Source organism: Nicotiana tabacum, chromosome 22 (assembly GCF_000715075.1).
Source record: "Nicotiana tabacum cultivar K326 chromosome 22, ASM71507v2, whole genome shotgun sequence".
NCBI classification, from domain to species: Eukaryota; Viridiplantae; Streptophyta; class Magnoliopsida; order Solanales; family Solanaceae; genus Nicotiana; species Nicotiana tabacum.
In genome coordinates, this window is record NC_134101.1 from 60870824 (window position 1) to 60942912 (window position 72089).

The 72089-nt window shown below is 37.0% G+C and overlaps 3 protein-coding genes and 1 pseudogene across 3 annotated transcripts in view; 2 read left to right on the forward strand and 2 right to left on the reverse strand.

Annotated features, from left to right (window-relative positions):
* The first annotated feature begins 8395 nt into the window (after positions 1-8395).
* Positions 8396-16368, forward strand: LOC107775475 (DDT domain-containing protein PTM-like; annotated as a pseudogene).
* Positions 16369-18647: 2279 nt separating this feature from the next.
* On the reverse strand, positions 18648-30984 carry LOC107775474 (AP-2 complex subunit alpha-1). Its single transcript, XM_016595209.2, has 27 exons — positions 30470-30984; positions 28501-28632; positions 28004-28129; positions 27773-27835; positions 27595-27692; positions 27307-27514; positions 26965-27036; positions 26756-26848; positions 26166-26267; positions 25890-25987; positions 25159-25240; positions 24948-25036; positions 23981-24086; positions 23815-23880; positions 22525-22631; positions 22339-22443; positions 22114-22234; positions 21763-21942; positions 21418-21663; positions 20994-21074; positions 20747-20911; positions 20558-20644; positions 20353-20478; positions 20097-20177; positions 19925-19996; positions 19319-19398; positions 18648-19231 (listed from the first exon to the last, which is right to left on the reverse strand). Exons 1-27 carry the CDS (start codon positions 30599-30601, stop codon positions 19087-19089), a joined length of 3063 nt encoding a protein of 1020 aa, XP_016450695.1. The 5' UTR covers positions 30602-30984; the 3' UTR covers positions 18648-19086.
* Positions 30985-38407: 7423 nt separating this feature from the next.
* LOC107775473 (UDP-D-apiose/UDP-D-xylose synthase 2) lies at positions 38408-41829 on the reverse strand. Its single transcript, XM_016595208.2, has 9 exons — positions 41278-41829; positions 40762-40854; positions 40493-40600; positions 39762-39876; positions 39549-39682; positions 39346-39447; positions 39170-39262; positions 38905-39040; positions 38408-38818 (listed from the first exon to the last, which is right to left on the reverse strand). Exons 1-9 carry the CDS (start codon positions 41542-41544, stop codon positions 38706-38708), a joined length of 1161 nt encoding a protein of 386 aa, XP_016450694.1. The 5' UTR covers positions 41545-41829; the 3' UTR covers positions 38408-38705.
* Positions 41830-68906: 27077 nt separating this feature from the next.
* The window catches only part of LOC107775478 (putative phospholipid:diacylglycerol acyltransferase 2), a 4589-nt gene continuing 1406 nt past the window's right edge, over positions 68907-72089 (forward strand). Inside the window, exons 1-5 of the mRNA XM_016595214.2 lie at positions 68907-69638; positions 69736-69958; positions 70533-70816; positions 70945-71284; positions 71856-72089. The exon at positions 71856-72089 is cut by the window's right edge and continues 29 nt beyond it. Coding sequence (XP_016450700.1) covers positions 69046-69638; positions 69736-69958; positions 70533-70816; positions 70945-71284; positions 71856-72089 — 1674 coding nt within the window. The 5' untranslated portion in view covers positions 68907-69045. The remainder of the gene's footprint in view (positions 69639-69735; positions 69959-70532; positions 70817-70944; positions 71285-71855) is intronic.

Genomic DNA, 72089 nt, shown 5'->3' on the forward strand with positions numbered 1-72089 from the left:
CGGAAAATTTCAGGAATTGCTATTGAGAACATAGAAGAATCACCCTTAATATTAGAAGTACAAGAGAGATAATACAACAATCATATTCTATAACGGTTCTACGAGAACGCCAGTTAGAAGAGTACCATCCTCATAAGAAGTCAGTATGAAGCTCCCACCGGATTATGTGTGCACCAAAGTTGCATGTATTATAATAGAGCTTCAAGTTATGGATGTGAATTATACCTATGTGGAAGGGAGGTCATGAAGGAGATAGAAGATATGATGCGAGAATTTAAGGCAAAGGTAAATAGCGTATGAAATACTCAAACGCAGAAGGTTGTGAATAGTTCATACTTCGGATAGAAGGCTTGAAGCGCGGGGATTCAGTATCCAGGAATGACAGCAGCGTCGTCAATAGCATGTCTTCCAGCCTATGGTTTCTAGGTATCGAGAAGTCTAATTAAGAAAGTAAAGAGGAGTTAGAGACGATGTGATGTCTCGCTTGATGTTCTAAAATAACACAAGGAAAATCTATGATGCAAGCAAGTTGAAGAAAGGTTGCAAGCTAAAGTATGGTAAAGCGACAAGGTTTTATGAAGACAAGATTAAGGATAAGAAAGGGCGAGTGAGGAGGTGATGAGAATGGATAAGTCCTCGGGATTAAGCCCATGAAAACAAGAGAGTTGATGGTTTCTCTAAGTTATGGAAAGCTCAGTATAGCCTGAATGAACTCAAATGAGTCTAAGACTAGCAGCATTAGAAGAGATAGAATGTTGCCCTGGTAGTTGAATGAAGGTGTAATTGTGATAGATGAAGGATGCCGTGTGGGCCTTCGATTGTCCACATAAGGTAAATCACATTGGGATGCTATGAAATATGATTATGAAAATATAGCATTGTATCGCCCCCAGGTGGATCAGGAAAATCACTTCAAATGATCATCAATGCAATGTGAGCCCTAGTGATTACGTAAGAGGTTTCAAGTTATCAGTGGTAGAGTGTAGATCAATATTGAGGTGAATCAACAATGGATGGATAAGGGTTACAAAATATGAGATGAGAGTAGGCCAATATTCTTAAGATGAACAGTAATGAGGAAGCATTAAAAGACTTACATTTATACATATATGATAAGCAGCGAAAGAGTAATCTGGAGTTTGATAACAGACCTCAGTAACAATAAATCGAAGTAAGAGTTATGGTATAGTATGACCTACCTAGAAGCAGTAAAGTCATACGAATGGATAACCGGGTCTATGAAATAAGATATAACAATATTCGTAAGTTTAACAAAGTATCGAGCGAAGAACTTCATTGTACTTATAGATGCCCAGAGGGACATCTTATTAAGCTTTGTATATTTTCACAAAATGAGGCCTAGGGATTCGCTAAAAGCTGGAGAAAAAAGGAGAGAAGAGTCGTATAGGCGCACTTACAAAGTCAGAGTCGTACAGGCTGCATGAAAAAAATAATAGCAATAGTTACAAGATTGGAATGATTCCGACCACAAGTCATGGTGGGAGAAAGAGGCCTAAATGGGGGAATGCCCTGGAGTTTGGGATTCATTCACAGAACAGTTGCCTAGATGGCAAGAGGAGTACTAAAGTATTCACAAGAGCTATGGGTTATGAGAATGATAAGTGCATCAGTCAACATTCGAGGACGAATGTTCTAAGGGGGGAATGATATTACACCACATATTTTCGTACGTGAAAGTACACTATAAATAAATTGATGAAAGCTCGGAAATTAGATGTTACATCTTGCATTTTTGTACATTAAAATTCCGTCATAAGTTAATCGACGTAAGTTCGGGAATGAGATTATTTTGGGATTATAAGTATTGTGCTACTTCAAACAAGTGATAAGTAAATTCGTGAAGGAAAGAGGGTAAGCAAATCGAAGAAAAATGAATTTCGTCGAAGTTTGACATTTTGAGAAAAAATACGGTCCGAGCTATAATACCTGATATTTATGGACTAGTACCATACAAGGTACCACATGGCCATTATAGTAAGGTGTACAAGGTGTGTTAAAAGTGACTAATATTTTAAGTAAGTTGAGATAATTATTAATTATTGGGTAATGGGATATTACCTAATTAATTAAGAAATTATATGGATAATTGGGTAATTAATAATTTTTAGTGGGAGATTAATTAAAATCTTTGGATAATCAAAGATTTTGGAGGATTTAACCCCTCCCCTCCGCCCCCCAAAAAACACGTAGTAACCCAAGATTACTCTTAGTCATTAACATATGAGGCATGTAGGGGCCTTAAGGCCAAAGATTAGTCATCCTAAAGTGGGGCCCACTCTCTTTGATTAAGACACCAAGTCATTAAAGGGAAATGATATATTTAGAATGCAATGGATTACAAAAAGCTCTTATGAGGTGAGATGCTCTTAAGAGCCAATATACGAATTTTCCCATATCAGTAAGATTGTGAGGTGCTTATGTTTGCTAAGCTTGCAAAAGTTTATGGATGAGCTTCAACAAGTTAAGGATGAAATCTCAAAACAATGGAAAGCTTCAGATGTTAGCAACGTAATTATAGATTAGGTGTTAGCAACGTAATTTTGCTACAAAATTTCATAACGCTACAACAGCATGAGATGTAATTCTAAGAAATTCCGGTACAATCTTTCTCAAGAATATTATACGGATTTTTTCCTACTTCGATCTGCCGTTACGTGTTATCACAATTGACGCATGTTAGAGGGATTGTCAAGAGAATCAGATCAGGTATATTAAGGCTACCCCTTCTTTCTTTTTGGCATGATCCATACGATACAAACGAAACGAGTAAACATACAATTTTCATAAATGACTCTATTCATATAAGTATTAAGGGTGTCTATGTTATTTATTCCCCATGTGAATTATTATTATATCTTCTGTTCATGGGTCTCAGAAAAATACGTATTTGATAAAATTTATCCAAAAGGCATATTGATTTTATGATATTCTGAGAAATCTTAGTAATATATTTCTTATGCAGTTATACATGTACATTGACACATGACCAGATGGCGTTATATACATATATGTATATGGGATATGAAAAAAGGTTACGGCGTTATATACGCACCACTACCTGATCAGCTAGTATACGTTGATGATTTGCCCACAGTGGCCGAAATGATATGATGGGATGTCCTCAGAGGCTTGATGATGTTATGAACGCATATACCTATGCATGGTATGACATTTATACGCATATGCATGACATTATAAAAATGAAATGATTCACAGAGTTATGCAGACATACATGTCGAGTCTTTTACTCCATGTTTCACTCACGTCTATTATTTACTGATTTTCATTCCTTACATACTCGGTACATTATTTGTACTGACGTTCCTTTTGCATGGGGACGCTGTATTTCATGCCCGCAGGTCCCGATAGACAGGTCGAGAGCCCTCTAAGTAGGCTATCATCTCAACGGAAGATGTTGATGCGCTCTATTTGCTCCAGAGTTGCTTGTTTGGTCAGTATGATTTAGACGTGTATTGTTTGGTATGGCGGGACTCTGTCCCGACCTTTATGACAATTATGTATTCTTAGAGGCTTGTAGACAGATGTCATGTACGTAAAAGATTGTAAGGCCTTGTCGGCCTATGTTTAGTGTACGAGTGGTTATTTTGGTCGTATAGGCCCGTATGTCTTATGTATAAGTTGGTATTACATGTTGTATTCTACTTATCTCACGGCAGCTTTTCCGGCTCAGTTATCTATGATAGTATGATATGAAAAGATACATTATGTTAGTACTCAGTTGAGTAAGGTACCGGGTGCCCGTCGCGGCCCATCGGTTTGGGTCGTGACAATTGTACTCCTTAGTAAATGCTCATGCACTTGTGACACCGGATTTTGAAATATGCTAGTTGTTGCTTACAGATTTATATATCATTATCGCCTTTCATTTCTTTTATAAACTACTACTTATGTACGTTCCTGTAAATTTAAAAGTGTAAATTTCCTTCCTTAATAAAATTTATTATTTCGAAAGTAATAAAATGAACAATTAATGTGATAGTTCACCTATTCTGCAACTATTCTTCGATTTGTCTTTGCAAATTTATAGTACCAGTGAATGGGGCTCATGTCGTAATAGTAGAAGGTTTGTTTCGCTTTTGTATTTTTCTTGGTAGTAGTTTGATTGGCTGGAAGTCCAAAAACCAGGCAATGGCTCTTTGTCTTCGAGTACAAATCCATGAGTAAAGCAGTGGCATAGATCACTTGGGTGTGCATGTTGTTGTGTGATCTTGGTATTACCTTTGTTCTTCTTGTTCCTCGATTTTGTGATAGCTTGTCTTCCATTCACATTACTCGCAATCTAGTCTTCCGCGAAAGGACAAAGCACATTGAATTGGATTATCATTTTATCCGGAGCAAGCTTGCTGAGGGGTTGATCACCTTGTCTCACACTTCTAGTGTTTCCCGGCTTGCTGATGTTTTCACCAAGGCATTGTCTGGCCCTGCCCGTCATCTTCATATTCGCAAGTTCGGATTTTTATCACCCTCCAACTTGAGGGGAGTTGTTGAAGTTATAGATTTGGGTTAATTTTTTCTAGTTTGGACTCGGCCTTGGATAAGCCCAGTGTATCTATTTGTGATAGTATATAGGGGCGAGCATGATACCGACTGAACCGATAATTTTTGTTTTTCGATTCGGTTTGTTTGATTTTTCGGTCGATTTGCCGTTTATATTTTTTTAAAATTTAATGTTTGATTCGGTGTTCGATTTTAGTATCTCATTTTTTCGGCTTTCAGTTAAGTTTTTCGGCTTTTCGATTTAACTGTGTTTTTTAAAGTATAGGTCCTATAGCCTCTCGGCTCATCTTTAACTCCCAAGTCTAACATGTTAAATATGAGCCCAATTATTTGTTAATTAATAGCGAATATTGAAGCCCAAATCTCGAAGTGCTACACTTTTCATAAATTCGTCCAATCCAAAAGTTGCACTGTCCAAAAATTAATGACCCCAAGCACACCATAATCATTATTCCATAAATTATGATATTTATTTGTTCCCCTGTGATATCAAAAATCTCTTATGTCACTTTCAACGTGCAAATCATAACGACTGTTACTAACAAAATATTGAATTGCAAATTCAACAATAAAAATATACTTATTACTATTGAACCAGTAACGTTCTTAGCAAATACAATGATCATATATTTTTAGTGTATATTCTATTATTTTCTAGTTAAATTTCATGTTGTAGCATATTACAGTAGGGCAATCCTTGGCAGGGAGCGCTTTCTCCCCAATGGGGTCCCTACGCAGCGCGAATCCGAATATAGTCGGGCTCCAATGCGGGTACCAGACACCGGGTGAGAAACAAACAAAAAAGAAAATTATTACGGTAGGACAATTTGCCAAGCATATGTATTGAGCCTCAAAAACTTTGTAAGAATTTAATTATGAGGCTCATTTATTGCTTAAGAAAGAAGTCTAATTTGACAAGCCTAAAACCGAAAAGCACAAACCGAAAATAACCATACCAAATCGTAAGAAAACCGCACCGCACCGAAAATACTTTGGTTCTATTTTAGTTATTAAAATTACAAACCGAAAAACGAAAAAACGAACCAAACTTCTACCAAATCGAATCAACCAACGCCCACCCCTAATAGTATAGGCCCAATTTTGTTTAGTCGATTTTTTTTATTACTCGGGTAAGGTTATTTAGTAGATGGATTATGTATAAATAGAGAGGGTACCCAGTTTGTTAAGAGACAAATTCATTTTTTTTCAATCAATAATATCTGAAAGCTTCATTTCTCTCTCAAGGCACAAACATACCCCTAATCTTCGATTGTCAAATTCAAGTATTTACTGATTGTTAACAGTGTCATGACAAATGTGGGGGTACATTTTCTTCAACTATAACAACGTAATCTTCTTAATTACTCGATAATGGTTGCACGATTTAATTTATAATTTTTGCCATATAACACAAATTAGTAACATCTAAAAGGAATTGTTTTTCAATTTAATGATTCTTCTTTACTGTGTTTTGTTGTGCAATTCACTTCTTGTCTTTTAGTAAAGGATTAATTTCGTCTTTCTAATACACTAATGTTAACACTGATAACTACTCCATTCTAAGGTGGGTATTAAGTGTTGGTTAGAGATACAAGGGGTGTGTTAAAAACAAAGGGATATTATAGGCGTGTTTAGCCTAATATTTCCTGGAAGATATACACACTTGAGAAAAAGAAATAGACAATTCAAGAAAAATGTTACTCCGTTTATTTTAATTTATTTGAACATATTTGACCGGGTACATAATTTAAGAAAAAAGAGACTTTGGACATAAGGGTTTATATGTCATAATATTTGTGTGACTATAAAACTTTTGAAACTTGTGATCTTAAACACGTCATGATATTTGTATGACTATAAATGCTTCTCACTAAATATAAATTGGAAGCCTAAATTAAATTATTTTTAAATTTTAAAAAATTATTCTTTTTAAAATAGTATATAAAAAAATTAAGTTCACATAAATTAAAATAATAATTAAAAAATAGTGCTATTATTGTTAACTGTATCGCATTTGCTCTAACTTAGCTTGCAAAATCGAATTAGACATCGGGAGTACTTAACCGTTAAAAGCAAAAGTTGGTTTCCGGCTTTCCGCAGCAGTTATTTGAAAGCGACGTAAGTTTTGGCGGCTAATGCAAAATCACTGAACCTTTCCCGCCAATACATTTTCATATTCCGTCATTTGTCCGTGTCATTATCGTTAGGAAGATATGCGCCCAGAAAATAAAAGATTCTTAAAAAAGAAAAATTAGTGAGTTTAGTTCCCGAGTCAACTCAGCACTCTAAAATGCTCTCTCTTTAGGAAAAAACATTGTCCTATGTTTTTCTGTATATATTTTGGTAGGATCATTTTTCTCCTCTAAATTAATTGTTTACGTCCTTGTTTTCTCAAAATGCATGACATGTTTTCTTCCTAGTACTTCTTTTGTAATACTATTATTAAAAATATTATACATTTGACTTCAAAATCTTTAAATATTTTCTTGTAAGTATTCTTTTCGTAAATTATGATTATAGTACGTTTTTAGTGCTTATGACTACTAATTTTATCCACAAGGTCGAGGAATTGATGTTTAAATTTATACAAGAAAAATAAATTGTCTACTTTTGTACTCTGAATCTTTAGGACAAAAAAAACTATTTCATTGACATCTTTTCTAAAAGGTAGTATTTCTTATTTAACATCATAAACAATTTTATTTTCATCGTAATATAATTGAAGCACTCTTTTATGATGTTTTAGGGTCACATATTTTAGTACTTCATCCCATACAGAATCATGCTTAAATTTTTGGATCACTTATTGATAATTCTACAATTAAAATAAGTAGCAAAATGATGAAAATGATGGAAGTTTAATATTTTGGGAAAGGAAATAAGTAGCAAAATTGTGGCATATGGTACTTAGTACTTACATTAGAATAACATGTCATAGTCTGTCCTACATGACATTAGTTGGTGACATAATACTTCATAATTAACGTAAATGAGAATAATAGCGATTAATACTTTAATTATTGTCTAAACTATAAACAACTTAAATGATTATTCTCAAGTAACGTAATTTAAATGATTTTGGAAATTTTATTATGTTAAAAATAATTTATAAACACATGTAGAAAAAAATTACTCAACTAGAGTGTAAAAATTAAGTTTATTTCTCCCAATTCCCAAGGAGCACACAAAATAAAAACCATTAAACAACTTACTTAAAACAAAAAATCAAATTCTCTTATTTCTCAAAATTCAACAGCTCTTTGTTTTTTTAATCAAAATTCAAATACACTATCACGCCGCCAAATCGTCCGAGTCAACAAGTTTGAAACTCGGACAGAACTGAGTTTCCATTTTCTCAAAGCCCACAAAATATAATGGAGAAAGCCCTATTACTATAAACTTCGGGTAGCAGATTTTGGTTTAGGGCATAATTAAGGTTTAGGGCATAATTAAGCCTCTTCACTCCACAGTTCCTCTCAGCGTTCTATCCCTAATTCATTCATCATTCCTTCAATGGCGCTGCATTAACAAGGTAAACATTCAAATTCATACACACACATGTGTGTGTATACTGAATCTATACATTATGTGTGCGTGTGTGTGTGTGTGTGTGTGTGTGTGTGTGTATGTGTACTGTGCGTGCGAATACTCAAGTTATATATCAATATAGTTGTGTGTGTGTGTGGATACTTGCGTATGAACATATTCCTCCCTGTAACTTGAGCTGAGTTGAAACCTTATTATCGACTTAGTGTACGGATTGAATGCTTCATATTCTGCTGATTCGTTTTTTTTTGAGGTACTGCGATCTAATAACAAAGCCCTAACATATGCATTGAATTTGTGAATTAGGTGAGATTCGAATCAGTAAAGCTACAAGGCTGTCATTGTTGTGGTGATAACTGATTTTTTGTTGCGTATTTAAAACGAAAAAAAGGGTCTATGGTGTGATTTGGATCGGATTGTGAGTTGGATTGGTGGAATGGAGGCTGCTGTGGACAGATCAAAGAGGCGTGGTAGAAAAAGGCGTAGAAACGATGTTCACAATGTTCAGGTGGATCGAGATGGGAAGAAACGGGTGGTGGCATTGACGTCTAAGGCATTGTTGGGTAGGTATGTTAGGAAGGAGTTCAAGGACAATGTGATATACTTGGGCAAGATTATATTTTATGATACTGGTTTGTACAAGGTTGTTTATGAGGATGGAGATTGCGAAGATTTTGATAGCACTGAAGTGAAAGCTGTTTTGTTTGAAGACGATGAGTTGGATGGTCAATGGTTGGGCAGGAAGAAAAAGCTAGACAAATTAGTAGCTAATAGGGAGGTAAAGGGTATTAATTCTCGAGCTGAGCATCCAGCTGAGCCAGTTAACGATGTAATTGATAAGTGATATGTCTGAAGATTATATGGAGCAGGATTTGTGTCCAGAGGTGGAAGTGCCTCTATTTCCTGCACCTCAACTGCCTCCTTCATCTGAAAGTATTGGTACTCCGGAGGAGTATGTATCATACCTTTTGTCTGTCTATAGCTTTTTACGTTCGTTTAGTATCAGATTATTTTTATGTCCCTTTGGACTTGATGATTTTGTCGGAGCACTCAACTGTTCTGCTCCAAACACATTGTTGGACTCTGTTCATGTAGCCCTTATGCGTGCTTTGAGGCGCCACCTCAGAAAGCTGTCATCCGATGGTTCTGTGCTTGCATCAAAGTGCCTAAGGTACACATATCCATTTATTTCATGAAGGAATAGTCTTCATCTAGTTGATTAAGTCATTGCTGATTGTTGTAAAAATTATGTTTTGATATTGTTTCACTTGAGATGTAAGTGCTGCTACCAGCCTTCCACAAAAATGTATCAAACTAGAATAATGTCTCGAGCTCTGTTTGCGAAAAGAAGCCAAAAGTTAGATAGATAGCAGAGTTATCAAATTGGCGATCCCAATTTACCTATTGCCATTTATGACAGAATAAAGTTTCATTATTACTTAGTCTGCACGCACTTGGACAGGTTGATCCGATTCTGGTGCTGCTGCCCACCTAAAGACATTGGAAATGCTTGATTTTCTTGTGGCCCATGCTAAAAGATTAGATCCTAACATGGCATTGCTCTTCTTTAGAATGTGGATGAATAATTTCCACAATAACCATGCATCTTTATAAGCAGTAGCCAATGTTACCTTTTTGTAATGTTGTTTTATTTTGACTGTCCTATGTCATCCTTATTGAAATACATTGCTGATATGTGTTTTTTCCTTCCTTTTTTTTGAATGAGCAATAGTCAGGCGTCAGGGCACTTCACTTTGCATTGCATATTTAGGCTTATACTTCTTCGATTATTTCATATTAGGTGCATTTTTGGACACTCACTGATGAAAGGTCTGAATTTAACTTATGCTGCTTGCTGTTAGGAACATCGATTGGAGCTTGCTTGATACAATGACTTGGCCAGTTTATCTAGTTCACTATTTAAGAGTAATGGGATACGCAGATGAAACTGGTTGGAAAGGTTTTTATCCCCATGCTTTGCAGAGGGAATATTACTTGTTATCTGCTGGCAGGAAACTCATGATTTTGCAGATCTTGTGTGATGATGTTCTAGATTCTGAAGAACTAAGAGCAGAAGTTGACATGCGTGAAGAATCAGAGGAAGGTACTGAGGCAGATATAAGTACCGGTGTTGCTCTTGTCAGTGCACCAAGAATAGTTCATCCCAGATATGCTAAAACTTCTGCCTTTAAGGATCAAGAAGCAATCAAGCTTTGTAAAGAAAATCATGAACGAAACAAGTGTTGTGGTACTGATATTTTAGGATCCAAAATTAGTGGACACGATTCTGTGTCTGATGTAGATCAACACAGTAACAGTGACGAATGCAGTCTCTGCGGCATGGAGGGGACTTTGCTTTGCTGTGATGGGTGTCCATCATCTTACCATGCTAGGTGCATTGGAGTTAGCAAAATGTATATACCAGAAGGAGCATGGTATTGCCCTGAGTGTAGCATCAATGAAATCGAACCAAAAATTATGAGGGGCAAAACTCTGAAAGGAGCAGAGCTTTTTGGTGTTGATTCCTATGGACAAGTCTTCATGGGTACTTGTAGTCATTTGCTTGTGTATGTCCCTTAACTTCTTTTCCAACCTACTCTGCTCAGTTGCCTTACTTGGCTGTGGGCTGATTTTCTATTTGGAGATACGAAATGCACTTAATCCTATGTAGTTTAGGCTGAATCAGCTATAGCCTGTCTCTTTATGAAACATTTTTTTTTTTGTATTGTAGGTTGAAGGCCTTGGCTGCCGCAGATTCTATTTTCAGATACTACAGCGAGAAGGACATTCCCAGAGTCCTGCGAGCACTTAATGAAAATCTGCAGCACCGTACTTTATATCTGGAAATATGCAAAGGAATTATGCGATACTGGAAAATTCCTGTCAACATCTCATTCCCTAATGGTGAACTATCTGAAATGGGTTCAGAAAGACCAAATGGAACAAAATGTGGTAGTTCCTCTACACTCTCTCCTAATTTGTTGGTTAAGGGAAGTCCCGAGAGAGAGACTACTGGAAGCTGTGTCACTGAATTCGGTTCAGAAGATGCTACAATGAGTAATTTCTCAAAGGAACCTAAGCTCAATGAGACTTTTGGTGCAGCTATCCAACCTGATGGTATTTGTAACCAGGTGAATAGTGATTCTATGGCAAGCCAGAGTAACACACGTATAGACTTGCTACCATCTGAAAAAGTTGGAGTGGAATACATAACTTCTGCTGGTTCAGTGGGTCAGCAGGTGATTTCATCTGAGTGGACTCAACAAGGTGACATAAAGTTGGTAGAAACTGCTCCTTGTACCTCAAGAAGCAGCAGCAACTCCGTGGAACAAGTTAATAGTAATTGTGATGGAATTTCAGTGTCTCTTGCATGTGAAAAGGCTTGTGGCAGACCCAGCGGAATAGGTTACAGAAAACCCACTGGTGGCTGCTTATTCATGGGGTCATCCTTTAGACCTCAACGATACATCAATAATTATCTGCATGGAGATTTTGCTGCATCGGCTGCTGCTAATCTAGCTGAACTTTCATCCGAAAAAAACCAAGGTGCTCAGAGTCATGCTTCAGACAATAGGCGGAAACTTTCTGCTAATGTTTTGCTTCAAGCAAAAGCTTTCTCATCAGCAGCGACACACTTTTTCTGGCCGAATACTGAGAAGAAGGTTGTCGAAGTACCAAGGGAAAGATGTAGTTGGTGTCTTAGTTGTAAAGCTGCTGTTACTAGTAAGAAAGGATGCTTGTTAAATGCTGCAGCATCAAATGCCATTAAGGGCGCAGTGAAGATACTTGCTGGTCTTCATCCTGCAAGTGGTGCAGAGGGAAATCTACGTGGTATTGCCACATATTTTGTATTGATGGAGGAGAGCTTAACTGGTCTGACAGTTGGTCCTTTTCTAAGTACAGCTTTTAGAAAACAATGGCGCGAACAGGCAGAAAAAGCTTCTAACTTCAATGTGATTAAGTCTCTTCTGCTTGAAGTAAGTTATTACGGAAGTTTATTTATGCTGATTTTGCTAGCACCTTGTGCAAGTGTTTGCCACATGCTTTCTCCATCAATTTTGATGTCTCGGTTGATTAGATTTGTGGTAATAGTTGTACTTTGCTTATAATTTTTAAGCATTAAAGTTCACATTAGTAATATTTTTTGAGAATATTCGAGTCCAGAGTTGTAATATGTTTGGATTAAAACTACGTTTGTTTCAAGGAACGGGATGTGAAGGCTAAAAGAAGGAACAGCTGGTTTAGTTCTCTTAGGGGTCAGTATTTATATTTCACTTGTTTTTGGTATACCAGAGATGTCTGAAAGTTCTTACGAGAAGAGCTTTATACCCATCTAGTTCTACTTCCTTCTGCTTCCATAAAAACAAGGGGAACAGCTGTTATCCTCTCTTCTCTTACTTCTCTCTTCTTTCCTCTTCTTTTCACCTCAGTTAAACTTTATTACTTTAATGGAGTGTAAACTACCAGTATTAGACATTCTAGTGGTTTTAAAGATCATACAACATTAGCATAGATAATAAACAATTGCCATTTAATAATACAGGCAAATCTAGTAAACTATTGTTATTGCTCAAGAAAGCGATGTTTATTCTAGGATTTGTTTTTAAGACAAAGTAATAGCAGTTAAATAATGAGAATTGCATATGAAATAAATGGGAAGAAAAGTTACCATCTGACAGCAGCAATGAATTCAGAGGTACATCCACATTATTTGCACATGTAGTTGTTGTCTCAACCTAACAGTTATTTATTGGGAGATACTCTTTCTGCTGCAAGTGCGGTAATGATTTGAGCCTTGTGCATTGATCACACTAGGGGCTCATCAAACTGAACTTGAATTTCGAATCTGGCATAAATACAAGGTTGAAAATCCAATTTGCATAAGTTGCACTCTTGATTTGATAGTTTACAAATTTATGGCGATAAGAACTGAATGCTTGTTATTACTATTTTGCTTGATCCCCAAAAAACTGAATGCTTGTTATTTATAAACTAGTGGAAAGTCCAAGTGATCGACAGCAAATTTGCTGCTTTGTGGTAAATTTGCATTCAAATAAAAAGCCTTCTCCTACTTTTGAATACTTTAATAAGTCTTCCAACTTTTAAACTGTCAGAGTGCATTACTGATTCTCCGGTGTTGCATGTGTGATATTGGATTGAAAGTCAGATAGCATACTACAAACCCTTCCATTTGGCAAACCTCTATTGGATCCAATTGTAAATTATAGCTAGTATGTATACATATGATCTTACCTATAGATAATATGTTCTTCATGCTCAAGAACAGATTCTATGCATTGCAGTTTGAGGAGAATATCCGGTTTGTTGCTTTTTCGGGGGATTGGCTTAAGCTTGTTGATGGTGGGGCATCTGAATCTTCCATCAGTCATTCAGCTGCTGGTGCTGCGGAATCAACTCACAAGCTTAAACCAGGGAGGCGGGGTAGGAAACCATTGTCAATGGTTAAAGTAACTGCTGCTGATTGCCCGGATAAACTGATGGACTTCACTTGGTGGAGAGGAGGCATGCTCTCAAAGCTCATCTTCCAGAAAGCGACTTTACCCCAATCAATGTTGAAGAAAGCAGCACGTCATGGTACTTGCGTATCCAATGAGCTACTTTTCTCCTTAGAACATTTTGATTTTTTTTGTGTTGAAATAAATTCATTGGAATAAAGGACGCAGGGAGAGTCCACTAACAACTTTCACTCTAGCAGGTGGTCTGAGAAAGATACCTGGTATTCATTATGCTGAAGGGTCCGAGACTGCCAAAAGAAGCACGCAGATGATTTGGCGAGCTGCAGTTGATGTGTGTAAGACAATGTCACAGCTTGCACTTCAGGTGATTTATGACATATTGTAATGGATGATTTAATTCCTTTCTTTCTACAGCAAACTTTTCAGTCGGGATGAGTATTTGTATTTTTTCTAAAGTTCGATCTTGCAACAGGTTAGGTACCTAGATCTGCATGTGAGATGGGATGATCTTGCTCGTCCTGAAACGAGCCCCCGGGATGGAAAAGGACACGAGACAGAAATATCTGCTTTTAGAAATGCTTCCATATGTCATAGAAGAATTGTTGGAAATGAGGTTAGATATAATGTTGCTTTTGGGAATCAGAAGCATCTTCCATCTCGTGTCATGAAGAGTATATTAGAAGTAGAGCAAAGCCAGGAGGGAAAGGAAAAATATTGGTTTTCTGAGTCACGAATTCCTTTGTATCTAATAAAAGATTATGAAGAAAACTTGGGAAAAGATCTCCTTTCAGCCAACAAGTTCACTAATGGACTTCCCAAGTTGCAGAAAAGGTCCTTGGTGGCTTCTCATAAAGATATATTCTCATATCTTGTGCAGAAGAGAGATGGTAACGAGAAACATTGTTGTGCTTCATGTCAAGTGGATGTGTTATTTAGGTACCGTTTAATGTATATTTTGAAATTCTTTTTCATCTCTTTAAACAATCCTTTGTTGATGTGATCTCTCTCTTCCAGGAACGCAGTCAAGTGCAATACATGCCAAGGTACCGCGATATATATATATATATATATATATATATATATATATATATATATATATATATATATATATATATATATCAGCTAGTAAAAGATTGTTATTTGAGCTCGCTGATCAGTCTGGGTATCAGCGATTGATCTATTAAACTTTCGGGAATTTTTCTTACAGGTCTATGTCACAAGCAATGTACAATTAGTTCAACAAATGTTGCTAACGAGGACGTTGAGTTTTTGACCAACTGCAAACAGTGTTACAAGAATAGAACTTTAACCCAAGCTGAAAGTAGCAAAGAATCTCCTTCAAGTCCTTTACTCATGCATGGACAAGATTTCCCGATTCCCATGTCAGCCAGAAAAGGAGGAAAGGTTGGTAGTTGTAGTAATCCATCAGCATCCTGTGCGACTTCTAAGATGAAACATTCTAGTTCTTCAAATTTGGCAACAAAAACGAAACCCCGTTGGGGTGTTATTTGGAGAAAGAAGAACGACGATACTGGAAGTGATTTTAGATTTAAACACATTCTTCTGAAGGGCAATGCAGACAGGGATTTGTTAAGACCTAGTTGCCACCTTTGCCATAAGCCATATGATCCTTTTCTAATGTACATCCGCTGTGAAACGTGCACACGTAAGTTTTGTTTCTATGCAGGAACTCTTGTTGTATTTTGTCTTGAATTTGTTGGTTACCTTTCTTTGGGTTTTGAGAATTAATTTTTTGAGTTGCAGATTGGTACCATGCTGAAGCTGTAGATCTTGAGGAGTCAAACATTTTTGAAGTTGTGGGGTTTAAATGTTGCAGGTGCCGTAGGGCTAGAATACCAATATGTCCTTACTTAGATCCGAAAAGCAAAAGGCAGTTAGAGGAGAAGAGGATTTGCTCAAGGGCTTCAAAGAAGGATAGCCGAGGAATGGAGCCTGATTCTTGTTTCATCTCAGAGCTACAGAAAGATGAGGAGATGACCATTCCTGTGGTGCCGTTGGAGGGAACCACATCTTTAGAGGATAATAATCCTCTTGTTTCTGTTGTTGAAGAATTCACTGAGCACTTTCCAGGTGGTGGTTGTGAACGAAGTGCTGCAACTTTGTCTCTGCCGGGGCCAAGAAAACTGCCAGTCAGACTTGACTCATCAGCTACTTTGACCAAGAATGTCAAAACTCTATCCAGGTTTCCACTTGATAAGAATGCTGATACGTCTTATGTCAAGCACGAGCCTGCAATTAGCACAATATCTGCCGCTAGTGCAGTTCCTTGTAAGATGTGTTCACATACAGAACCATGCCCTGATCTTTGTTGTCATACATGTGAAATGTGGATCCACAGATATTGTTCACCTTGGAATGAAGAGGAGTCTGGAGAAGATTGTTGGAAGTGTGGTAACTGTAGGGAATGGAGATAGTTGATGCTTAATCATCTACGTAAGGTGCATCTTTCGCATGCATAATGGCTGATTGAAGGGGCTTGCCATGAGCAAGCCACTCGTGATGTCTATCCAAGTAAAGTAGTCTCCTACAATTTGATTGGGATAGCAAGGTGGTTGTTGCAGCTGCAACTTCTGATCAAGTTTCCATCATTTGGTATCACTGTTTTTGCCATCAAAAGGAAATGATTTTCTAGTTGAGTTGATTCAGGAAAAATAATCATGCACAAATACCTTTAGAAAAGATTACTAGGAGGTTGTGATATTTGTTCCAACCTTGACCGATAAGCAACCTTTTTTGTTGATGCTTATCTCATTTTTTACTGTAAAAAATACCAAAGTTACCAATTCGTTTCCTTATTTTTTAGCCTTCAACAACTATCCGCTTAGTGGAATGTCACTGGAAGAACTAAAGTTTACCAGTCAAATGACCAAGTGGCTGTGATTATATTAACTTTGCCTTGAATAGTAAATACAATTGTATTGATAAAATCTTGAAACTGCTCCTGGATATAACGAGAACATCAGCTAGTATTGCGTTGTGGCATCTTTTGCTTGCTGCATAGCTGGAGACCTTATTTATCAATTTATTTTTCCTGAGAGAAACTATTGAAATGTCGTTCATACCATGGCTTAGTGCTACCTGTAGGTGGCAAAATGGAAAGAAGAAAAAATTAGTTATACATCCATATTATCCACTAAATAATGAGTTGGATAATGGATTTTTTAAAAAAATTGTCAAATACGGATAAGATATGTATTATCTACTTAAAAAATAATAACCAATCAATTTAACTTTTACATTTGTAAATACTCAAATTGGGGGTTCCTCGTTTGGGAGACCAAAAATTCTCCCAAAAGTGATCATATTCAAGAAGTCATGGACAATATGAATATCCATATTATCCACCGGTTAACCCATTTTCTAATATCCATATTATCCACCGGTTAACCCATTTTCTATCCATATTAAATATGGGTTGCGCCGGATAATTTATTCGTTTTTGCAATTTTTGTTTTTTGACCCGCCTATATTTAACCCGACTCGTCTGTTTGCCACCCCTAGTGCTACCTCTAGAACTAAGTAAGAAACTTCTGTGGCTAGCATGAAGATCATTTATCCGGTTATGGGCCTATGGCTAATTTTATGTTAAGACAGTTCAAGATGACAACCATATTATCTTGTAAAAATTGCACGGAGCGCCCTATTTGGTCGCCCCCATTTAACTTATACCCACTTTTTAAAAAAGTTTTAACTTGTAACCACTTTTTAAACAACTTCATGCCTCTTTCTCCTCCTCCTTCTTCTTCGGGTGATATTAAACAACTTCAAGGAACTCATATTTCTGAACACAAGTAGGCACAAGTGCATCTTCTTCACATAAAGCGAAGCTCTTGGATTCAGGAAACTTGGTTTAATAGATGATTTGTCAAGGAAGCCACTATGGCAAAGTTTTGATGAACCCACTGATACCTTCCTTCATGGTATGAGAATGGACGATGGGAAGTTCAAGTTGACGGCTTGGAATATTACCCGCACTGAAGTGCATCCTCTAGGAGCAGAAGTTCAGCAAATACTAAACAAACTTCAGCTCTTAAAATGCTGAAGTTCAGCAAATACTAAACAAACTTCAGCTCTTAGAATGCTGAAGTTCAGCAATTACAAAACAAAAACTTCAGCCAAAATTGCTGAACTTCAGCAATTATTGAACTAAAGTGCATCCTCTAGGAGCTGAAGTTCAGCAAATACTAAACAAACTTCATCTCCTAAAATGCCGAAGTTCAGTAGATACTAAACAAACTTCAGCTCCTAGAATGCTGAAGTTTAGCAATTACAAAACAAAAATTTCAGCCAAAATTGCTGTAGTTCAGCAATTATTGAACTAAAGTGCATCCTCTAGGAGCTGAAGTTCAGCAAATGCTAAACAAACTTCAGCTTCTAAAATGTTGAAGTTCAACAGATACTAAACAAATTTCAGCTCCTAGAATGCTGAAGTTCAGCAATTACAAAACAAAAATTTCAGCCAAAATTGCTGAAGTTCAGCAATTATTGAACTGAAGTTTTCCATTGCACTATGAACTGAAGTTTGCGTGATTGCCTTTGCAAGTCAGGCCGAACTTCAAGCAAAAATATCTGAAGTTTTGCTTTGATAAGACTATACTTCAGGCAAAACATTCTGAAGTTCAAACTTCAGACATAAATTTTTGCTACTTCAGGCCCGTACGTCTAAAGTTACCCGAAAAGTGGGTACGCTTGCAATTTTTTTTGCAAAGCGGGTATAGGCTAAAAAATGACCCAAATATCGGGTATAGATGCAAATCCCCCTGCTATCTTTCGACAAACTTCAAACTTCGTTATGAGGACTTCCAAGATGTTGTACCTATTTCGACACTCATCACTTATACAGGAAAGTTCAACTTGTGAGGATTTTAGTATTTCTTTCACCAAGCTAAGACACTGTTGAAAAGGTCCACTTCCATATATTGGATATTTTACCAATGCACTTCCATTCATAAATCTGGATCAAACAAAATGAAAATACTGCGTGGTTTAACCCAAGCGACGATAGATAGTTGAGTTATCATGTAAAAAACTTTTAATACATCTTCAACACATCAGGGCAAGAAGTTCAATCAACGATAAATTTCTTCTTTTTCCTCATTAAAATCGTAATAAACTAAAATACATAGGGAGGAACAAACCAATGCGTCACTTACAATCATCCTCTGCTATTGATACTACAGAAACCAAGCGTGTAAAGCCCGACTAAAGGCAAATATAAAATTTGAGGGAAAGAAAGAAAAGAACTAATAGACCCTAAAAACTGTAGACCTCACGAAAGCACAAGATATTTGTGCAAAAGAATCTCAAAACTCTAACTCAACGTCCCAGAAAACGAATGATGTGCTATGCCAATCAGAAGTCTCACCCTCTCTTCCGCCAGCTCTGGCATCCCGGCATCCTGTTTTTCAATGTCCATCTTGCCTTTTGGGACGTGTCAGTGTGCAATATAAACAAATTTTACAGCTGTCGTTCGTGGACAAATTCGTCCTCAAATTAAAACGACTTAAAGCAAACCAGCAAGCAGCGCCCCAGGGTCTGACTCTGCTGGAGGTGTAAGGGTTGGCTGAGTTTGGGGAGGCACTGGTGGTCCAGCAGCCGCGGGAGTTGTAGGGACAATAACCAATTGTTCCTTAATGAACTCCTTCAACCTGCATAGAGAGAAGGAAGTTCAAAAGTTAACTATAAGTTGGTAATGAACACCAAAAGTCACATTACAAATCACATTTCAGTCGTACTCGAATGTCAGAGTAGGATCTCCAGAAGCAACTGTCATACGCAGTTGAGTTCTATCAGCTGGATCCGTTTCTATTCTTACCTGTATAATTCAACCACAGATGTTAGATAATAGTTGCACAGTTTAGTAGTTTCAACTAAATGATACATTATTAATGCTGAAATCCTAGGAAGGTACAATAATTTCCACCTCTATCAGAAGGAAATGACAACAGGCCAGTGTAAATATTTGTAAGATTGTAGCTTCATTTTTTTTTTTTTTTTTTTTTTGGTTAAGAGGGAAACCCGCAGCCCCTAGTAAGATTGTAGCTTTAAATCAGTCAAAGTTACAAGATTCAACCCCCCACCTAAAAAAGAACTAAAGAAAACATTTGAACAAAGATAATGAAAAATGAAATAGAGTGAGGTACAATTTCCTCTTCTGCTACATTCTCAGCATACCACAGTTGTATTATTTCTCCCACTTAATGACAAAAAAAAAATACCAAATTGGCAATGAATAGTTACGTTGAAACCATACACGTCATGATATTTAATTAAATCAATTTTCCATTCGGGACATTCTATTAAATCAATAAGGCACTAAAACCACAAGATTACTAGCTTACCAAACACAACATGGCTCGTGTACTCTCGGAGTAGAAAGTTGTGCTAGCAACCAAATTATTTGCATTTGGATCCTGAATAAGAAATCAGAAAGTGCAACTTAATAGTTATGAAGCCCAAAATCCAACATGGACGGAGCCATACTAGAAGAAAGCTAAAAGATAAAAAACTTACAAGCCCTGGACAAACCATCAACCGTAAACTGTTCAACAAGTTCGCCATTTCCGGAAGCGACATTGGTCTTATACCTCTAACCTGAGCATGGTAGCCAAATAAGTTTGAGATAGTAGTTGAGATTACAATGTAGGCTACGTATACATATACAAGGTGGAAAGAAGTCCAGGATTTTACTATTAACGTTCTTAATTCTTCCATACAGTTAGATAGGTGTGATATTCCCTAAGCCAAGCAAGAACATAAAATGAAATACCACTTCTTGTAGCTTCAGTGGTGGCCCAGATAGTGATCTCCACTGTGGAAAAAACTCTTCCGCAGATATTGATATAGGCTGAAAAAACTTATTCAAGATGGCAGGAAGTCGAAGTTTAACATTGACCTGTAAATGCACAACAAGGTCAATACACATATAACTATACGAACTGTGGATAGATGAATAGAAAATAAATGTTTCATACCAAATGCGTCCCAAACTTATAGGAGAAGTCAAGGACGGCCACATCCCTACTTGGACGGAGGTTGACTGCTTCAAGAGGGCATTGAACCTGCAGAAGTTCATATCACTAGGTTATCACAAGTTGAAAGAAGACTGACAAGAAGAGAGTGAAAGAAGTCCACTCCTAACAAAAGCACAACAATAACCTAACCTGTGCACGAGGAGGAATTGTCTCGGGTACTAGTGACAGTTCCAATCTCATATGAGACGGGGGCAATATCAGAGCCTGAACCGAAACAAGTGGAGACGTATTCTTATTTCCCAAGAAGAGGACAAGTCGTCCATGATGTGCCCGCCAATCTGCTTTTATGCCAATCTGGAATTGTGCCAACAAACTAAACTAAGCGCCGAAAGGTCCACCAGTGACAGCAAAAACAAACTAGAAAAAGAGTAAGTACCTGAATATAAGGATCCTCATACAGTATACCGCTGTCTTTGAGGCACAAGGCAAGAAACCTTTCTGCAATATTTCCTATTGGCTACAACCATGAATCGTAAAACAAGATGGTCAGAAGCATGAAACTAGAGAAGATCAGAAGAATCATAATAAATTATAAATGGAAAACAAGCTCTCTGATTTTGGAAATGTGATCACATCAGACTTTAGCTGGAATCAGTTAAAAGAACTTACACTGGCCAGTAACATATGTTTGCGGTCATGGAATAAATGCCCCTATTTAGAGCTTATTTTAAATTTAGTAAAATGACCATGGGAACCCCAAACAGAAGGAGAGGGGAACCATCTTTCTTTCAGAACATTAGAAGTCATCACATGAAAGCCAGAAGGTAAATCATATTCACCAAAGTTGGACTAAGCAATACCTGGACTGTTGCAGTCTGTTCTTCAACAGGTGCAAGTGCTAGCGCATCCTCTGCATTTGGAGCAACGCCAACACCAGAGCCCAAATTATGGACAGGTTGGGTAGCAGCAGGTTGAGGGCCTTCAATAGCCAGTGGACCTAAAAGATCTCCCAGGACATCAGGTGAAGTTGCTGAAGGAGGTTGAGGATCCACAACGGTCAAAGTTCCATTCGGCTCAATCTCCCCTTGATCTGCTGAGTTACGATCCTGACCATGCAGTAAATGTTAATTACGGTCTTATATTCACAGAATAAGCAATTAATCCTCAATTTTAAGTTCAGCATAATGGTGCTGGAAACATCTTACCACGTTGGTCATGCTTGGAACCTTTACTAAACCAAGGTGATTGACTGGTGGACTACCATTAGCAGGGCGTTGGTCTGTTACTACTAGAGCATTAGAGGTCTGCTGTTGTGTGCGCAACTTGATTGCACTTTGTTCAGCAGTATCAGCCTCAGTATCTTCTGCTTTTTTTATCAATGAGGACTACATCCAAAGAGTACTTGTGACTCAAATCAAAAAGGAAAAGAACAAAACGATATACTGTGCACTTGAGACGGCAAATGATGCAGAAGAAGACCAGCCCTCAAACCAAAAGGTCAATTATGCAAATATAGTGCAGATAATAATTAATCAAATGCAAAGTTGCTTAAATACCTGTCGCTCAGGGAACTTAGGCATTTCAGCTAAGACATCCATTAAAGCTGCACCTTTCTTACTCAACTCTAAGTATTCCACAGCCCGTTGCTGTATTTCAGCATCGATGCAGCTCTCATATCTAGGATATATGTGCAGTTCTATCCATTAGCTGAATTAATCTGGATATCTTGGCACAATTAACTATATACACGATGCATAGATTACTACACTGTAAAAACTTACTTTCTGAATATTGTCCATATTTGATTCTGTAGCTCCGGATCCGGTGGTTGTGTATGCATCAAAATTTTTGCGTATGTCGAAAGAAGAATTGGAATTGTTGAAGTCCTGAACAATATAACTGGTATAAGATAACAGATGAGAAAAGAAATGATGGAAAGACGAGATCAAATGTTAAAATGCCCTTACGAAACAGTAGGAAGCTTCTCATGAATGAGGCTGAATATTTCCTTCGGACTACATCCTGGCCTTCTAGCAAGAAGATGGCTGTATTCTCCAAGGATATATGCACTTACCTGCTCCATCATACAACAGCAAAATTAAATATTCCATTAGCTTCCCAATAATGTTTTGTTTCCATCATTGACATGAGATAGGACAGCCCACACATCAAAATGTAAAATAGGAGCTTGTGCAGAAGAATTTTTGCTATTTGGGAACTTATGTTTGCACTATTGCAATTAACCAGTAAAACTTGAAAAGAAACTGAACACTCAGCAAAACTCTATGAGACTTTTTTTTTTAATCAGTTAAAACTCTATGACAGGGTTAGGTAAAGTAGCCAAGAACAAAGTACAAGTCAACCCATGTCAGTGTGAGAAGGCAATGCAAGCGTTATCTTTAAGTGCTATATGCTTGAGATTGCAATCTTGGACCAATAGAAGGTCCATGTAAAACAGAGGCGTGCAAAACCAGGACCTAAAATTGATAAGGACATGGCTCGCTTCACTTTTGAACCCTCAAGAACCAAGCCTATTCCTGGTATGAGGTATGCACTAGATCAAGGTGCAACACAATTCTCTTGAAGGGAAGGAGAAGGTGAAGATTCTAGAGAACAAAGTTGTTTTCAGTGGTATAATGGAATGTTACAGACATCTCAAGTCAATCTCTCTCTAAATTTTTTGGAAGGAACATCTTCAGCCATTCTTCCACCTGGGAGTCAGATATCCAAGACTTGGTTTTCACTACTCGTTCCATGTGTCTTCAGGTAATAGGAGACTACTTCTAATCATTTGTCCTTGAGTATGTTATATGCCAATACCAATGTTAAATAAAATAAGATGTTGAGAAATTCAGAACTGGAAGCTCATGAGTGTTTCTCTAATAGGTAAAAGCAAAATACAATCAAGCATATGCAAGCACAAATTCCAAAGTTAGATTAATCCCTCAGTACAATTCTTTTCCAGTTGTTAGATTTCCATAATTTTCATTCATGTCATAGTTGACGATAACACTGCAGACATACAAAGGCTTATTTGAGGTTGGATGTGCACAGCAGCTATGTACAAGCAAAGAAAGATATAACAGCAGTTCCATTTTTTTCTGCAGTCTTAATATCCTATTTACAGCTCATGCGCGTCCAGTATATCAAATGACTGGGCTAGCCACAATGCAGTTATGCAGCAAGAACATACAGAGGGTTTATAATTTTTTGCATTAACACTAACAGGGTGTAGATATTATAGCAAAAGAACGCACCTTGACCATTGTTTCATGAATGGCAGGCTTATCAAGATATTCTCTGGCTTTCAAAGCTGCATAAGGCTGAGGAAAGAGGTTTGGAAATAAGGCATAGAGTAGACTGAATTCCACCAATAAAGAAGCTGAGACCACATTGCAGCAATGGAAGGACAGCTATAGTTACCTGAAGATCTTCATTGTTCGTAACAAACTGCACTACGCGGAACCAAATGTCATCACTGACAAAATCGCCGGCTTTGTCAATTAATTGAAGGATGACATCGACATACCTGCATGTGAACCATGAGTACACTCTTAGATGTCATCACATTCGTAGAGCAACAAGGAAACAGTTCTCGGGGACATCTAGATCTTGAGTGCTTTAAAACAGTAAAGGCGCTAGAATCAGAGTTATGAATATGCAAAGATAAAAACACGAGATTTTGCATAAAACAATTTTTGAAGTGTGATTTCAAACTTCTATTCCAATTTGATATATCTCGATTGACTAGAAAAATTCCCTGGGAAGGTTCCCGTTAATGATTAAACTGAAGGACTAAGAAGACAAGATTTATAAAATTTGACAGCCTTAAAAAAAGAAGGTAAGGTGAAATTAGGTAATTATATATTCATATATAGTTCAAGAAAAGTGCATTTTCATTTAGTCGATAAGAAATCTGATGTCTCGTTTTCTTTTTGAAAAGGTGAATCAAACGTCTCATTTCCAAAATATAAATCACGTCTTCTCTCATAACCTCTCCCAACATAAGGCACTTCTGATTTAATAGATTGCTTACTGCGAGCACCATTTTCACATGCAGGAATTCAATCAATCAACATGGGAGCAGAGATGCAATACATGTGATTGTTACATTGAGAATCGAAGAAGTAGATTGGCAACTCATGAACATCAGTTTACGTGTTTCAAGTAGTAGAACTACCCTAGGCCTGTCAACGGGGAAGGCCTAGACCCAGTTTATTTTGCACCTTGTCCATCTATAAGGTTATACATCATATTCACTAGCTGTAGCCATTAAACAACATACCCTACATTGACACAGGTATACATCATTTTGTGACGCACTAACAGTTTTCATGATACATAATACATGACAACAATGTGCGTTTCACGTTGCATATCAATTTCATACCATGAGAGATCAGGAGCAAACTTCTCCGCGAGAATTGCTATTTTAAGTGACAGTTCTTCACGCATCACAAACTCTGCTGTACTGAGATACTGAAAACACATAAAGTTAGTTGTGTAGTCTTCTTTACCTTGTTCAACATAAAATAGCATTGAAAAGCAAAATTCGGAAAAACAAATTGAAGATAACCACCCACAGTCAGGTGGTAATATACCTGTAATAATTCTTCTACGATGTCTTTTGCATTAGAAACATCGCACATGCCATATAGTAAATCAAGTGCACGTCTCCTAATACTGTAAGGAGTAGTTAAAATCAGTAAAGGAAGCAATTGAATTCTCTGATTAGTGTGAACATGTGATAGACTGAATGGTGATAGACTGAATGGTGATAGACTGAATGGTGCTAGACTGAGTTTCAAAGTAACAAAAAAAAAAGGGAAACCAATTTGAAAAAAGAACACTGCAGACAATCAAATAAGACTCCAGATGTCTTATCAGACAATTGATAAGCAACGATAACCAACTAAATTTCTTTAAGTGATCAATTTCCAAAAGGGTTTTTGTTGCCATGCCAAGTACATTTTACTTAATTATATTTTTCAGAAAACCAAACAAAATAAAGAGATTCATAAAGCCAACTCCAACTTATTTGGAACTGGAAAAAAAAAAAAAAGGGCAGCCCGGTGCACTAAGCTCCCGCTATGAGCGGGGTCCGGGAAGGTCCCGGACCACAAGGGTCTATTGTACGCAGTCTTACCCTGCATTTTTGCAAGAGGCTGTTTCCACGGCTCAAACCCGTGACCTCCTGGTCACATGGCAGCAACTTTACCAGTTACAAGGGTCCGCCTTCCTTATTTGGAACTGAGAACTGATTAATTCATATTTTGAAAACCACCAAAGATTTGGGGCAGAAGATAGGGGAAAAACAAGACTCAAAATCTACCTGATATCAGGATCCTTCAGTGAGGTAATAATCTGAGCTTGATGTCTTTTGATAATGTCCTGTACATCAGTGACCATCAACATCCGAGTCATATTCTCCTGCATTTCAGCAATAATAATATAAGGAAATCAGAATTGTCTAGGCGGCATGCTGTTAACTGGAGTTATTCACAAATTAGTTTGTCAAAAATTTGGCATATATAGGACCAACACGTTACACAGTGCCACCGATGGACTAAGAGACCTCATCCATAGCTTGTATGCTGCTACCACTTACCAAGCCAAGATAACGAATATTTGGCTCACGGACTGCAATGAATTTCCCAAGCAACGCAACACACTGAGACATCATTTCCTTTTCGGCATCAAGATGCATGACCTGCAGTAAAGAAACTAGAATTTAGCCCTCAAGTCTTACGAGAAAGCAGGGGCAGAGAAGAATTTAAAACAGCAGATCAAGTTTTGAAAATCTGAATAACGCAGAATAGCATGTCTTAGCACATAATGTTCCCAAAGGGTTAAGAGTTGCGAATTTCTTGATGAACAAGCAGCGGCTTTTGATAAAGGAGTAGCTATCAGAGTGGCAAGAATAAAAAGAATGCACATAAATTCATTGAGAACGTTTCAGGTCACTGAGCTGCCAAATATTGATTTAGCAATTTGTCAGAAATCAGAATGCTTTCCAAGAAAACATGACTCTAGAATTTATAATCACCAGGCACTTGATTTGATGAAAACTGTTCTCCATAAAGAACTAAGTTACTAAATGTCAGATTCCATAGCCATTAGCACTGAACTTCATAGAAAGCATGAGACTGTATCTCAAGAACACGCAAGAAGAACGACCTGTTACAATTAGAAACTTACAAGAGCAAGGGCTTCAAATAGGACTGCATGTGACGCATTGTTTTTGTTCACATTTTTCACCACATCAGTTCCCATCAATATCCGTTGCAAAACCTAATTGAATGAAAATGAAATGAGTTTTGGGATTTTACTCCAGATTCTTTTTTTCTGGCATGTACAAATAAATGATATGTTTGCAGTAAACGAGCATCTTTTACACGTGAGAATACCTCAAACAACGATCTTCTAGTGCTCGGATCTTCAATAGTCGGAAAATATTGAAGAGCCCGCATAGTCTTCACCTGAGATCAAAATCAAAAAAATTAAAGATGATATGTGAGCAGAGATCACCATCCTGTTGTTAAGTTACTGGCGTCGGTACATCAAATTTATCATTTTAAGGATCAGCCTACCCACTCACCCAATTTTTAACGCCATGCACTGATGTGCATATATTGACTATAATCCAATTGGAAAGCATATGTGTGTTTCAAGGTTCATCGGCAAAATATGCAGTTTTATCCGCAGACAAAACTCGGTTCGGTAAATTCAACAGTAAAGAGTAAACAAACCTGAAGCCAGGGAGATGGGATCCCATAGTACGTATATTCTTGTGGAATATCTTGGTTCCTGGCAAGCCTTTCCAACACTTTAACACATTTTGGAAGACAACTCCAATATGCTTCATGGTTACTAGCCACTAATGCAACTAGAAGGCTCGTGGAAGATGTCAAAACACCAAAATCCCGTTCATCTAGTAGTTGTGCCATCCTATCTGACCTGAAATATGAGGAAACTCCAACCGCTGAAACACGAATGAAGTCATTCCATAAACCATTCAAATACATAATTACACATACCAGCCATCAACATTCACGACGTCAGGATTTTTCCTAAAAAGACGCAGGAGACATAGGGCAGCCTTCTTCCTCACAAGTGGCCTGCAACTGCTTGATATCTTGCAGCACAAAAAGAAGGGAAAAAAAGAGTCAACCTCAATTTTAAACTCACAAGCTCAATGCTGCAAGTATCACTTACTAGTAACTTCTGAACATCAGGTGCCAGAGATTCAGCAAATTCCCTTCCCCCAATATTTCCAACCTGCGTATATACATGAACAATTAAAATTTGAAATATATGGAAAAAAAAAAAAAAAAACCAAAGCTGCATTACATTGCAGGCAAAAAATTCCTTTCCAGGAAAAGCAAATAACAACACAAGATTTGCACATATGCAAGTGAAGAGCAACAAAACATCTGCAACCCGTACCAAAGTCAATGCTAGACACTGGAAAGTCTCGTTGCGGCCTATTATGTCATTGCGTACTGTATTAATTGCTAATCTCAAAAAATCGTGGTTCTCATTGAGCAAACATGATGTGACTATGTACCCAACCTGCAAAACACAAAAAAGCAATCAGTCAAACCTTTAAGTCCTTGCTTCAAATATTTACACAAAATAGAAGCTGCAGCACAGGGAAGACTAGAACGTGCACCACCTCCATCTTGAACAAGTATGTGTGTATGAAGATCACCAAGTACAAAAAAGATGCATCACACAATAACATTCTCCAACTATTTCTATAAAGCTGTGGTTTCAATAGTTTTAAGAGAAAGTACAGCTGAAAATATAGATATCAACTTCTAGAAAGAAATAGGAGTACCTTATTTTTTTGATAACCGATAAATAGTATTACCTTAAGTTACCATAATTCCTAGGTGATTACTTATCCATGTGATTGAATGAAAAGAAGAACGAGGACGTACCTGCTTCTCGGGATACTTTGGAGCAGATATCAGAGATACAGCTTCCATGTGACCAAAATCCACATCATAACCAAGCATATAAATGTAAAGCATTTTCCAGACATATTTCTTCTTTTCATAAGGTGTCAACCCCTGTTGCAAAAAAATATTAGTATAAACTCATCCCCATGGTTGAAGCAGATTAAATTTTACAGCCAAGGCAGCTCTACCCAAGCTATATAGACAGATCAAGAAACACAGAAATTAAATAAGCAACAAAGTAAGGAAACACTATGATGGAGCATCCGCCATCTGGTCCCAGTTATTCACTAAAGAATATTCGAGTATTACAATTTCACTAATGCATTTGCCTTGTATATATCTGACTATGTGCACCAATTCCACTATTTATTTAGGAGAGTATCAAACAAATATGAACAAAGGCATCTAAACTCCTTCTTATCTAATTTTTGCCCCTTCTGGTTGATTAATCGCCATAAGTAGTGTCACCAACAATAGCTTGAAAATATCTCTCTTTTCCTCCTCCCTTCGTCTATAACATCCCCTTTGATTGAACAAGCAAAAAAGAGGCAAGATGAGATGTTTCATCATTTTGAGAGAGAGAGAGAGAGCATTTGGAGTCAATCCAATGTTCACAAAAATGTCATATAGTTAACTCCTTCCCCTCCTTTGAATAGCACCTCAATGAAAAAAGCATTTGAGATATCTTCATTGAAAATTTAATCCTACATCTTTCTTTGTTTTTCCGCTAGTTCAATGTCCAACTTTGAATACATAGGATCTAAGTTCAATACCTTACATATGCAAGAAACCTGCAGAAACCTCAATAGATTTTTTTTGTTAGTACAGCATCCTCAGTACTCAGAAGATGAATGCATATTATCATGCATCTTAACAAACTATGGGACCCTAGTTAGAGCATTACCTTGTATCAACAATATGGTGGAAAGAACTCGATAATATTCTGGTTGTAAAGCGACCCTGCTCATATCCCTTTTACCTTACAGAATATTCTTGTAAAGGCTTAACAATTGCAGGATCACTGCACCCTCAGTAGACAATAACTGTTATAGATGCTACTTCAAAGTCCTTAACTATGTAGCATTTTAATAGAACATCATCTCTACGAACTCGGATAGTTCTACAGCTTATACCTAGAGTTTGTTTCGAACTTCTATGCTTTACATGATAACACGTAAGGAATTCGGCTATCACTCTAGTTTATATAAACAAGCAGTCTTTTGTTTCTTCCTTTTCCGCCTTAGTCAATCTAATAATGTTAGGGCACAGTTCTTCAGGGCTTGAACAGATACATCACCAAGAACCATTTCAAAAGTTAACAACTGTCACGTGGATATATGGATCCACATTTAGATAGGAACAGTCGACACCTGCATTTACCACAGAATTGTTCAAGTTTCACAATCACCACAAAGTGACTCCTCACAACTCTAATTGTTATTCAGGCTAATGAAATCATCTCAGTTCAATATCATCCACTAGAAAATATAAAAGATATATCTTTTTCTGACCTAGACCTTCACACTGCTATCTTAACTAGCCTAAATCGGGCATTCTTTACCTAACAAGCAAATAGTAACTAAGTATCTAGTAAATTCAAAACTGGATCAATCTTAATGATTTCTTACTATGCATTCAAGTCTTTCGTGGAATACTTATATTGTTAAAACACAAGAATGAATTCAATAAGTGCATACGGCTTCTACTTAACTAGCAGATACCTCTATAATACCCCGTTCCCAAGCAGTTTAACCTAAGCCCAAAATCAAACAAAAGGACCTAGCATAGCTCATAGTAGTAAAGAATCTAATAACATTTCAACTGAAGATTAAATCAAAATAAACCCCAATATTGCAATTACGCAATAAACACAAAGGAAAACGCATCGCATACATTTACACAAGAATAAAATAGCGAGGATATTCATATATGTAGAGAAAGTAGGGACCTTTTCGTTTTTGAAGCGAGTACGAACATTGCCAAGCTCTTTATCAACACGAAGACGCTCTGCCTCTTTGTTCTGGCAATTTCGAATGTCGCTTATGAACACTGACAAACCTCTCATCCCCGATAACGCCATCAGATCCAACCCCAAGAGAGAGAGGCTTTAACTATATTACTAGATCCCTAGCAAAGAGAGATCTTCTCCTACAAGATCGAGCCTCACAATTCACCTAAATATACGTATAAATTTCTTGCCTCTCCTTTACATACAATATTAATATACATATATGTGGATATATGGTGGGGAGTGGGGGTGGGGTGGGGTGGGGGGTAGAAGGTGGACTGAGAAATTTGGAAAAGCCGTCAGGGCAGCGGAGGAAGACGACTTTTTAGTTTAGTTTAATTTGACGATACACAGAAGCATCATTTCCATTTCCATTTCCATTTCCGTTTCCGTTTGTTTCATTTGAATTTCTGATTTTAATTTATTTGGAAAAAACAAAATGATTTTGTTCTCCCTTCTTTATCTTTCAATTCAATTTATGAGAATTAATTGCGCACTGTTGGTCATGTGACATGTCAATGTTAACGGTGGACCCAAGTTTTTGAATATTGTGGGGGTAAAATTTTCAGCATGGCAGCCAGTTTTTTTACTACAATTTGTACTCATTTTTTCAAAAAATAATTTAACTGATACTTGAATAACTTTAGATACATAATATTTTTCTATTCTTCTTTATTGCTGTTTTCTTCTTCTTTGTGTTTAAAGTTTTTTTTTTTTTTTTTTGCTAAATGAGTTAGAGTTTCTTCTTCTTAATTGCAAGATGGGTTTGTTAAAATTGTTGTTGTTTTGACAATTTAATGATTGAGATTTGTTATTTATGATATTTGAAAGTTATGTTTCTCATGTGAAGTAAATTTGCGTATTGAATCGTGTATTGGATTATTAAAATTTAAAGAACAACTTTATGTTTCAGAACTTAAAATTCGAAATCTGTAGTTGCATTCAATAGATTAAACTACTTAAGATTCGAATTTTTGAAGTTGCATTTGAAAGATAGAATAACTTCAGATTTGATTTCTGAAGTTGCAACGAAGAGATTGAACTATTTCAGATTCGAGCGGGTAAACGTTGCAAATTTTTTAACAATACGGATATAACTTCAATAGTGATCCCAAAGTGAGTATATATAAAAATGCCCCATTGTGGGGTAGGTTTTCGGGTCTTCTTCTTGACCCGAAACACGCTTGGATATATTGAGCCGCACAAGCTGTAATTTTCTGTTATCTCCTACGAGACATTTAAAATTTTAATTTCAAAAACTGCTGCTGCAAGTGGCATACCTAAGATTTTTGTAAACGTGATGCGCTCATAATTCCATTTTATAGATGAATATGAATCTAGGGTGTCTTAACATTTTACTTCATGTTCTAAATTGATACTTCATCTAAGTTGATACTCCATCTATTCTATTTTACTTTTAAGTGGCATCGGCATATTAAATATATGTAGAGTTTTAAAAAAAAACTAGCTTTAGGATACGCGTTTTGCGCGTGTATATATACCGGTGAGTGTTAAATTTTTAAAAATTTATATAAATATTATTTCCTCTATTTCAATTTACATAACACATTTTTCTTTTAAAAAAGATCGATATATAGAGAGAGAGAGATTGATTCAAGTATATTTTTTAGTTGTTGACGAAAACAATATATATTTAGTAATTAATATTAATCAAAGATCCAATGTTATTTGTTTTTAGTCCTCTTGTATTTAGAAAATTATAGATCGGCTTGCGACTTTGAATAATTTTAATACAGAGTTTTAATTTTGTGAGTTAAAATTGTTCTTTTCTATTTTTTTAGGACAAATACTAATAAAATTTGCTGCCTTCGGCTTTTGGAAAATACAATTCCACCAACCAAAACTTAATTAATTTTTCTAGTAAACTTTGTGACTTTATTGATTACTGCAACTTTTCTACTAATAATCTGTAATTGTAATATTTACCAATTGATGAGATTTTTGACATTGACCAATTATTTATTTGGTTGGATTTATGTTTTTGTTGTTAAACTAAATATTTCATAACACTAATAATTCATTATCTTTCTACCTATTTAAAGGTTCTCGAGTCTTGATTACTAATTTTTGAGTCTTGATTACTAATAAATATTTTCGTCGTCTTAAATTATTTGTCGTATTTCTCTTTTACACGTCTTTAAAGAAAAAATTAATTAGAATAATTTTTTGACTATTTACCCTTATTTATGTCTTTAATATAATCTCTCTTTATTGAACATTTATTTTATTTATGTGTCATCTCCATCTTCAAGAATAATTACTACTAAGGATAAAATAGAAAAAATAATTAATTTTATCTTAAACTTCTAAAATAATAATAATTGAAGCATCTATTTTTAGACATTATAATAAATAATTTGAGACAGAATGAGTAGAAATTAATCCTTCATATTAATTGTATATTGGCTTATTTTAACTCTAATTCCCTGTCTAACTTTACTTTTAGAATAATCAATAGTACTGGATCAAAAAAACAAATATGGAAGAACCAATATAGTATTTTTTTTCCTTCAAATTAAAAAGTAATAGCAGTTCTTCATTTTTTGACTTTAATGTCTTGAATACAAATATAATGTTTAGTGATTAGATATTAAAACATTGAAAATTTGAATTCCTAAAACGTAGTTTAACGTCAAAATTAGTTTTTATATTTGGTCCTAAATATTAGGATTTTGAATTATAAAAGGAAAAATTTTGTTGATTTAAATGTCCTAAATATTGAGATTTTTTCTATTATAATAAATAAAGTGTAGTTTATTTCAAAATACTAAATATTAAAAAATTAATAAAATGACTATTCTATCCAGTGTGAATTGTATTTTTAAGGATAAAAAAGGTGAACGACATTTCGCTAAGGGCCTTCGTACTTTTAATACAGTATAGATAAGTAGTAGTAATTACACATATATACTTTGAAAAAAGTTGCAAAGCGTTGTCAGATACAGTTGTAACGTATTTCTCTGTGAAAACATATTAGAATTTACTATAAATAGATATATTTGATTAAAATCTTTTAATTCAAGTTGAGAATAATAAGCTCTCCAACTATCTCAACTAAGGCTAGCAACTGGGTCGGTCCGAGACCGCGGGTTAAGTGGGCTAAACGGACTGGGACCGTTTGACCCGCGAGAGATGGGCTCGTGCCGGTCTAGTTGGCCGGTTTTTAGCAGGGAACCGTTTGACCCGCCAAGGGATCGGGATCGGACTGGTCCATTGGTGGGCCCAACGGATATATTTTTTAAAAAGAGTCGTTTGGCTTTTGAAAAAGTAACCGCTGGGTGTTTAAAAAATAGTCGTTGGGTGTTTTAAAAATAGTCATTTAACCTTCCCCAACTATTTTTTAATCCCAAACTTTTTAATATTACACTTTTTTCTATTTTCTAATATAAATACCCCCTTATTCTTTCATTTTTCTTGCGAAATCAATATCAATCTATCAAAATATTTCTCTAATTTTCTTATATACTTGCTACAGTTGTTTACTTTATCAAAAAAAATAGTGAAAAAATTGTGAGGTTGCTACTATTGCTTACTTTATTCCAAAAAATAGTCAAAAACTATTGGTGTTGTTACAATTTGTGAAAAAATTATGAAGTTGGTGAATTGAATCAACGATAATCAATTTTCAACAAGTTGTTCGTCAATTCGGTAAACTCATTCCAACTCTTAAGTCTTAACATTATAGTTTTGCTTGTTTTATTTAGTTGCTATTACTTGATTAATTAAGATGTCTTCCGTAAGAAATATTTTTGGTAAAAGTAAGAATAAGGGAAAATCCAAGACTGACGAATCTAGTGACTCTTGTTGTTCCTCCTCCCCTGCCCCCGGCTCCCCAATCCAAACCCTGTAGCTGTCTTACATCTGCTATTTTTGATACCAATAATAGTTTATTACAATTTAGCGACACTGAATTTTGTCATAATATTACACCTGGTGAATTTGTAAACCATGAATTAATGAATGCTCTCTATTATAACAATTATTATACTATTGATTGAAATGATGGTGAGGAAATTGATCTTGAATTAAAAAATTAGATCACAATTCTATAATAAAATTACAAGGCATTGTCATTTTTTTAACATCTTTTTGTCTTTAAGTTGTATTTAATTTTTTAAAAAAATATTGCTTAGCTGTTGTGCCCATTCAGCCAGCTTGGACCGCGGGTCCAGCCCGTTTAGCACGGGACCATGAGTTAATGGCCCTGGACCGGTTCATACAAAAAATACGTTTAGCCCGAGACCATTTAACCTGTTTATTTAGGGACCGGGCCCGTAAAACCCGGTCCTACTCACTTGACACCCTTAATCTCTAACATATATCGGTCGCTATGAAGAACCTTCAAAGTTTAAAATGGGCGCCTGTGCCTCTAATAAAAGTAGCAGCATGTGGTAGTTGGATCTCGTCGCAATATTTGTAGTGGAAGGTGCCAAATTAAGTTTAAAAAGAAAAGTAAAAAAGGAGTATATACGATTGTAGAAAAGATGTGTGTCATGATTATTCTTTTCTCCAAGTAGTCTTTAGCTGGCATCATTATATTTTATGTCTGTTATTCCTCTGAATGCTTCCTTTGGGTGTGATTCTAATATTGTCTTTAATCATTAAAGATCAGAAAATAAAATGATGAGCTTATTCATAAAAAATAAAGTAGGACTTCTTTTATAAATTTGATTTCCCCGTAACATGGTTGCACAAGGCAGTCGGCACAACTTTGCATGTATTTATCAAATCATAAACGTCCATAACAATTGAAGTTCGTGTATTTGTTTAATCAGTTAGTTATACCGCGATTAAGGACATGTATGATGGGCTAAGATTCGGGTTAGGACAGTAGGAGGCGGCTCTGAGCATTTTTCGGTCGTAGTGAGATTACACCAAGGTTCTGCGCTCAGTCCGTTCTTATTCGCCCTGGTGATGGACGCGTTAACACACCATATTCAAGGGGATGTACCATAGTGCATGCTATTCGCCGATGACATAGTTCTGATTGATGAGTCGCGAGCAGGTGTTAACGAGAGACTGGAGGTTTGGAGATAGGCTCTTGAGTCTAAGGGTTTCAAACTGAGTAGGACGAAGACGGAATACCTGGAGTGTAAGTTCAGCGCTGAGCCAGGGGAAGTGGGTGTGGATGTGAGGCTTGATTCGCAGGTCATCCCGAGTAGAGGCAGCTTCAAGTACCTTGGTTCGGTTATCCAGGGGGAGGGGAGATCGACGAGGATATCACCCACCGTATTGGGGTAGGATGGATGAAGTGGAGGTTAGCATCTGGAGTCCTGTGTGACAAGAGAGTGCCACCGATGCTCAAAGGTAAGTTCTATAAAGCAGTGGTTAGACCAGTCATGATGTATGGGGCTGAGTGTTGGCCCGTTAAAAACTCACATATCCATAGGATGAAAGTAGCAGAAATGAGGATGTTGCGGTGGATGTGTGGGCACACTATGATAGATAAGATTAGGAATGATGATATTCGGGAGAAGGTGCACGTGGCTCCCATTGATGACAAGATACGGAAAGCGAGGCTTAGATGATTCGGACATGTTCAGAGGAGAAGCCCAGATGCTCAGTACGGAGGTGTGAGCGACTGGTTGTGGAAGGCACAATAAGAGGTAAAGGGCGGCCTAAGAAGTATTGGGGAGAGGTGATCATGCAGGATATGGTGAGGCTCCAGATTTCCGAGGACATGACACTTGATAAAAAGATGTGGAGGTCGAGTATTAGGACTATATGTTAGGAGATAGTTGAGTCGTGCCTTACTTCGTATTATCGTGGGACTAGCCATGTAGGATTTTTGTCTAAGATAGCTAGTGACAATGTTGTGTCTTACTATTTCGTTTTTTAGTGCAGGTCCTATTTACTAGCTATCGCTTTTGATTTGCATCTTTCTTCTAGATTTCATGGTGTTCTTATTTTTCTTATGATTGTTGTGGAGATACTAATATTGTCTCCCTTTGCTTTGCCTCTTTCTTCTAGATTTCATGGTGTTCCTATTTTTCCTATGATTGCTGTTGTGATACTAATATTGTCTCCTTTTTGTCCTTTTGTCTTTTTGTTTTTTGAGCCGAGGGTCTTTCGGAAACAATCTCTCTACTCCTTCGGGGTAGGGGTAAGGTCTGCGTATACACTACCCTCCCCAGACCTCATTAATGAAATTTTACTGGGTTGTTGTTGTTGTAGTTGGTTATACCAAGAGTCTGAGACACACACTAGTTCGTTTGAGCCCGAATAAACAATCACTAATATTGAGACTAATTTTTTAAAAACTATTTGAGGATGTAATTTTATGCTTGCTATTGTGAAGTTATTTTTAATATTGAACTTCTAATGATTGAAAGCCTTAGACATGCATATTCAAATTTAAATATTGGTGTTTAAAAGTTTAACAGTAGTTTGAGCCTTTTGTGTTAACAAGTATGATATTTGATTTATTTTTCTGAGACATATCACTAGTGAAGACGCTAAATCACAAAAGAACACTCAAAAAATATTCTATACTTTATTCTTGCTTTTATGAGTCTGATAAATTACATTAAGAGTTCGAAATTAAACTTTGCTAATCGAAGAAGTAGAAAAATTATCAAGAAAATTTGTACTTAAAATCTATAAATTATTGGGAACCTCAATTTGAAAATAAAAAGGGAAAGAGATTTCTAGTGCATATATTTATTTTAATATCTTTTTTAAAATAAGGTAGGAGATGATTTCTACATTATTTTATTTATTATAGAAGAGATTTGCAAGCACACACAAGTAGGGAGAATATCAACATAAAAGTAATGCGCTAACGGTCATATCAGATGGTAACTTGCGGCTAAGTAAACTGTGAACAATAAAAATTGACTCGAAAATACTTCGTGTTAGACTCGAACCCACAATCGCCTGATTAGAAGTCAGACGCCTTATCCATTAGGCCACGGGTGCTGTTGTATTTTACACGTCAGATAATATTTTAATAAGGGAAGCAAGTCTTAATCCAAACAATTTTTAAGCCAATCATTGGCTTGGCCGAATCGGGATATGGCCCAACGTGAGTGAGCAAGTAAAGACATAGGTAAACGAAGACTTAATCCAACAACAGCAACTATCGGTAAGCAACAAAGAGCAGTGCTAGAATACTTCCGTGTGTCATTTACTGATGAAACCCATTCATTGAAAACCTGTGGGGACGGGAAGCTTTGGCTTCTCCAAGTGTTGTAATAAGGAATGTCTGGTTTTGACCATAAATCGAATTTAACTATCCTTTAAAAATATGTGAGTATTAGTTCAAAACAAATCTATGTTTCTCATCACCTGCCGGTTTGTTCCTAAAGAATCAGTAACGAAAACCACCCTAAGGCCGCCCAGGTTCAGAGAGAATTTGGGAACCAAGATTGACGGCTAATCCACTTAACGTATCAAGACCATAGTAAATGAGCTCCGAGATCTTTGCTCTCTTAGAGCAGAGTGACACTTCAACCGCTTTACCAAAGGTTTGCTAAATCATTAAGTTACCCGTAAAGTAACTCGCATTTGGTGTAAAATCTTTTGCTACAAGCAAAATACCACAAGAGAATAGCCCAAATCAGAGAAATCACAGTGCAGCATATCAAAAGGAAAGCCCATATACACATAAGCACTTCGGACAGACCAAATGACAGAACATCCAGATTACAAGATCACTCCAATGTTCCAGGTACAACCTAAATGTCCATTCATCTCACTTGCAAACAAACTACCAGTATATTCCAAACAGCTTGAAGAAAAAAGGACAATCTAATAGATGAACAAATGACAACCGGAAAATATCGGAGCCCCGGCAGCAGGTCTAAAAAATGATACAAGAAGCTTTCATACAGAAGAATAGAATGAATGATAACAAAATATTAAAAGGACATTACAGGCTTTCCTTCATTTAGTGCCTGATAACTGTTGTTGACAAGTCTCCAGTGATATTACATCAACCTATGACACAATTTACTAATGACTACTGTCACAACTCACAAGATAGGATACATGATGCTTACACCGTCAGCTATTATAGATTTTCAAAACGTGAGAGGCAAAAAGAAGTTACGTGTATGAGAACTGAACCAACAAGCTTCACTTGGTAGATTCTTTAAAGAAATTGAAAGACCTGCAGACAAGCAGCACATCCTAGAGAACTCTCCTCCGCCTTCCCTCAATTTGCAGTTGTCTTTGACATGGCCTGCTTGATAGCCTCAGCATATGTCCTGTGTTGGTAGGTGAGTGTGGATTCAAGCAAGTCCCATAAGGATGTCTTTGGGTTCCAGCCTGGTCACACAACAATCAAAATATCAGATTATTCTTGACCTGCAGAATGTCTGAATTAATCAGTAGATGAGAAAACACATACATACCAAGCTGTTTGTTGATTATAGTCATATCTGGAATTCTCTTGTCACTGTCATCATACCCCTCTCCATAAAATTCTTTCGAACTTACATCAATGGTGGGCGTTTCAAGAGAAGATTCTCCACTCACCTTCGAATAAACCTGTTATGAAAGAAAAGGTGCTGAGAAACATAGACGGTGGGCAGATGCTGTACTGAGATGTAGAACTAAAACAAAGCCCCACAGCAAGAAAAGTTGAGGGAAAACAAAAAAGGCAATCACTCAATTCACCTGAGTCATCATTTCAGCAAGCTGCCGCACAGTAACTTCATTGTTAGGATTGCCCACATTAAAAATATGGCCATTTGCCCTTGCAGGATTTTCCTGATAGAGAAAAAAGTGAATCAGCATATATATATTTACACACCTGAAAAATTCAAATGAAAGAGGATAGAGGTCAAACTCACAATCATCAAGAGAACAGCTTCAATAGCATCCTTGATATATATAAAAGTTCTCTGTGATTCCCCACCGTCGACTAGTTTCAGTGGCTCACGTCTTAAAAGGTTCTGAAAAAGAGAGGGAAAATGAAATAATAGAAAGTGAGATACAAGAATATATGTAAGTTTAAATTCAATACAAATAAATCAGAAATACAAATCATTCATACATTACTAAAGCAAGCTAACACTCTTGGAACACCCTCACTTGGACCATCAATGCCAGGTATGAAATCCATCCTGGGACCAATCCAATTGAACGGCCTTACAATTGTGAATTCTAAGCCATTCTCAGCACCCTCAGCTGCAAAATAATATGCATAAGAATTTTACTAGAGAATATTCAAGTTTTAAGACAGCCAACCAGGCAAAACATCACATACCATATATCAACCTCTCAATCAATTGCTTTGCACAGGCATATGACCACCTCTGCTTCTCAATAGAGCCAAAAATGCAAGGGGAGGCATCTTCCTTAAGCACATAGTAAGCAGGATCCTAATAGATAATCAGAAGAAAGATTTAAAACATCTCCAAAAATGTGAGTATCAGAAAACAATAAATGAGTATTAGATCATCCATGATTCTACAACAAAAGTTAAGCATGTCGTGGGGTGCACAAGACTGAATGATTCCTCATCCATTTAGATTCAATCTGCATGATGATCCATGCAACATACAAAAAAAAGCACATTGTCTGTCCTTGTAAATCGCTTAGCAATTACCAACTTCACAACTACCAAGGACTGTGTATCAGAGATGATTTTAAATATACAAGCACACAAATCTACACAAATCTTTAATATCAAAAACTCCCTTAACTTCTTAATTACACTGCTTTTCTTTTTCAGGTGGGGATATGGAGAAGCAGCATGGAGGAAAAGACAAAATAAAACCACAAGTCCAAGATCTTTATAGAATAAGTTAAATCTACCTAGAAAAATTATGGAACAAAGCAACTTAAACATGGGATACAAGGGGGCAGTACAAGTATGTTATACAAATACCAAACAACATAGTGAAAATTAATTGACATTTATAAAACAACAAAGCGAGTTTCACCTTAGGTGTTGCATTAAATATGGTACAAAATAAGTTGTTAGTGAAGTCTCACCTGCCGCAATGGGCTGTCCTTGGGTAAAAAAGCACCTATCGTTTTCCCATAAACTTCACAGGTGGAAAAGTGAATAAGACGCTTTCCATTTTCTGAGCAGTACTTCACCTGTATTAATCAATTCACATCAACTTCACACTCTAAATAATCACCAGGATCAAAATTGTCTATATCTCAACTGGATTCATTTCCAATAACAACCAACTGCATAGCAAAATATGAGCCCCCCAAAAAGGCAAAAGTGAAGTTAAAAAATGAGAGATGCCTACCACTGGAAGAGCATCAATGAAGTTGCTGTAAATAGTGTCAAGTGGACGAGTGTTGTAATCCGCTGGAGTGCATATTGCAGCAAGATTGATGGTCTGCATCACAAGAAAAGCCAAAAAGTCAGCACCAGTCAAAAAATTGAGCGGATCAACATTTAAAAATTGGAGGAAAATGTGTCGGTGCATAAAGTAGTCCATAATTAAAGCAAGATCATACTAAAATTAGTATAAAATAATCCAAGGATAAGATTAAACAATATATTCAAGAACATACAAGCTTTTTGAGAAATCTGTGAAACTTCTCTAAAGAAGCACGAGAATGATGAAGTTCAGATCCAATAAGATCTCCAATTAAATGAGTAATCAAATATTTAATTCAGAATAATACGTTTTAATATCTCGCAAGGATATTAATAAAACAAAATATGAATCTAAGAATTTCGCAAGCAACACAATTTCATATTCACAAAGCGAAGATCCATTATTCATATAATGAGAAGCAAAAATGAGTAAAATTACCAGATCTGCCATCTTGATAAGGCCTTCAAGACGAGAATCGTTCTTGATGTTGATGCGGTGGAACTGAATGCGATCAGCCCAGGTGAGCGTAGCCGGTTCGAGAAGATGCTTGATCTTGTCATTGTAAACGTCGACGGCGAGCACCTTATGCGGCGTCTCCGACATTAGCTTCTCACATAAATGCGAGCCAATAAAGCCTCCGGCACCAATCATACATATCGTAAATGGGTTTATTGGATTTCCGTCCAGATCTACTCTTCCTGCCATTTCCAAAATTCTCTCTCTCTCTCTCTCTCTCTCTCTCTACAAAATTTCTTCTTCTACTTCCTCAACTTTCTCTTTCTATATAGGATACGTAAGTATATAGATCGTTTGATTCTCTGGGGGAAAAAATGGGGTAATGACGGTGAAGGAAAGGGGGATATTTAAAGGAAGTAAAAGGAGGGAGGAGAGAAGAATTTGGCAGTGTGTGTGGCTGTGGCCAGACTGCATTCATTTGCCTATGTACGCGCTTCATAATATACACGCGGAAAATGTTGTGGCCACTGGATTATCTCTTCCTTTTATTATTCTCTGCCCAGTTGGTTTTTAGTTACTATAACTTCTTAGATTTTTTTCTCTCGATACTTGCCACTAATAGTTTTTTTTTAACATTTATTTTTCTTAACTAGTATACACAAATTACACACTAATTATATATAATTATACATTATTACACATAAATTATACTTATATTATATGTCCGCCAACTTTTTTTTAAGTTTAAGTGGTTAGATTAATAACTATTTAAGTTAATTTAAAACAAAAAAACAAAAATAGCCAGCGTGAAGTAAATTCTTAATTAGGCCGGGGCTATTACTATGTAAATGGGAGAGGCTCGTGTGTATCTAGCTAGAAAGTTATAATTCAACTGAACTCATAGTTTTCACTCATATTTTATATTTTTACTAAAAAATTATTAAATATATATAAATAATAAAGTTTAAATCTATTAAATTAGATAAGATATGATAAAATTATAAATTTAAACTCATAAAGTTTAAATTCTGAATCCATCTCCGTCCTCCGTCACGCGTTGACCTGTGCACTCGGGCACTTGCTCTCCATAATCATGTCATGTGAACTAATGAGCTGTCCATTTTCATGCCCGTGCAAGCACCACCGACGCACATACCAATACTACCAATGTCTTAACTAAAAAGAAAAATGCTTAACAAAGTAGTACTCCTACAACTTATGCATATTGATAGCATTATTTAACAGGTACAATAGTATAATAAATTTCATATTATTAGTGTGCATAAGTAAGTCCCAAAGGGAACTCGTCAATTCTATTACTCCAGACCCTCTCCTCCCTCAGATGTGTTCAATATTAATCTCATAAAAAATTTAAAAAATGATTAACAGGAGAATGATTAAGATGAAAACGAAATACTCACATAATAATAGTCGATAGATTGCTGGATTTGATTTTACATTTGGCATAAGGTAATTTCCCGAAGCTAATCGACCTAACTCCATCAAGAAGGTAATCAAGATGATTCAAGCTCATTTTCTTCTCTTATTTAAGTAACTTTCGCTTTAATGCCCACGAATTGAAGAAGCAAAACTGAAAGCAAGATCAAGAAAATCAAACACATAATCGACCTATTGCATTTGAAACAATTCTTTTTAGGTAATCCCTAATATGTCGACATTTTGTAGTTTGTACCCAAAAAGATAATATGTTGACATTTGCTACCGGAAATAATAACGGTTTTAGTTCTTGAGTACAGTATTGTTTTATTCTCTTGGGGTCATTTGGTTCGCGGCCAGAGTTATCCCGTGATTATAATCCGGGGATTGTTATCCCGAGATTAATAATCCCTGAATTATTTAGTACCAACGCTTTGTTTGGTTCGTTTGATTGAAAATGAAATATACCGTGTATAATCCCAAACTTGTGTTTGTTTTGAAATTAAATAAACTTGAATAAATCATTTGTTTCCATTTTTAACCTTAGTTATTTTAGAAACTTAGATATATGTAATTTCTTTTAAAATAAAGATGGAGATTGTTTGACAAAAAATATAAATTTTGGTTCAAATAATTAAATTTATATAAACAAAGGTTAATCCTAATTAATAAGGAAGAATAGCCTAATAAACACTTCTATGTGTCCCGTTTTGTCATCCCGGTCCCGATACTCTACGAAATTTCATCCAAACACTCGTAGTTTTTAAAATACATTACTTTAACCCATCCAGCCCCGCGTGTTCTTCAAACACGATGTGGATGACACATCATAGTCCACATCAGATTTTAAATGATACATCATTCTTTTTTTAACTTTAATTTCAAAATTTTAATTTTTTTTCCTTTTTTCGCTCTACTCCTCCCCACCTTTGACCAACTATTGAAAACATCAAACATGGCATCTTTCGTCTTATATTCGTCTCTTTGATAGTCAAACTTGTCCCTCCATCATATGAAACAAGGCGCCTTTACCAAAAATCAACCTCGTTAGAGAGCCATAAGCTTGCAATTGATCCATTAAATTGGTTTAAACTCGTTAATCCGAGATCCTTAAATCAAGTAGTTGAAGCTAAGAAATCTTGATAAATAAGCTGCTTGAGCACAAAAAGAGAGGAAAAAATCAAGACCTGAGATAACCAAGAGGAATAAGGAAATGCAGGCAACTTCTCTGCCATTAATGAATGAAGATATAAGAACATTTTCCAAAATTTGAATCTTGAAAAGAGGGGAATCTAATCCTACATATTACCATCTTTATCGGCGGCAGCACCACGGTGGTCAACTAAACTGGATCTCCAATACCTCACCATAAACTGCCAAAAAAAATTAGATTTTCAACTTCTCTCATCAAATAAAATTTCACCATTAAATATTCACTCCACCACCTGAGAATCTATTAGTCCTGAAATAATTGTTACCCAAACTAGATTCAATACCGTCAATAGACATACATCTAATTTATTTCAAAAATATTAATGGTGATTGCTCTTCAAAAAAGATTTACTATTTTTTTCTCAAATATTGACTGAAGGTTTGTGAAAATGGGGAGGGGAATAATGGGAAATGAATAAGGGGAGAAAGAGAAAAGAAAAATGGAGGAGGGGAATAACGGGAAAGGAATAAGGAGAGAAGAGAAAAGAAAAATGGAGGAGGGGTGGGGAAAGAACGGGAAATGGGAAGAGTAGAAAGAGAAAAAGAAATGGGGGGGGGGGAAGAAGAAAGAACAAATATATATTATTTTTTATCTTTTGTCTTTTACTTTTACTTTTTATTTTTATTTTTCTTTTTATTTTAATCATTTTTAGTCTAACTTTTTTATGTTTACTCTCGTTATACGTGTGAAGTTCACGTATTTTGTCCAACTCGGTCATGAGGTTGCCACGTATGCTTGGTCAATGGTCAGAGGAGTTTAAAGTAATGTGTTTTAAAAACTATGAGTGTCTGGATGAAACTTCGTAGAGTATCGGGACCGAGATGACAAAATGAGACAAGTAGAAGTATTTATTAGGCTATTCTGCCAATTAATAATAATATCCTTAGATCTTAATATTAGAAAAAGCAATTAACATGTGCTCATGCGGATAGTAAAGGCATCACGTGATAAATTCTCTGAAAAACCAAGAACAGTGGTGTAGCATATGACATCTAATAGGCAATAATAAATGGCATTTAAGCACATAAGGGGAATGATTCAATCAATAAAAGACGGAATAATTGAACCTTCCGTCTGACAATGATTGAAAGACAAATCCTAGAACAATTGAGGATTTCTCGGATCTGATGGTAAAGTATAAATAAGAATTTTAGTGAAAAGTAGATCTTTGTATTGAGTGAAGACCGAATCTTTTTGTCAAAGTGCTTTTCTTACAGAAAATCAATATTCCTTCTATCACTGTTTCTCCTTCTATTTATATGGGACATACTTCCAAGAAACCCTAAAAGTACAAGTACAGAGAATATCCAAGAGAATATTCTCTTTAATATCCTATCTCGAAAACTAGTCGTTTCTGCCCTATTGAACGTACTCGACCTTGACCTCAATCCTTGTTGACACCGTGACTACGACTTTCATCGACTCTTCGACCGCGGGCCGTGCGCCTTCTCGGACCATCTTAACAAGTGACGGCTTGAGGATTTTTCTCGTAATGCTATCTCACCCTGAATATTCTAAGGGCAGATTTTGACCCATATAATTAGTCCCTCTGTTTATTGAGGCCGGCCTCAGGCGGGATTGATGAGCGAATTCTATTCATTGCGGTCGAAACGATTGGGCGAGTTGAGCTGGTCGTGATGATTGAGGCAAACTAGCAACGTGGCCCTTCGTGAGCCGCGAATTTTGGATGCTCCGTCTCACAGTTGATTTGTTGGAGTTGTGATGTCTATGAATTAGGGTGACGTCATGACGTCATGCATCATCATGACGGGTATTCTCGATGCGTTGCTTTATTTTTCATGGGACTCCTGATTGGACCTACCGGTTCGGTTCCAGTGCCAGGTAATAATGAGCCAATTTCTCGATTTTGATGTCAGGATCCTTATAAATAGGGATGTGAGGGTGTAATTTCAAAGTTTACAGATTTCCTGTATCAAAACGTCATATCCTCTTCCTCTTCTTCCATTGTTGTGCATTTTCCCTTCTATTCCAGCGATTCTCGTCGTTTTTAATCCTCAGTTGTTTGGTACATCTCTTTCTTTCGTCGAAACATGTCTAACGGACCCTCTGAGTCCAACGAGGGAAGTGATGCGGTCCCTCTAGCGATAGTGTTTCCCCCTCATGCGGAGAACGCTCCCGCTGCTGTCGAGGACGGAAGCTTCCCTACGGTGGAGGAGATAGTTCCTCGTAACCCTGATACCAGGCCAGATTTCTCAAAAAATCCTGAAGTTGAGCTCGGAACCTTTAAATCGTCAATGAAAGAGGATGACTTATTGGAGCTTAGGGCTAAATACGGCCTTCCGAATTACGTCGAGTTGATCTCTGATGGGTGGGATACGGTGCAGGTCCACCATCCTGGGTACTGCGCCTTATACGCCTACCCTTTTCACGTCGGCTACACTCTTCCTCTCCTTCTCGTCTCGGCTCACGCCGTATGTCTATAAACTCATAAGGATGCTCACTTAATTTATGGAGTTGGCTGGGGTCGAGCTCACACTTCGACACTTGATGCACCTATTCGCCCCCAGCATTTATATGGGGACAATGTTGAATCTTCGCCACCGAGGAGGTAAATGCTTGGTGGTAAAGATGGACGACAAATCTAACCGCCAATTCTGGCTCAAATTTTTCTTTGTTCGAACTGAGGATGTGGTGGTCAACGTTGATAGTTTCCCTGAGGCTTGGAATTGCACTCGTAAGTACACACCTCTTTGTTTGTAGGTATCCAATTTTTCCTTAGTGTTTTGTTGTGGTTCTAATCTCATGCTCCTTCTTATGCATCTACGCGTTTACCTCCACCTTTGGTTGACAACATTTCCGACTGGGTGGGTAGGCTCCTTTATCACATCGTGGGGATACGCGAGTGGTTGGGCTTCTTCAAAAGGTTTGGGCCTCATCTCCCTTTGACTGGTAAGTTGTTCTTATCTTCGGCCTCTTAGTTATTTCTTTTTCATGGTTTACTTTGGCTGCCTTTTCTTTTCTCTTTGTATTTCCCTTAAATTCAGCTAGGGGGTCCTCGAAGAGGTTGAGATCTCCTGCACCTGCGTTCCGAAAGAGGAAGAATTCTAAGGCCTCGACTTCTGCCCCTTCCTGGACTGTGACCACCTCAGCTCGTGTCCCAATCTCTTCTTTGACCGCGACAGCCTCTGCCCGCGCCCATGTTGGTACGCCTTGTCTTGTTCCTTCCTCGGTCATGGGAACCTCGGCCGCTTTACCATACCGCCTTGTAGATGAAGACGAGGATGAGCTTGTACCTGGTGAGGAAGATTTAATGCCTCGCAAGAGGAGGTCTGTAAATACTGGCGATAGGGCCTCCCGAGCCGTTGACTTAATGGGGGACGACTTTACACTATGCGAGACGATGACCATTGTCATCGAAGATGACGTCTGGCCGATGTTTGAGATTCCGAGGTTGACGGAGGCCGATGTGGATACGCCTCTTCCTTCTGTGATGATAGAGGCTAAAGGGCCAGCCACTAGAGCTTTCGACACTTCGCCGCAAGATGAGCTGCCAACTTTGCGACTAGCTGATGATACTTCTTTGCCGACCGATAAGAGAGGCAAAGATGTTGCTAAAGAAGGTTATGAGATTGGTTCAGACGTTGATGTTGGTGACCTGTAGATGATAGAGGAAGGGTTTACTCAGCTTGAGGTAAGGTTGGAGGGGTCTACAAGGACCATTGCGATCCTTTTGGATCGTGATTTGCTGAAGAATACGGAGGACGTTATCTCTCGCCTTGGCCCTCTTTGTTCCGAGATAGAGGGTAAGACCTTTAAAGAGTTGGATGATGTTACTCTATCGAGGAGCATTGTTGGTCTTGCCCTTAGAGTGAGTGTATAATGTTTTGTTCTTCTTTTATTTTTGCCTTTGTTTTCCGGGGCGTTTTTGTTTCTGATTCGTTTCTTTTCTTTTTCTGGCCGCAGAGGGTGATTTTGGAGATCGAGAGTGCCCGAAGAGAGGAGAGGCGTAGGGAAATTTGTATAAGGTTGAAAAATAAGTACTTTGAGTATCGATGCAAGTACCGGGATTTCGTCGGCGGCTTGAGAAGGGTGGCGACATGCAGGCCCTTCGGGACGAGTTGAAGGAGAAAAATGATGAGCTAGTAAAGGCCATTGAGAAGCACAGTGTCCTCGAGGAGACGTTGAGTAGTCGTGAAGAGGAGCTTGAGGTTAGCAGGGGCATGGGGGCCCAATGTAGTGACCTTCAAGCATAAGTAGTCGAATTGCGCAGGCAATTGGAAGAAAGTCGGCTTCAGCTGGAGGGCCTTAATGGTGCAATTGCTGAGAAGTGGAGCGAGCTTGAGAAAGCGGAATCTTTTCGTTTGTACGCTTAGAGGAAGTTGTAGATGCTTGAGATAGCGAATAACACCCTTCGATCTGAGCGGGAGAATGGCCAGTCCACGGCGAAGGCTAAGGAGGATCGACTAGAGGGGAGGGTCAGAGAGTTGGAGAAGGATAACATCCTCCTTCATGATCGTGTGGTCGCATTGGAAGTTGTGAAGGCTCAAAATAGAGTACGACTTGGGGGACGATTTTTCTCTCAGAAGTTGAAGTATTTTATGTGGTTAATATTCCAATTGTTTGGTAGTAGCTTTCATTCCATTGTTTCTAGTTGGAACGAACCTTTGTTTGTTTCGGCTATGATTTTATATGGACCATCCCAATTTGTTCCCAGCTTGCCTTCCTTGGGATCTTTGCTTGCTTGAGTTTTAGCTTTCAGTACGTAGTCCCCGACTTTGAGTGGCCTGACCTTTGCTTTCTTGTTGTAATAGCGTTTTGCTTGTTGCTTTTGGGTGACCATTCTTATGTAGACCATATCTCTTCGTCGAGTTCTTGCCTTCTGCTCTCGTCATTACCCGTGCGCTCTCATGGGAGTACCTTAGGTTGGATTCTCCGACCTCGACTGGTATTACTGCCTTGGTCCCGTAGACCAAAAAGTAGGGCGTCTCTCATGTGCTTGTTTTTAGAGTTGTTCGGTAGGCCCATAATACTTCTTGTAGTATTTCCGACCACAATCCCTTGGCGTCTTCAATCTTCTTCTTCATGATGTTTAGTACTGATTTGCTGGATGATTATACTGGTCTGTTACCAGCGGGGTGGTATGGGGTCGAGAGTATCCTCTTGATATGCCATTTCTCTAAGAATTCGACAATTTTCTTTCTTGTGAACTAGGGTCCGTTGTCACAACTGATTTCTTTGGGAAGGCCGAATCGGCAGATGATGTTTCTCCATATAAAGGTGATTACTTCATGTTCCTGTATTTGGGCGAATTCTCCTGCTTCCACCTACTTAGAGAAATAGTCAATTAAAACCAAAAGGAATCGTATATTACCTCGCCCCGCTGGTAAGGGGCCCATGACGTCCACTCCTTATTTGATGAACGACCAAGGGGACGTGACTGAGTGGAGGTGTTCACCTGCTTGGTGGATCATCGGCGCGCACCTTTGGCACTGCTCGTATCGCCTTACAAAGTATGCGACATCCTTTTTCATGGTGGGCCAGTAATATTTTGCCCGTATGAGGCATCTGACCAGTGCCCGGTTGCCGGAGTGAGCCCCGCAATGGCCTTCGTGAACTTCTTTGAGGACGCGCTGGGTTTGGTTCGGGCCCAAGCACTTCGCCATAGGGCTGTGGTAGGTCATTTGTACAAATCGTTGTGGAGGATATTGTACCTGGCCGCTTGCGTTCTTAGTTTCTTGGCCTCCTTTTTGTCAATAGGGAGTGTGACGTCCTGCAAGTATGCTACAATACAATTGCGCCAATCCCAAGTTAGGTTTATGGTTCTTACCTCGACTTGGTCTAGTGATGAGTGTCACACCTCCTTTTTCTCGAGGGATAATGGAGTTTTTTCAATTAAAGTGACATTAATCGAAATAAGATTATTTAATTATTCAGAGTCGCCAGAGCTGTCTCACCTCCTTTTTCCCGAGGGATAGGGGAGTTTTTCCAATTAAAGTGACATTAATCGAAATGAGATTATTTATTTATTCAGAGTCGCCAGAGCTGTCTCACCTCCTTTTTTCCGAGGGATAGGGGAGTTTTTTTAATTAAAGTGGCATTAATCGAAATGGGATTATTTATTTATTTAGAGTCGCCAGAGCTGTCTCATCTCCTTTTTCCCGAGGGATAGGGGAGTTTTTCCAATTAAAGTGATATTAATCGAAATTGTATAATTTATTTATTCAGAGTCGCCACTTGGAATAATTTATGGTGTCCCAAGTCACCGGTTTATTTTAAAATCTCAAATCGAGGAAAATTGACTCTATTTATGGTCCGTGAACACAGAAGACCGGGTAAGGAATTTTGTTAACCCGGGAGAAGGTGTGAGGGACTCCGTGTTCCGTGGTTTTAGCACGGTTGCTTAACAATTAATACTTGGCCTAATTATCTGATTTAATTCATGTTTTAGACCTATTGCGCATTTTAATCTTTACCGCTTTTAATTATTTACTTAACTTCTTTTAGTATTTATGGAATTTAAATAAGTCGCGATGTCGCGCACTTATTGTTTTTGTACACATTGCGAATCGCGTCACGTGAAACGCACTCGCGATTTACAACATGATAATTTTAAATATTATTTAAAGTTATGGTCGAGTCACGTGAAACACACACTCGAATTGGGGATTACGTATCATGACTATGCCACGAGAACCGTACCCATAGCCACGATGATTTATTAATCGCGCCTAAAGCAAACTACAGTGTTCATAAATTATTTTAACTTCCTATGGTTTGAAGTTACATGCGGAGGTCTCAGTTATGGATGTATTGATATACAAGAAAATATGAACAACATCAAAATGAGTGTACAACTCCAGCATTTGCTTATCTTGAAGTTAACCGCTTGTCCAAATACCAGAAGGAAAGACGAACACTCCATTTCAATATCCACTGCTCAAAGATGAGTCAACAGTAATTTTCTGATGTTCTTTCTTTATTTTGAAGAATAATTGTGCTGAATCTTGATTAGCCTGTTAACTACTTGTCCAAATACCAGATGGAATCTTGGACATGAATTACTACAGATAAAGCTCAACTAAGAGATGCTCACAAGCATTATTAATGGACCTTTGATTCTATATTTTGTACTCAAACTATTAATAGGCCTAAATCTAAGAAGAGCCCAAGTTCAAAATCCATACTAAATGAATTCAATTACAGCCTACCAAATTTAATCAAAATTAGAATAAACGCAGACTCAACCAATCACAGAAGATGGATTACAAGACTTCTTAAAAGTTACTAGAGAATCAATCAAATTTCGAAATTGTGAAAGATTCATTACAGTAAAAATAAGAAATCATAATTCCTAACTAATTTAGCCTTCAAACACACGATATCTATTAGCGTAAAGTAACAAATAACTCGAGCTTCATTCATGATTTCAAGTCAAAGCAGCAGCAACATATGAGCATACCTATGAGAAGAGAACAACTGAAATTGGACCCAATAAAGGTTGGAATCCAACGAATCAAGCTCAACTATTAGGAGAAAACAACTGAGCAACAGATGAATCAACCGAAAAGGTGCCAAATAAAGGCTACATGGAAGTGATGAAACCCAGCAGACTTGAATAGCGAAACTCAACAATGAAACAACAACACTGGAGCTCAGTTATCCCTCCAAAATCCCAGCAGATATAACGCAAGAGAATAAAATCCAAATCAGTTTTCAATTCTTTTTTTTTATATTTTCTGATCTGACTTTTGCTTTCTAAATTTCGAAATTTGTTCTTCACTATCTCGTGTGTGTTTGTGAAAATTACTGATGGTAAATCGCGTGTGTATATCGATGAAATATGAGAGGAACGAGAAGGGAAGGAGTGTGAGAGGGATCTGAGAGCTTATTGGGGCGGCTAGGGTTTTTCTAAGGGGGGGATATGTTCTTCTCTAGAGATGGGAATTTAGGCATATATAAAATGGGAAGTGGGCATGGGCTTTGGATAGGGTAAAAGAAGGGGTTCTGGGGCGGATCTGATAGCAACTGGGCTAATATTTTAGTCCATTTGGCCCAATTCCAATAAAAAACCAAACAACCTTTCTCTTGCCTTTTGTTTAATTTCGGAAATAGCCACTTGACCAAACTCTAATTTCACGCCTAAATTGCTAAATTAACCTACTTACAGTTTTTAATTCCAAGCAATCAAAAATTATTTTGGGTTATGTTTTAGGAGTAATTTTCTATGTGGGGCAAAAATTAGGTGCTCACAGCTGCCCCTCTTTGCTCGGAAACATGAAGAGTTTTCGGGCAAAGACAAAGTGAGCAATGTTGAACAATTTTTGCCTATTTGAATACTTCATGGGAAGCGTTTTTGAAATAGTTTGACCGAACCTTGCTTCGGAGGTTGCCTACATATCCTTGGCTATAAAAGATTCAGGTAAGTGTAGTTCTGGAAATTTTGGTAGCTGGGACTATCGGAAAAAGCTGTGATTTCTCTGTTGTTGTTGCTGTTGCTGCTTGCTGAGCTCCTTATTACACCAAAATCAAAATGAAAAAGAGAATAAACAAGCCTATCAACTATGAGTTACAAGATTCTTATCTATAAGTCTTCTGAAACTTGATCTTGAATCTTCTACAGTCCTGTTATGCATCTCGAACTGTCGACTAGCATTCTTGAGGCGAGTTTCTACTACTTCTAACCTAAATTGACCATATTCTTCAGGCGAGCTCCTGCTACTGACTTGAACTTGAAGTGAAATCTGAAATAACTTCCCTCGTTCTCCAGGTGGGCGCCTGCTACTGACTTGACACTTGAAATAACTCTGAAATAAATTCTCTCGTTCTCCAGGTGGGCACCTGCTACTGACTTGAAATTTGAGATAACTCTGAAATAAATTCTGAAATGACTTCCCTCGTTCTCCAGGTGGGCGCCTGCTACTACAACAAAACAGACAAAACAAAAGAAACTTTTGTGCCCCAGTTTGCACTAGGAAGATCTGTGAGTTGTTAGCAGAACTATAAATCACCTATGCTATTGATGAAGGATGCAATGATGAGAGTAAAATAAAGACTCGACTAGGATGTGTGTCTCCTATGAGTAAAACCAAGAAAATTTTGACTAGCAATTACGTTTGCCAAAAAAAACATGAATGACCCAAACTAGGAAGTGCGTCTCCTAGGGATGAACTCAAACGACCCAAACTAGGAAGTGCGTATCCTAGGGGTGAAATCTCAATTTAGGAAGTGTGTCTCCTAAAAGTATGACCTGAAAGACCTAGACTAGGAAGTGCATCTCCTAGGGGTGAAACTTGAATGACTCAAACTAGGAAGTGTGTTTCCTAGGGATAAAACTTGTAACCTAAGATTAGGAAGTGCATTTCCTAAAAAGTATTACCTGAAAGACTCAGACTAGGAAGTGCGTCTCCTAGGAATAAAACTTGAATGACTCAAACTAGGAAGTGCGTCTCTTAGGGATGAACTTAAATGACCAAAACTAGGAAGTGCGTCTCCTAAAAAGTATAATCTAAAAGACCCAGATTAGGAAGTGCGTCTCCTAGTGATAAAACTTGAATGACCCAGACTAGGAAGTGCGTCTCCTAAGGATAAAACTGGTAACCTAAGATTATGAAGTGTGTTTCCTAAAAAGTATGACCTGAAAGACTCAGACTAGGAAGTGTGTCTCCTAGGGATAAAACTTGAATGACTCAAACTAGGAAGTGCGTCTCCAAAAAAGTATAATCTGAATGACCCAGACTAGGAAGTGCGTCTCCTAGTGATAAAACTTGAATGACCCAGACTAGGAAGTGCGTCTCCTAGGGATGAAACTTGTAACCTAAGATTAGGAAGTGCGTTTCCTAAAAAGTATGACATGGAAGACTCAGACTAGGAAGTGCGCCTCCTAGGGATAAAACTTGAATGACTCAAACTAGGAAATGCGTCTCCTAGGGGTGAAACCTTTAACACAGAATTAGGAAGTGCATCTCCTAAAAAGTGTGACCTGCAATATTTAAACTAGGAAGTGTGTCTCCTAGATATAGGATTGGGGTTGAGAAAAACTATAAACTAAGCTTGACTAAAATAAAAATTGACCATATTCTCCAGGCGGGACCCCTGAACTTAAGGAAAACTAAAGATTAACGACTTAAGAAAACTAAAAATTGACCCTATTTTCCAGGTGGGACCCTTGAACTCAAGAAAGACTAATGACTAACAACTTAAGAAAACTAAAAACTGACTCTATTCTCCAGGCGAGACCCCTGAACTCAAGAAAAACTAATGACTAACAACTAGAGATCGAAAACTTAAGGAAACTAACAACTGACCATATTCTCCAGGCGGGACACCTAAACTATAGATTAACAACTTAAGAAAACTAAAACTTGCCCCATTCTCCAGGCGGGACCCCTGAACTTTAAGAAAAGCTAAAGATTCTTCTCAACTAGGGGGAATGCCTAGGAGGTATAGTTCTTCTCAACTAGAAAATATGCCTGGGAGGTAATGATCTTCTCAACTAAGAAAATACCTAGGGGTAATAAGATTCTCAAACAGCTTATGCTTAAATTAAAACAACCACATGATTTTTTTTCTTTTTTTTCCCTTTTTTTAAATTAAAAAATAAAATAAAATTGGTTGACTCGTGACAAGCTTGTAAGCTGACTTTTAAGCATTGTTGTTTGACTTGGCTTGCCAATGTTGATTTGCATTGGTTTCAAAGAAGATCCAAAGTGATTTGCCCATGGGATTCAACCAAATTTGTTCTTGGCACTTCACTTAGATTCCCAAAATTAATTCATTCTTTTCAGTTGTATTGCCAAACAAGTTATTTCCCTTTCACTTGGATTGCTGAATTGAGCGTCTCTACCTGATGTTGAAGAGTTTGTCTACTTTGCTCCTCCAAATTTGCTGCGGACGTTGCATGTTTTCCTCAAAGACATTTTGTTGCACACATATCTCACCATTTCGACTTGTAGTCTTGCAGTGCCTCGAAAGGTTTTCACCAATAAGTCTCTCTCATTTTTCTCTTTGCTCTCATTCATTGCCGCTTTCAATTCTTAGCTTGGCTAATTGACTACCCCTTCAATCGTTATTGATTTCTACAAAAATCTTGATAAGTTCACAACATGCTTGACTTGGCATTTTAGGGAATCGATCTGATAAGGACTTTTATTTGGACCGTAATGAAGGCTTTTGGATAGGGTGAGAAAGAAAGGACTGCATGGAGGCTCAAAATTGTAATGACAGGGTTACTTTATTTACAACTTTTGGAATCCATTTTAAAAACTTTGCCCCAATTTCTGCAACAAGAGAATTTAATTTTTTTCCCTTTTCTTTTATTTTTGAGACGGAATTTCTAAAAAACTACCTCACTCTTGACTTTGTAAGATTATGAAATATTTTATTTGGTGCGACCGAACCATAAGGTTGCCTACGTATCTTATGGTAACAAGAATCAGGTCGAACGTAATTCAACGAACTACATGGTATGAGGATCTCTTCTTTTTTTTCCTCTTTAGTTCTACCTTTTCTTCTTTTTTCTTCTTGGATATTAACATTCAAATGGGAATGATTCTATACCTTGACATGCACTTGATTCCAAAAGAGGGTTGCCATTGAAAGAGAAACATATTAAAGCTCAAAGGGCTGACAAATGGTATTAGTGTTTGGATAGCAGAAAAATAGCTTTTTGTCATTTCAACTCTAAAAATGCCAACTCAAGACATGTTTCAAAATGATTTCACCTAGAATATCCTGAAGGATTATCGTACATCTGAAGGATAAAACTAAAACTATTTCAGATTCCATTGCAAATTTTCTCTCTTCCAGTGAGTCCTTGAGGTGCTTATCATTAGCTCAAAAACCTGCATATTTCTGAATGTGAAGTTCATTGTAATATTTTCCCTTGAAACTTCATTATCTTATGACTCATTGCAAGAAAGATTTTGCTAATGTCCAAACCTTGCCACTGGTTATGAGGCATGTCACATTTAGTAGTCTAGAAAATGATGAACTGTATTGAATGGGAATGAGAATGCAAGAACAATGGGGAAGGGTAAAAGATTGCATTTAAGAGAGAAGTGAAAAAGGACATGGGGGTTGAACAAGACAAGCCAAACACTATCCAAAACCCCTGATTGAACCGGTCTATTCGAAAGAATGGCCAAATTAAAACCACAAACAAGTCACTTTGGCACGAGAAAGGATTGAGATGTGAATTATTCTTGAGTCCCTTGGACAAGGTCATAGGCTATTGTTGGAACTAGAGCCTCAGTGCATTGGTATCCTCCATTTTGAATCATCTCGTTGGATACTTTTAATTAATCAAGACCTTAAAGTATTCAAAGGGTCAGGGCATGAAGGGAAATGGCAGTTGGTATCAAGTGGTACATGGTCTGTGTTTTTTTGATGTGAAGATGGATTGAAAAAAGATGGGTGTAGTCTTGAAAGCACGTGAATTATCATTTCTGGCCAAGATTACTTTTGGTTAAAAAAAATCGGAATGGTGTTTGTTCAACTCCAAACTTGTCACAAGTCAACCTTTATTTTGAAATACCTCTTTTTTTAACTAAGGACATTAAACCCGATGAAGGTTGCCTATGTATCTCACATACGGTGAGAATCAGATCAAGCGTAATTCTGACAGATTAGGAATAAAGTAAATAAACTATCTCTTTTTTAGGATTTTGAATTTGTTTTTTAAATTTTCGAAAGAAAAACTTATATAGAAGAAGGAATTTTTTTTTAGGAGAAAGACTTCTAAAGAAAGAAAAAAAACATATTTTTGGATTTTGATTTGATTTTCTTTTTAGAATAAAAGACTTCTAAAAAAAAAGAAATAAAATATTGTTGGTTTTAAAAACTTTTTTTTTAAAATTGGTATTTTCTAAAGAAGGAATTAAAAAAAAAATTGGATTTTGGAAATTGGGGGCCGGAACCGATGAGGTTTGCCTACGTATCTCATATTCGGTGAGAATCAGACCCGCGTAGTTCGGTAAGTTTTTCAGGATCGGGGAAAAATGTAATTTTTGAAAATTTGGACTCATTTGTGACAACCTTCTAAATATTCGGCAGAGTATCAGGATTTTTTTTTTAAATTTCAAATACCGGGATTTTCGGGAACCAGGTCAATTTCCTTTCTCCTACCTCACTCTTATTTTTTTTTTGTTTTTTTTGTTTTTTTTCTCTCTACTCTGGGAACCGGTCAACATGCAAAACGAAACAAACATATGCATAAGTAGCACGTAAAATGCATTAGGATTGTCTTTTATATTGGGTACACTTGTCCTAGACGGACCCAACCCCTGTGTTGAGTCTCCAAAGTCAAATGCACGTGATGCAAACAAATGTTACTACTAGGGATCCGTCATGAGGCTATGTTATTCTAAGTTTAAAAACCTGGGTGTATTGTTCTAGACCTGGCTTACCCGAGTGGACAACTCGAGCCGGGGGGGGGGGGGGGGGGGGAGGAAGGGCAGCGTACCGGGAATACAGAAGCTTCACCGACTTTGCAACTTGTCCGAACCTCGTTCTAAAATTAGGGTATGACTCTAACAATAAAGAAGCTACGCGAAGCTCACACTTCCCAGAAGATTTAGAAGACACAGAAGACTCAGAGAGAATGAGGGTATCGTAACAGTTTTATATACAACTCAAATAATATCAAAGCGTTAAAAAGCGGTAATTAGCACATTAGGCTCAAACAAGTAATATCAGACAATAACAAGTAGCCAAGTATAACAGTCATTCTAAGCTCGAATTCTGAACCCTGAACCAGAGATTCTGGGTTCGATCCCCAGCAGAGTCGCCAGAGCTGTCACACCTCCTTTTCCCGAGGGATAGGGGAATTTTTTCAATTAAAGTGACATTAATCGAAATGAGATTATTTATTTATTCAGAGTCACCACTTGGAATAATTTATGGTGTCCCAAGTCACCGATTTATTTTAAAATCCCAAATCGAGGAAAATTGACTCTATTTATGGTCCGCGAACACAGAAGACATGGTAAGGAATTCTGTTAACCCGAGAGAAGGTGTGAGGCACTCCCGTGTTCTGTGGTTTTAACACGGTCGCTTAGCAATTAATACTTGGCCTAATTATCTGATTTATTACATGTTTTAGACCTATTGTGCATTTTACTCTTTATCGCTTTTAATTATTTACTTAACCGTTTTTAGTATTTATGGAATTTAAATAAATCACGATATCGTGCACTTATTATTTTTATACACATTGTGAATCGCGTCACGTGGAATGCACCTGCGATTTACAACATGTTGATTTTAATTATTATTTGAAGTTATGGTCGAGTCACGGGAAAGTTCCCGTGACTTGATTGACTACGAGTTGGGAATCGCAACGCAGTTTCAACCGTTTTCTCCATATTTGAGTGCTAGTCTTAGATCTTCAATCGCCGGCCTCATACTCGGCCTCGTTGTTAGTCATGTCCGGACACCTTATGGACTGGCGAATTACTTCGCCTGTTGGGACTTCGAGTACGAGTCCCAGTCCGGACCCCGACGCGTTGGACGCGCCATTAGTGTATAGGACCCAGGGGTCTTGTGTTTGGAGAGAGGTTTGGACGGCCTCCCTTTCGACTTCAGGCATTATCTTTACGCTGAAGTCGGCTACGAAGTCGGTGAGTACTTGTGATTTTATCGATGTTCGCGGCTGATAGGTGATATCGTGCTCGCTCAACTCGATGGCCCACTTAGCCAGCCTTCCTGATAGTTCAGGTTTATGTAAAATTCTTCTGAGGGGGAAGGTCGTGATGACTAAGATGGGGTGACATTAAAAATATGGTCTAAGCTTTCGTGAAGCTACGACTAAGGCTAAAGCCAGTTTTTCGAGATGTGAGTACCTTGTCTCGGCGTCGATGAGTGTTTTGCTAATGTAATAAATGGGAGATTGCGTACCTTTGTTTACTCGAATTAAGACTGCACTTACAACTACCTTAGATACGACCAGATAGATGAGGAGACGCTCCTCCGGCTCGGGTTTTGAAAGCAGAGGTGGAGATGATAGGTATGCCTTTAGTTCTCTCAGGGCCTGGACGCATTCAGAAGTCCATTCTAGTCCGTTATCTTTCTTGAGTATGCCAAAGAATTTATGGCACCTATCCGACGACCGCGAGATGAACCTCGATAGAGCGGCGATGTGACCGGTCAACCTTTAGACTTGTTTCTTCATGGTCAAGAGTTCTGGTATCCCTCGATGGCTTTGATTTGGTCGGGGTTGACCTTTATCCCTCGCCGTGATACTAACAAACCCAAGAACTTTACCGAGGCTACACCAAATGCGTATTTTTTTGGGTTTAGCTTCATTTCGTACCGTCAGAGTATATCGAAAGTTTCTTTCAGATGATCAATATGATCTTATCCCCTTTCGGACTTGACCAACATGTCATCTATATATACCTCCATAGTTTTGCCGAGCTGATCCTTGAACATCTTTGTCATCAACCTTTGATAAGTAGCTCATGCGTTTTTAGTCCAAAAGGCATGACCCTGTAGCAGTACGTTCCTTGGTGGGTGATGAACGTGGTTTTTTCCTGATCTTATTATTCCATAAGGATTTGATTATATCCTAAGTATACATCCAAGAAACTTAGTATCTCGTGCACGGCCGTTGCGTCGATGAGTTGGTCGTTATGTGGCAACGGGAACGAATCCTTCGGGCATGCCTTGTTCAAATTTATGAAATCCACGCACATTCGCCACTTTCCATTCTTTTTTTTGACCATCACTACGTTAGCGACCCATTAGGGGTACTTCGATTCCCGAATGGAACCATTTTCCAGAAGTTTTTCCACCTTCTCGCGCACTGCGTCATTAATTGTGGAGTTGAATTTATGCCTGACTTGCCTCACTGGGGTGGAGCGGGTCAATATTTAAATTGTGTATGGATATTTCTTTTGGGATTCCCGGCATATCTGCATTGTTGAAATCAAACAAATATTTGTTAGCTGTTAAGAATTGACTGAATTTACCTGGTCCCTGAATCTTGCAGCCGATATATGCCTTCTTGTTGTGGTCATTGAGATCCAATTGAACGAGGTCGAGGTCTTCTATGGTCAAACCAACGACTTCATCCATATCCGGTTCCTTGATGATGTTCTCTGTTTCCTCTTGCTCCGACCTCGACCTTGTTGATTGCTATGCATCATTTTCTTTGTCATTTCTTTGTTGGGTGGTTGTTCCGTCTAAGGCAATGTGGTAGCATTCTCATGATATGAGTTGTTCTCCTCGTATACTGAAAATCCCCTATAGAGTTGGGAATTTAACTACTTGGTATAAGCTGGAGGAGACGGATTTCATGGGATGTATCCATGGTCGTCCCACTATGGCGTTGTACGGGGTGGCCTGGTCCATGATGTAGAACGTTGTCTCCAGAGTTACTCCTCCGGCCAGAATGGGGAGTGTAACTTCCCTGGATATCTGTTCAACTGCATTGTTAAAACCAGTTAGCCTGATGCAGCACGACACTATCTTATCTTCGAGTCTCATTTGGGTAAGCACTCGGGGATGGATAATGCATGCGCCGCTCCCGTCATCTATCATAATGCATTTAACATCGGTATCTAAAATACGTAAAGTAATAATGAGGGCATCATTATGGGGAAAGGTCAAACCATCGGCATCCGACTTGTCGAAGATGATGCTTTCTTCGAGTTCATCGTACCGCTCGCGGGTGATAGATCGCTTGAGTTTATGGGTAGTGGTGAACTTCACACTATTGATAGAAGCATCATCGCTGCCACCGATGATCATGTTGATGGTACGAGCTGGTGAGGGTGGTTTTGGCGGTCATTGGTGTTTGCGCCCTCTGGCGAAGTTAGTTCTTCCCATGTCGCTCAACAACTCTTTGAGGTGCCCTTATCGCAACATATTTACGATCTCTTGCCTCAGGGCGATGCAATATTCAATTTTGTGTCCTCGTTCCTGATGGAACTCATAGAGGGCGTCATACTTTTTGGTGTTCGGGTCAGATCTCATCTTAGGTGGCCACTTCACTTTCGGTCCGAGTTTTTCTAGAGCGTAGACTATCTTTGTAGGTGACACACAAAAGTTGTGAGCAAATAATAGGGGAGGCATACCTCGGTCGTTCCGATGAGTTCCCGTCCTTGGTCTGGATGGACCTTTTTCGTAGCGGGGGGAGGGCGCAACGACCGTACTTACATATGGTTGATGTCGTTCCCTGTTAGGTCGCGAAAGTGGATGATCTCTTCTGGCGTTGTCTCTTTGATATTTTCTTGATTAGGCTTGTACCAAGGTCAGTCAGCGAGTTGCCCGTTGAGGTCGTCCTTATATGCACGAACCTCGACAGTATAAGCATTGTGGATTTCGTCCCAAGAGGTTGGGGGATACTTCATCAACCAACTCAATAGTTTTCTAGTTGCTCTCGAACAATCTCTACTCAGACCATTCTGCAAGGCTGCGACCCATCCCTTCAGATACGTTTGGCAGAGTCATCCTCACTCGGTTGAACCGGGCGAGAAAGTCCCTTAGTCCCTCTCCCATGGACTTCTTAATAGTGAATATGTCATTCACTCTTGCCTCGGCCTTCTTAGCTCCGGCATGGGCCGTTACAAACTTGTCGGCAATTTCATCGAAAGTCTCTATAGATCGTGTTGGTAGCTGCGAATACCATATTAATGCCCCTCTTATAAGGGTTCCGCCAAACTTCTTCAGTAAAATGGAAGATACTTATTCTTTTGCGAGACCTTTGCCTTTTACGGCGGTGACATAATGAGATACGTGATCTTCAGGGTCGGTTGTGCCGTCATATATCCTGAGGTAGGGCGGCATTTTAAAGGTTTTTGGTATAGCATGTGGGGTTGCATCATCACTGTACGGTTGTTCGATGAACCAGTCGGCGTCCCTCTTCAGCAACAGCTTAGGAGCACCCGGTATTTTATCGACCCTTTCTTGGTGTTCTTTCATTTGGTCTCGGAGCGCCTTGTTTTCATTCTCCATTTCTTCCAATCCTTTTAGAATGGTTGTGAGGGCGTTATCTCATACACTATCAATGACATTGTGAGTAATACCTATCGTTGGAGGAAAGAGTTGGTTGCACTGTTCGTCTGCTTGTTGTATCGTACAAGTCCTTGCGTTTTTCGTAGTTGTATCCCGAGCGGGCTTGTTGAGGATGCTGGCTAGCATTTCAATTAGCCACGCTTTGAGGAGATTTTTTACAGCTGGGGGCGTCTCTTCTTCCACAGACGTGGAGGCTCCCTTACCACGTGATTTTGTTATGCTACAGTGAGGGGGCGGTGACCCATCACGTCTAGGGGAGCACTGGGCGTCGCGCCCTCGTCTGCTTTTTCACATCTTTCGTTGATGACGTTCATGAGGTTGGTTGGGAGGTCACTTGTTATTCTTGTCCTTTATTCCCGGTTACCTGCCATGTTGGGATTTGTGCACACAAAGAAAAGAGATCTTGTTTTTTTTATGTTAGTGACTCATGCTAGTTGTAGATCTAGAAGAAACTAAAAGTTTAACTAAGGAATCCCCACAGACGGCGCCAAATTGTTTGACCAAAAAATTTGGATCTTGGTTCAAATAATTAAGGCCAAAATCTTAGATAGCCCCTTAGACTTGGCACCTTTTGTAAAATAAATATATAAACTTATGGGGTGACCGGATAGACACTTAAACTCGTCCAAAGTGTAATTTTTAAACACCTATATCCATCCTGGCATACCACTTGTTGTATATTTACTAATGAGCGCGTGATACCTAATTTAAAGTTGTTGAGTCAGAAAATTAACGGTAAAAAAGCCCTCTTTATATAACCCATACCCAATACTACTTTTTTCCAACGATTAAAAAAAACCTAACCCCTAATATTCCTCTTCTCCATAGTTGAAAACACCATTGAAGCCAAAAATATTCAGAGGTCATTGTATGTGTTTTCTTCTACATCTCTCTTAAATCACAGTAAAAACTCCCATATATTTTTCTCTCTAACTTGTTATCTCCCTTCTCCAAACAAGTTGACGATGAGACTAAGTAATGGGGCTATGATCTGTCATTGTGGGAAAAAAGTAGTATTGTAGAATAATCCTTGTCGAAGATTTTATGGATGTAAATATGAACGAGTAAGTATTGATTTTATGTTTCTTTGTTTTCCTTAAGTTTCAATTCTTTTTTCTCTGTTTTTGGATATTAATCTTATATTGCTTTGTGAATAGGCTGGATGCAAGTACTTTATGTGGTACGATGAGCAAATGCCTGACCAAGCTCGAAGTTATAACACTATCCATGTGGAATTGTAGCAGAATAAAAAAAAATAGAATTATTCCCCAAAATCCTAGACAAATGCCCAAACTTTTAACCAAAAATAACAACAAAACCCTAACTCATTTAAAGTATAAATCCATGCAAACGGAAGTACTTTTTACTAGTTTCTGTCACTGAAAGACAAAATCAACTCTAATCTCCAAAACAATTTATCAAAACCCTTGAACATGGAATCTGCAGTCAACCCATCAATCCCCCAACATAAAATAAAATCTTCACCTTTACATGATTTCCTCTTGATTTTGGTGAAGTTTGGATGAAATTTAACTTTAGAATTAAAAGAACTATGATGCAAATTAGATAGGGAATGGGATGAGAGCTAGGTCTTAGAAAGCGAAGAGAGAAAAGATGAACAAATGAGAGGTATTATTTGGCTTTAGACTATTATTTGCTTACATGGAAAAGAAAATACACTTGTTAACATATTATTCGTTCATTTGCCATGTTAAGTGGCGTTTGGACCTCACGCACAAAGTCTAACATAGAGTGGTGTTTAAATATTATACTTTGGACGAGTTTAAGTGTCTATCCGATCATCCCATAAGTTTATATGTTTATTTTACAAAAGGTACCAAGTGACAAGGTGGGTTGCTCTGATGGTAAGCGCCCTCCACTTCCAACCAAGAGGTTGTGAGTTCGAGTCACCCCAAGAGCAAGGTGGGAGTTCTTAGAGGGAAGGATACCGAGGGTCTATCGGAAACAACCTCTCTACCCCAGGGTAGGGGTAAGGTCTGCGTACACACTACCCTCCCAGACCCCACTAGTGGGATTATACTGGGTTGTTGTTGTTGTTGTTGTTACAATGATGATGAGATAAGGGGCTATCTAAGATTTTTGCCAAAATTAAATTTATGTAATTAGGGGTTAAACTTAGTTAACAACAATATCTCTAGATGCAGCTTTCAAGGGTGCAATAAACAGTAGATGGATTCGGTCAGATAGCAATATCAATATGCAATAACTGTTCTAAAAAGCATGAGCAACAATGTAGCATTTAATATCAATGAATAACAATAAATGACATTTAAGTAAATAGGAGGAATGATTCACCCAATAAATGATGAAATAGATGGATGTTCCTCCTGACAATGATGAGTGACTGACAAATCCTTGAATATTCGAGTTATTCTCGGATCTGATGGAAAAGTATGGAATAGTATAAACGAGAATCTTAGTGAAAATGTGGTGTTTGTATCTTAGTAAGAGAGAGAAAATCTTTTTGGCAAAGTGTGTTCTTACAAATGAAAATTACATGCCCCTATCATTGTCTCTTTTTTCTATATATGTGGGGCATACTCCTAAGAAATCCTAATAGTACAAATACAGAGAATATCCTCAGAATATTCTCCTTTAATATCCTATCCTGAAAAACTAGCCGTTACAGCTCTTATCAACGATATTCGACCTCGACCCTTGTTGACGTCTCGACTACGGCTCTTGTCGACACTTCGACCGGGGACTTTGCTGCCTCTTGTGTCATTTCGACTAACGGCGACTCGAGAACTCTTCCTTTAATATTATCTTGACTTGAATACTCTAGAGACAAATTTTGACCCATATACATAATTAACATAATCGAATATTTATAGTTTATTTTATAGTCAAAAAATAAATATTATAGAGAATGAGAAATAAATATTATAACGGGTAATTAAACTTTTTATAATACAATATTTAAAAGTAATATGTCCAAACATAAAGTTCAAAATCTAAATCATAATCTAAGTTCGAATGATGAAATTAATTTTTACTTGCAAATATATATTAAAACTTGAAGAAACAGTTTGCAATCAAAATACTACTTAGTAAAGTCGAGGAATAAGGGGTTATATTTTAAAGATGAAGAACGTGGCGTTATATAACCTTAGTATAAATAGACAAGTAAGCAAGCAAGGATGAAAGTGATAAATCAATGAATGAAAGAATCAAATTTTTTAATGTTTCAATCCAAATTGAAATTTCAATTTGGTTAAATCAGATTTTTCGGATTAATCCGAATAATCCACTCCCTTATTTTTTAAAATAGTTAAACTTTTTAAACGAAACTGTAACCTTAAATAATGTCTTATAAAATTTTAGACTGATATGTGAATCTATACTATATTAAAAGCACGAAAACCCTTAGCGAAATGTCGTTCGTCTTTTTTATCCTTTAAAATTTGATTTTACATTAGACAAAATTATTATTTACTCATTTTCCTAATATTTAGGACATAAAATTAAATAAATTTTTGGATATTATATCATTCCATATTTGGACTATATAAAAACTCCTAATATTTAGGAATTTCAAGTCAAGAAAAATTTAACTTATATAAATACATTACTTATTTCAATTTAGGAGAACTAACTATTAGCGTGTCATTACCGTTATCAATATGTTTCTTCCATAAGAAAAAGTAATTTAACTTATATAAATACATTACTTATTTCAATTTAGGAGAACTAACTATTAGCATACCATTACCGTTATATATATGTTTCTTCCATATAGAAAAAGTGATCTTTAACTTTTAAAAATTTAATCCCCTCACGTAAAATTATAGACATATAATTTATTTTATAAATATGACTATGTTTCTATCTCAAGACACAACTCGACATTTATAAAACTTAAAAATAGAAATAATTCCAACAATTTTATTTATTGAAAATCGACGGGGATTTTATTTGTCTTTGGACACGTAGAATTACTTTTGAAAACTATTGATTTGGTTATCTACTATATGTCAATTTTTAAATTAAATATATATTCTGAAAGTAGAGAAATACTATTAACGTTTTAGAATAAATCTAATAAAAAGTAATAATATTTAAAGTACCTAACAACATAAAAATTTATGGAGTAATTATGTGAAATTAATTGCCCATAGAGTTGAAATTGGTTGACATATCCACTTTTATACATTTAAAAAACTAAATTATTCCTTCAACAAATAAATCTATGTTAAAAATTAAAATTAATACTTAATTTTTATTCTAATATTTAGATCTATTAAACAAATTAAATTCTACCATAATTTTGATGGAATGCGATTTATGGATCATACATTTGCATTAAAAGAATTTGATATATAAAAATCCGAAATTGTAATATGAGTTGACATTAATTTTTAACCCTTCATAAATGCATTTTATGTCAATAACAACAACAACTATGCCTCAGTCCTAACTCCGCCTCTGTGAGATCGCGTACATTGGCTGTCCCAAGCTAGCATAAAGGAGGACAATTACGGTAGGCAGCCAGCCAGCGTAAAACTTGCTAATTCATAATGAATTCATGTAAGATAAAATCATAATTATAATTAATAATTATGTTTTGACATAACTAAAATTTAAAACTTTGAGGACTTCTATAAGGACAGAGCTTCTTCCTTTATTGAGATAGTTAAATAAAATCGACAATCATCATTCTCATAATTTTATATTATTTTTTTTTGTTATCTTTTACTTATATAACTCAAAACTTTAAGATAATGCTTATGAGATTTTTTTAAATCTTTTATTTTTTCAGACGAGGTTCACGCGCAATGCGCGTACTCTAAGACTAATACTATATTAAAAGCACGAAGGCCCTTAGCGAAATATCGTTCGCCTTTTTAACCCTTTAAAACATGATTTTATATCGGATAATCTTGTCATTTAGCGCTTCTCCAAATATTTAGGACATTAAAATCAAATAAAATTTAGTTTATTAAATTTTTTCTTATTTAAATTAGGCCTTTAAAATCAATTAAAATTTTTTCTTATTCTAACAAAAAGAGAAATAGAAAACTTAAAAAACTTACCTAACGTTAATTAGGTAAATATGGAAAATTGAACAATTCTAATTTATTGCAACATAAATAACGACAAAAGTGAATATGGTTTCTTTAATTAACTATAAAATTCTAACAATTTATGAAGATTAAAGTGGCCGATCTCTTATTTAATTTAAATAAGGTTAAATTGGTTCTCTAATATCGGTAAAGCCATATCTTCCCATTGCAAATAACAATAGTAAAACATGTACACGTTTATGACATAAATAGTATATATAGGTTTTTAAAATTATATCTCACTCACTTTAAATATGATTTTGAGCATTCATTATTTTGATTAAATTACTGTTGTTCTTCTTTAGTTTTATCATATTTATTAATTCATGAAAATTGAAAACTATACGTTATTCTATAGATTACTGTCAGTATTTGTCCGTTATTTTGTACATATTTCTTCAACGTCACAAAAAGATAGTTCTTGCTTTGAAAGAATGCCCAATCAAGTGCCATAAAAATTTGATTTTGGTAGCAAAAGATATGACCATCAAAATCAGTTTGTATGTTATACTCCCGGGTAATTTTTTAAATTTTCATTTGTCTTTTTGTATTCCTAAAAGGAGTGAACTTATTCTACTTATGTTCTGATTTTAACTTCAAGAGTAATTTTCTTCTCATTTGGAAAGGTGAAATTAGAATCTCACTGCCATAAGTTTACTCTCTTTTGGGGATGGCAAATAGAATTGATAAAAAATTAGAAAAAAATAAATAAAAACTTGTTACTTGCATGTTTCTTTGTAAAAGTCTAGGTGAGGATTGTTCAGTCAATGTGTTTTTATATTGACTTTTTTAATAATTTATTTATATTTGGTTTAGACCAAATCTAAAGTCAGTGGGCAAATAAGATTAAATTGTCATTACAGTTAGTTTTCTTTGTATTTTTTATTTGTTTATACGTGTATGTTTATTTTTGATTTGTTTTACAGTAATTTGTTTAGGTTTTTCTTATTTAATTTATAATTTGTCTAGGTTTAGTTTAGAATGAATACCAAAGTTATTGAGGAGTCCAAACCTTATGGTCATTAAGAAATTCATTAACTTTAATTTGTTAAAATTGAAATAACAATGTATTATATGGAAGCTCACATAGCAAACTTTAAATAACAATAAATCATATGAGAAAAGAGAAATATATAAAAAGAGATACAATAATATAATTTGGTCACCTGACCTATATATGAGCAATTCACCAAAAAAAAATAGTACACAAACATTTTCCTCCAAAAAAGGAATGACCAAATAAAGAATAGATTATATTTTTCTTTTAAGAAAGTAACAAAATAATTGTGGCAAATATTTGCCCATGCTTCAAAGGAAAATTAAAACTTAAATATAATAAATTAGGTCAGAAGCAACAACATAACATATCATTATTTTATACAATAAAATATGTATAATTATAATTACTACTAAATAACTAACTCATTTCGTACGTGAAGATTTTGAAAATATTCAATTACTTTGAATTCATCTTGTCTTAACGTAAAGTATTTATTTTTTATTCAAAAAATTATTGCATATATCTCAACATCAATTATTATTTCACATAATTTATTTTTATTCTTTATTACGTAAGATTTTTTAATAATAGACACAAATTACACGTACACCGAAACTAGTAAAATAAAAAGGCAAACTCGCAGACGAAGAAGTGTATGTAGAATTGATAAGAGACCGCATATATTGCATGCAATGTAAAGGGTAAGACAGGTGTCTTTGTAAGAGAACTGTTTGGTTTCATCACACAACAAAATGTTAAAACCTTAGACAAAACCCCATTCTCATAACAAGAAGCTAAAATTTGCAAGCTAAGTTGTTTTCACCTCTGAGTATCAATATGTTGCTTTCCCATGTACCCACAAAACAAAACAACACCTCAAATCAGCCTTCTTCACCACGTGTTAGTGCTCACTCAGTACTACTAGCTCAGCACTCAGCACCATTATAACGCCTATTCTCATGGGTTTTCATTCTTTTCTTGATTTTTGCTAGAATTCATGTCCATTTGTTACTCTCTTACCCTCAATTCTGCATTTTGCAGTGATGGGGTTCTTCCATTTCTTGAAAACACAGCTTAGTAGGAGTTTGCAGCTCAATTTGAGTGCCATTTCTAACTATGTCAATGCCTTCATTTCTTCATCGATTGTAGATTGTAAAGTTAGACTCTTGAGTTCATTCGCTTCAATTCTTGGGTTTAGGAAGCTGTGTTTTCTTGAACCAGAAAAGTGTTCCCCAGTGAGTACTCAATCATTTGAATCCAATGTTGACAAGAAACAAGAAAATGCTGTTTCTGCTTATGAAAAGGTTATTGAGAAGCCAAAGCACAAGAAAACCAACAGGCAGCCTAAGGAATGGAGGTGTATAGATAACTGCTGTTGGATAATTGGATACTTGTGCACAACTTGGTGGCTACTTTTATTTCTATGCAATTTTGCGCCTGCCATTTTGCCAGGACTTAAAGTTCCTGAACCTCCTGGGGTTAGACTCAAACGTGAAAACTTGACTGCTCATCACCCTGTAGTTTTGGTGCCTGGGATTGTAACTGGAGGTCTTGAGCTTTGGGAAGGTAGGCCTTGTTCTGAAGGCTTATTTCGTAAGAGACTTTGGGGTGGTAGCTTTGCTGAAATATTCAAGAGGTTTGTGTTGTAACAGTAAAGTCACAAAACTATTCTTCTTTTTTGTCACATTGAAGTAATTACCTTTGTTGAAAATGTTTTCTGCAAATTTAATTAGGCCTTTATGTTGGTTGGAGCACCTATCTTTGGATAATGAAACAGGGCTTGATCCACCAGGGATTCGAGTCCGGGCAGTGACAGGATTAGTAGCAGCTGATTATTTTGCTCCTGGTTATTTTGTTTGGGCTATTCTTATTGAAAATTTGGCAAAGATTGGATATGAACAGAAGAATATGTACATGGCTTCTTATGACTGGAGGTTATCCTTCCAAAATACAGAGGTATGTCCTTCCTCTGCTTATTTTCTTTAGTCTAACTTGCTAATGTTTCACTCAAGATATTCTCTATCTCATTTCTAGAATAACAGATGCATAAATTAATTCCTTCATTTAAGTATTTCAGGTTATCATAGTCAAATGTGTAGACCAATAAATGCCACTTTTATCATCATTTATTAGGCCAGTATTTTCTTTTCCTTTTTCCTGCAGCATTATCACGTTTAGTTTGATTGTCCCCTTGATAAGTACTCAACAGAAATTGGTCTATAATTCCACTACATTGATTTCTGCAGTAGTTGTAACAATAAGTACGCTTCAATCCTAAGCAAGTCGTGGTTGGCTATATGAATTGTAACTGTATATGTCACTCTAGTTACATTAGTAGTTGTAAATATTTTTAAAAAAACATATCTATATCGAATGAACGAAAATGAGTTTCTTTCTTCCATTTGGTTGAAAGAGTAAATCCGACTGTTTGAGGTTTCTTGAGGTGGTTGTCCTTCTTGAGGACATTGTCACTTGTCTCGAATTTAGATAGAGATCATTCTAATGTATCTGTTTATTTGGAAACAAGCAGATCAGAGACCAATCTCTGAGCAGGCTAAAGAGAAAAATTGAGCTTTTGTATGTAACAAATGGTTACAAGAAAGTGGTGGTAGTGCCTCATTCAATGGGAGTTATCTATTTTCTCCACTTCCTTAAATGGGTTGAAGCGCCTCCTCCCATTGGAGGGGGTGGTGGCCCAAATTGGTGTGCCAAGCACATCAAAACAATCATGAATGTTAGTCCAGCATTTCTTGGAGTTCCAAAAGCTGTGGCCAATATATTGTCTGCTGAAGGAAAAGATGTTGCCTTTATCAGGTTTGTCTTCAGAACCCAAAATTCTGCGGTGGAACTTTTCTATCATCTATGTTTATTTGGCTTTAAAATTGAAGGCATTGATGAAGCTGAAATTGATTCTTTTCCACCGAATACCTTTACTTTTGCAGAGCCATGGCTCCTGGTCTGTTAGACTCTGAGACCTTTGGTTTCCAAACCCTTCAACATGTTATGAGAGTATTTCGAACATGGGACTCTGTTGTTTCATTGCTACCGAAAGGAGGAGAGACAATCTGGGGCGACCTGAATAGGTCTCCAGAAGAAGAAAATGTATGTCATTCAGCAAAGACACAATACTTGCAATCCTCTTCAAAGGAGAATAATGGAAATGATACCGGCCCTCAGAGGACTTCCGTAGTAAAACAGCTTGCGAAATACGGAAGATTAGTTGCATTTGGGAAGGCAGCATCTGAGTTACCTTCTTCACAGCTCTCTTTTATTGATCCAAAGGTAAAAGGTTACGAGTTCCACCTTTTGTTTGATATTTCATCTGGACATTTTTGATTTATCATTCATTATGGCTCGTATAATTGCTCTGATAGAACGCACTTGATCATACTTGCATCATATCCCCTTTAAATGTGGCTAACAATGAAATGATAGGTTTTGCATATCGCGTACATGACATCTTCTAAGCTTTGACTCCATTTTAGAAGCTATAATTGACCACATAAAATATAACGATTGCTGATTGCTGTTGACATGTATTACTGGATTATGAACATAAGAAGAGAACCATTAAAACTTTTAGATTTAATTGACAGTACACAATAACAATGCCTGAATCCCAAGCTAGTTTGGGTTGGCTATATGAATCACCACTCTCCGAAGGTTTACTAGACGGTAATAGTAATAAGTCTTTTGTTGTTTTTTCCATTTCAATGCTACTTGCTCTGATATGTACGGAATAATTTTTTTTTCCCTTTTGTTAGGGAACTAGGGAAAATTTCACAGAATAAGTAATGGTTTTCACTTTCCTATCCGTTTTACTGACTACGCATGTGATGTTGAATAACAACAGGAATTCGTGCATGAAAGTGCGCCCATTTCCAGCACATCATGTGAAGAGTTGTTGACAGAGTATGATGAGATTAGTCGAGAGAGCATCAAGAGAGTGGCAGAAAATGAAGCATACACAGCAAGAACTCTCATAGATCTTCTCAGATTTGTAGCACCAAAGATGATGCAGCGCACTGAAGCACACTTCTCTCATGGATTAGCAGAAGACTTAGAAGATCCCAAGTATAGTCATCAC

Coding starts and splice junctions, on each gene's coding strand:
- LOC107775474 (XM_016595209.2), bottom strand. CDS start 30,601: ATGGCGTTATCGGGGATGAGAGGTTTGTCAGTGTTCATAAGCGACATT. Junction 20,479..20,557: donor ATAAGTTTGGGACGCATTTG/GTATGAAACATT, acceptor GTGCATTTACAG/GTCAATGTTAAACTTCGACT. Junction 20,178..20,352: donor CACTGAAGCTACAAGAAGTG/GTATTTCATTTT, acceptor TACCATGCTCAG/GTTAGAGGTATAAGACCAAT.
- LOC107775473 (XM_016595208.2), bottom strand. CDS start 41,544: ATGGCAGGAAGAGTAGATCTGGACGGAAATCCAATAAACCCATTTACG. Junction 40,601..40,761: donor TCATTGATGCTCTTCCAGTG/GTAGGCATCTCT, acceptor TGATTAATACAG/GTGAAGTACTGCTCAGAAAA. Junction 39,877..40,492: donor AGGACAGCCCATTGCGGCAG/GTGAGACTTCAC, acceptor ATTATCTATTAG/GATCCTGCTTACTATGTGCT.